The 72,089-nt window shown below is 37.3% G+C and overlaps 2 protein-coding genes across 2 annotated transcripts in view; both read left to right on the forward strand.

The window, feature by feature from the left end:
- Positions 1-33,910: 33,910 nt before the first annotated feature.
- LOC107787859 (bifunctional aspartokinase/homoserine dehydrogenase, chloroplastic-like) lies at positions 33,911-50,541 on the forward strand. Its single transcript, XM_016609472.2, has 19 exons — positions 33,911-34,236; positions 34,770-35,866; positions 38,313-38,386; positions 38,474-38,848; positions 39,101-39,189; positions 39,297-39,600; positions 39,703-39,755; positions 39,844-40,058; positions 40,135-40,222; positions 40,299-40,412; positions 41,380-41,478; positions 41,669-41,863; positions 42,811-42,893; positions 47,693-47,918; positions 48,162-48,307; positions 48,482-48,617; positions 48,909-48,992; positions 49,104-49,196; positions 49,963-50,541. Exons 2-19 carry the CDS (start codon positions 35,727-35,729, stop codon positions 50,206-50,208), a joined length of 2,760 nt encoding a protein of 919 aa, XP_016464958.1. The 5' UTR covers positions 33,911-34,236; positions 34,770-35,726; the 3' UTR covers positions 50,209-50,541.
- Positions 50,542-70,528: 19,987 nt separating this feature from the next.
- The window catches only part of LOC107787858 (uncharacterized), a 5,028-nt gene continuing 3,467 nt past the window's right edge, over positions 70,529-72,089 (forward strand). Inside the window, exons 1-3 of the mRNA XM_016609471.2 lie at positions 70,529-70,657; positions 70,765-70,818; positions 70,896-70,947. Coding sequence (XP_016464957.1) covers positions 70,584-70,657; positions 70,765-70,818; positions 70,896-70,947 — 180 coding nt within the window. The 5' untranslated portion in view covers positions 70,529-70,583. The remainder of the gene's footprint in view (positions 70,658-70,764; positions 70,819-70,895; positions 70,948-72,089) is intronic.

Below are 72,089 nucleotides of genomic sequence, written 5' to 3' on the forward strand. Positions count from 1 at the left end.
GAATAGCTAACCCCTTGGTTTGATTATAATTCCATTTTAGCTCGCATTTCATCTTTTATCTTCACATATCTAGCATCAACTGCTTAACAACTAGCTTAAAAATAGATCACGTATTTTTAGAGTCACATCAACAAATTTAATTGTTATTATCATTTTCATGGTAAACAAACTTCCTAATAAATTTATACTTTCATTCAATATTACTGCAAGTTTGTATTGTACATAAATTTCAAACTAACGGGTATATAAAAAGGAAACTAGTTTTCTTCTTTGTGCATATTTACAAGACAAAGTGTAAATTCAGCATATTACAAGACTTGAGTTAGTAACACACCTTAAAACAGCAAAATAAGTTACCAAATTTAAGTTACAAGATTTTGGTCTTAAAATCCAACAAGCCTCCAAATAACATACATAAATGTGGCATATATATATATATATATATATATATACACACACACACATGTCCCAAAACTATGCAAAACCAAGGTGCATATGCAAATGTAATCTCCATAAGTGCTCCCAAAAGACTACTTCATAATGGTTGTCTTCAGATTTCATCATGTACATTACCTACGATAGAAAACAACTATCGCTAAGCATAAAGCTTAGTGGCATATAAACTTTGGACTTGGAGTCATTAAATTTTCCAATTTCCTTTTCTGTCATAGTTAGCTCAATTTAACATAATTTAAAATAAGTGAACAAATATATCAAACATATCAAATATCAAACTTTGAAGTGTTTTCAAATATCAACAACAATGTTCAAGAGTCGAGAAAGTGTGAACTATCAATCCAAGAGAGTTTACCATATATCCATATTTCGCCAATTTGTACGTCATGTCATCACTGTCACACCTCTTTTTTACCACCCGAAAGGGTATATAAGGGAGTTTTCCAATTAAAGTGACATTAATCGAAATGAGATTATTTAATTTATCAGAGTCGGAATAGTTTATTTGGTGTCCCAAGTCACCGATTTATTTTAAAATCCCAAATCGAGGAAATTTCGACTTTATTTTAAAAGTCTGCAAACCAAAAATTCTAAGTAAAAGAATTCTATTAACCCGGGAGAAGGTGTTAGGCATTTTCGGGTTCCGTGGTTCTAGCACGGTCGCTTAAACTATTAATAATTGGCCTATTATCTGATTTACTACACGTTTTGAACCTATTGTGCATTTTAAAATTATAACCGCTTTTATTAATTTAAATCCGCTTTTAGGATTCATGGGATTATTTGCTTGAACAAATTGTTTTTGGAACACAACGCGAATCACGCTACATGAAATGCACCCGCGATTCACGACATATTTATTTTATTAAAATTCGAAGTTGTTATGATCGGGTTACATGAAATGCACCCCCGAATTTTAGAAATTAGGTATCACAAACTACGTCACGGCAACCGTACTCGTAGCTATGATGATTTTATTATAAACGCACCTAAAGCAAACTACGAGTGTTTAAAAAAGACATTTTACTATACTAAGCTAATACTTAATGTGAGGGCCATAAGTTATGGGTTTTGCTTGTGTATGACACACCTCAATTTATTTTAACAAGGTTTGCATTTCACTTAAGCAAGACTAAGGACACTAATATTTAAATCCTAATTTGAAGTTCAAACTAAGAATCTTTTAATCAAAGACAAACTTAAAGCGTGAAAGGGCTAGGCTTTTAAATTATTTTTTGAAAAGGAGTTTGGGCTTGGGCGCTCATCACTTGATTAACTCAGGAAAAATTCAGCTTTGAAAAGTTGTATTTGGGCTCAATGTTTGGCCCAGCAGAAAAAGAACTCAAGGGCTCTTGCTTCTAAAGGAATTTTAATCAAACTTGCCCATATTGGGCTAATATCAGGCGGGCCCAGTTATAATTATCTAATGTCTGGGCCTATCCACCTCTACCTTTAACCATTAATCACATATTTATAGCAGCTAAATTTTCAAATCGTTGTTTTAAACAGAAATACAATTTAAAGATTAAACATGATTCTAAACTGAAAATTAATCAACTGATTTGTTTTGAAACATAAAAAACACATACATGATTTATGATAAAAAGAGGCTCCTCAGACTGACCCAAAGTTTGAGCCTATAGACTAGGCCCAAATAATTTGAGGTTAGTCTTTCACTTGGGCTGCAAATTCAACCCTCTTTAATCGAATGAACAGACTTTCAGTTCTACTGAGTGGGCTCAAAACCCAGTTCCTTCACACCACTACTATTTTGTAAAATATAACAAACACATAATTAAACTCCTAATGTGTCTGTTCTGAATCCTTAGTACATGACATTAAAACCTGATTCATTACAGTCTTCAAATAAATTAAACAGGTTTTCAAAATCAATACTTTACATTAGGACTTATTACATAAACTAATTACATTAAAAGCTAAACTATTACATATTTGCATGACTGACGTCATGAAGAATTCCTGTCTCTTTTGGACATGATTTGTCCATTAGAGCTTGGTCTCCACTGGTCAAAAACAGCATGATTCCCAATTTTCAGCTTTTGAACCTGCTGATTTGGCCAACTAGTGGCCAAATCTGCAGGTAGCAGCTCATAGCCAAACAGACAAAGAAAGAAAACAAATGGCTTTAAGTAAAGAGAAGGCCATCAGATGATAGAAAAAAGAAACATAACTAAAACTTCATAATCAGCATTAATAACCAGAATGTTTGGCTATAAGACAAAGCTATTTTTTATGGCAAGATAAAACCACAAAGGCACTCATGTGTTAACTAAGTTATTCATGCTAAATCATTTCATACTTTAAACACACATAATCAAAACCAATCAAATGCATATCAAGGGTAACTACTGTTATCATGAAAGACATTCATTTCCACACATGCCATTTACAAATCTGATTTTTATATCATTTCAGCAAGTCATTAAGGCATCACATATAGAAAGAGCTAAGGTTAAATACCTAGAAACAACAACAAAAATCAGCACTAATAGATGACTAAAGTGGCTGAAAAACTTAGAATAAGATAGCAGCAACAGGACTCAAAATCAACAACCAAAATCAGGAACCAGACTTCCAACAAACAGCTACAGCAGCTAAAACCAGTATACCCCAATAAAAACCAAGAAAACATCCACTTTAAACCATGCTTCTCAGCTTATGAAGACCAGAATAAGAAGTTCTGAATGTTTTTGGTTGAAATCAGAAGCCAAAGAAATCGATTCTCTTTTAAAAGCAGTAGCTGAACTTGAGAGAATATTTTTTCCTAGGGTTTCTGAAATCTGATGTATTTTTCAGAACCTTTTGTGCAGAGAATGATGATGAATGTATGTGTGTGAATGAGGGAATATTTTTCTTTTATAGAGTGTTTTAAAATGGCATCAAAAAACCATATTCTAACCTAAATCTCTAAAAATTAGAATAGTACAGAATCTTGACAGGGATAAAATGTCCAGCTATCCATTTTCAGCATCGTTTTTAAACCAATTTAGATAGTTGGTACACTTCTAGAACTTTCTTCCTTTAGATATTTTATTTTTAATAAAGTTCCGCAATCCCCTAAGTTTCCTTTTAGTCTAATTAAGTCCCTATATATTCTAATGATGTAAAAAGTCAGGACAAAAGCCATAAATCAAATTAAAAGGGCAAACAGAATGATAATGATGCAATGTTGACCATGAGACTGACCTAAAAAGCATTAATCTAATTAAACCTAAATAACACTGAATTCAAATGAATAATGCATCTATATTTAAACAAAACAGAATTGCAAAGATAGACTAAAAAGACCCTAAAAATTCTGAACCTAACATGAAAGAACAACGAAACCTAATTAATCTAACTCATGCAATTGAATAATGAAATTCAGGCATGCTTCAATTAACTTACCAAACAAAAACAAATGATCAACTAAGCAATTGTGAATAAAGAAAAGAAAACCTAAAATTATAGCCCTAAAACATGCGGCTAAAGGAAGCAATTAACATGAAGAAGACAATTAACAAGAAAGTAATATAAACAGAAAAGGAAATTACCTAGTTTTGTTCCAAACTGGACCCTACTATGAACTCGGCCAAACTTCACAAGGCAGAAATGAACTCGAACTACCATTAATCGAATGTTATTAACAAGAACAGTAGACTAATGGATGCTTTGGGTTCACTTGACCAACCACTGACCAAGAAAAGACGAAAAGGAAAATTCAGGTTTTTCCGAAATCTTAGATTTAAAATTCGACAAGATTGGGGCTGATTTGAGAGGAACCATGGGGATATTTGGGGAGAGGAGAAGGGAGGGATTGCATGGTGTGAATTTGGTGGCGTTTGGGTGACTTAGGGTTTAGAAACTGATCTTCGGATCTAAGATTCGAGGATTTGGGTAGGGATTTTGGAGACAAAGCTCGTGGATTTGGAAAGAGGAAGGGACAGGGGTTATGGGGTGTTAATTTGAAGGTGTTTGGAGCACCGGAATCGCCGTGAGGCGATTTCCGGTGGCGGTTGGCGGTGGAGACGGTGAAGTATCTTAGGGCGACTAGGGTTTGGGGGTTAGATATAGAGACTGTGAGAGATACAGAGTGATGAGAGGTCTTTGGAGGGGTCTCATTTCAGGATAGTTATATAGCAATTAAGAGGCTAGTTCGGAGTCGTTGGATCATAAATATCCAACGGTCGTGATTGAGAGGGAAACAAAATTAGGTCATTTCATATAAGTGGGGGCTAGACCGGGTAAGTCGATTTTGGGCTTGGATCTGGATGAATTGGGACCAGGTTTAAGCATAAAAATCAGCCCAAATTTAATTTTAAAAACTTTCTTCAATTAACCCTTTTATTTCCTTTTTCTTTTTTTTTTAAAACCTAAATTAAAATATCCTAAATTAAATTCCTAAATTAATCTAAATTGTGAAGCTAACTAATTATCTAATTATAAAAATTACTTGATCCTAAATTAAAAGAGAAAAATCAATAACCTAAGAATTAAAAAGTAAATAAAATATAAAATGAGTCATTTTTGTGATTTTCATTTTCAATAAAATAAATAATTAACTAATTAATCCTAAAAGTGTAAAAACAAAAGCTAAATGCAATGCATGGTATTTTGACATTTTACATGGTTTTAATGAAAATTAAACGTGCACAAAAATGCAAACAATTAATAAAATCTTACAAAAAAATCCAATAAAATGGCAAATAATCGAAAAAAATCTATTTTCTTGGATTTTATAGGAGTAATTCATATAGGGCAAAAATCACATGCTCACAGCTGCCCCTTTTTGCTTAGAAACACGAAGGATTTTCGGGCAAAGATAAAATGAGCAATTACGAGCGATTTTTGCCCGTTTGAAACTCCATGAGAAGTATCTTTTGAAAAAGTCTGACTGAACCCTACTTCGGAGGTTGCCTACATATCCTTGGATATAAAGGAATCAGGTTAGTGTAGTTCTAGAAGTTTTAGTAGTTGGGACTACCGGGAAACTATAATTTCACTGTTGTTTCTGCTTGTTGAGCTCCTTATTACACCGAAATAAAAGATGAAAAGCTGAATTAGTTAATCCTATCAACTATGAGTTACAAAATTCCTATCTATAAATCTTCTAAAACTAGATCTTGAGTCTTGGATAGTTCTTCCTGCAGACTCTGATCTGAATCTTGATGCTTGTTAGTCGCAACCGCTGGTTCATTCTTCTTCAGCTTTTCGGATCAAGGTGGGACATGCAAAGCTTGTGACTTCAATCATATATTGGGAAGTCCGCATCTTTTCTCCGCTTCTATACTTAGTGTTCAACTTCTTTTCTTGTTCTTCCTTTCTTTTATTTGGGTTGAGACTTCTTCTTTTGGTCATCTCAAACCTTGTGCCTCACAGTGAAAACCTGTTCAAGCACCAAAGCAAACAAACGAATGAAATTTTCTGCCCAGTTTTCACTGGGAAAATTTCGTGAGTTATTGTAACAAAAATCTAAACTATTTCTTTATTGAAAGCAATTAAAATCGGGATTGTGTATCCTTGAGATAAAGAGATTAGGGAGTAGAGACCCTATATCTAAAATGCAATCAAATGGGGATCGGAGGCCCCAAGTTGGGAAGATTACCAGGTTATGCTAGAAAAATGACCGGGTTATGCCGGAAAGGTCCTCGGGTTATGCCGGAAAGTCATCAGGTTATGCCAGAAAAGAAAAAAGGTCCTCGGGTTATGCCAGGGAAGGTCATCGGGTTATGTCGGAAAAGAAAAAGGTCCTCGGGTTATGCCGGAGAGGTCCACGGGTTATGACAGGAAAGTTATCGGGTTATGCCGAAAAAGAAAAAGGTCCTCATGTTATACCGGGGAGGTCCACGGGTTATGCTGGGAAAGTCATCGGGTTATGCCGGAAAAGAAAAAGATCCTCAGGTTATGCCGTGGAGGTCCACGGGTTATGCCGGGAAAGTCGTCGGGTTATGCCGGAAAAGAAAAAGGTCCTCGGATTATGCCGGAAAAGTCATCGAGTTATGCTGGAAAAGAAAAAGGTCCTCGGGTTATGCTGGGGAGGTCCACGGTTATGCCGAGAAAGTCATAGGGTTATGTCGGAAAAGAAAAAGGTCATCGGGTTATGCCGGGGAGGTCCACAGGTTATGATGGGAAAGTCATCGGGTTATGCCGGAAAAGAAAAAGGTCATCGGGTTATGCCGGGGAGGTCCACGAGTTATGCCGGGAAAGTCATCGGGTTATGCCGGAAAAGAAAAAGGCCCTCGGGTTATACCGAGAAAGTAATCGGGTTATGCCGGAAAAGAAAAAGGTCCTCGGGTTATGCCGGGGAGGTCCACGGGTTATGATGGGGATCAACTAGGGAGCGGAACCCTATAATGGAAAAGTCTACCAGGTTATGCTGGGAGTGACTAGGGATTGAGGCCCTATATTGGGAAAACGCAACTAGAGATTGGGGACCCTAGGCTACCATGACTTTGAATTTTTCTTCTTCTTTACTTTTTTCTTTTTTTTTACTTCACTTTTCATTTTATTTAGGGGGAATGAATAAAGCGTTTAAAAAGACTTCCCTTTTCGGGTCAACTTTTGCTGTAGAACCGTTTTGCTTTCTTCGTGCCTTGCTTTCATTGCTCCTACTTCTTGCAAGGTTGTTTTAGACTGCACCTATTTTTAAATCAAAGAATAATTTGTCAGTTTGAAATGGTGGTTGGTTTTGTGGCCTTGATTGTTTTGGTCACTTGATCTCGGCCCAACTCTTTCGATGAAAATCTCTATTGCTCGTTGGCTTTCTAGCGATCGATCTCTCTTCTAAAACCAGGGATCTTGACTTTTCCAAAATTTCATATGATGGTTAACCCATGTGGGGCTTTGGCCTTTTCATATTATTTTGCCTTTATGGGCACTTGACTTTGGATTTCTTTCCTTTTCAATAATTTTGAATCTGGAGCATTGGCCATCATGGTCAGTCAAGATCGACTTGATGCACCTGCTGAGGCTGGGTGTTTTTCCTTGAATTTTGGCTTTTGTTAAGCAGAACTCTGTAAAACCAATCTTGCCATATTTTCTTTGTATTAGTTTCGGAGAAAGATTAAATCGAAAGGGATTCAATTAAAAGTAAACAAAGGACAGGATAATGAATTTAACGAGAAGTGTCCCTTTCGGGGGGAAGGAAAGAAAGACTTATCTGGAGTGCATGCAGACTTCAATAGACATGACATACTTCTTAGACTGGATACCCGATCTGCGCAACCATCCAATCTCTCATAAACCCATCATAACTCATATCTTAAAACCGAGAAACCTTGCTAGGACTCTATCAGTGCCGATGGTTGTAAGGAATTCCTTTTTTCGATCAATGGCGCCCTTTGCGGGTTTTAACCAACTGACCTCTCTCATTTCTCTTCTCATTGTCTCCTTATAATGCTCTTTGCGAGTTTTCACTAACAAGACTCTCTTGTTTTCAATTTCTCTGCTCACCATCGCCTTACAGTGCCCATGTGAGTTTTCACCAATAAGACTCTCATTTTATTTCTCTCATTTGATTGTATCAGATTCCAACATCCTTCCATTTTGAACATCTTTACCAATTGATCAGAAGGACTTTGAACAGGGTTTAGGGTAAAAGATTGGATTGAATTACAACTTTGAAACCTTTCAAGCAAATTGTCACCGAACCATTATAAATTCTGCCCCAGTTTTAACTTTGGGGAAATATGGATTTTTGTTTTGGTGTGACTGAACCCCAGAGAGAGGCTACCTATGTATCCTTTCGAAATCAAGTCGAACGTAGTTCAGGGAAGCTTTATTTTATTTTTTTACATTTTCGGGTTCCAAAGAGGGTATTCAAAGAAAGGTAACCGGCTCAAAGGGTTAGCAAAATGTTTGAAGTATTTTGGTAGCGAGAATAAAAGCCTTCGTCATCCCAATCGAATAATATCGGTACCGCGGAAGGGTTAAACGTAATACCTTTTGACTACGTCTGCATTGACAGATGTTTCAGGGTCATTTCCTTCAATGTCTTCCAAATACAATGCCCCTTTCGGCAATAATTTTCTTATAATGTACGGACCCTTCCAGTTTGGAGCGAACTTTCCTTTTGCTTCCTTGTGATGCAGAAGAATACGTCTCAAAACGAGTTACCCCACTTCAAAGTTCCTATGCCTCACTTTCTTGTTGCAGGCACAGGCCATTCTTTGTTAATACAACTGCCCGTGGAAAACTGCGGCCATCCGTTTTTCATCAATCAGGGTTAACTGTTCTAGACAGGTCTTGACCCATTCATTATCCTCAATCTCAGATTCAACAATGATTCGGGGAGATGGAATTTCAACTTCTGCGGGTATCACGGCTTCAGTGCCATAAACCAATAAATAGGGTGTTGCTCCAACTGATGTGCGCACAGTTGTGCAATATCCCAACAATGCAAATGGAAACTTTTCATGCCATTGTCTAGAACTTTGAATCATTTTTCTAAGAATCTTCTTGATGTTCTTGTTTGCTGCTTCAGCAGCATCATTAGCTTTGGGCCGATAAGGGGTTGAATTCCGATGCGTGATCTTAAATTGTTCACCTCATCAAATGACTATTCAAATTTCCAGCATTGTCCGTAATGATAGTTTTAGGGATACCAAAACAATAGATGATTTTGGCGTGCACGAAGTCTACCGCTGCTTTCTTAGTGACAGCTTTGAGAGTGACTTCTTCAACCCATTTTGTGTAGTCGATGGCAACCAATATGAATCTGTGCCCATTTGAAGCTTTTGGCTCGATTGGCCCAATGACATCCATACCACAAGCAACGAATGGCCACGGTGCTGACATAGGATGCAATTTTGAAGGCAGTGCATGAATCAGGTCACCGTGTACCTGACACTGATGACACTTTCGGACAAAACTAAAGCAATCATTTTCCATAGTCATCCAGTAATGGCCTACTCAAAGGATTTTCTTTGCAAGGACGTATCCATTCATATGGGGTCCACACACTCTTGCGTGCACTTCATTCATGATTCTTCCAGCCTCTTGGGCATCTACACATCTTAAAAGGTTCAGATCTGGAGTCCTTTTGTACAAAACCTCTCCACTCAAGAAGAAGCCACTGGAAGCCTTCTAATGGTTCTCTTTTGATCTCCACTAGATTGCTCGGGGTATTCTTTTGTTTTCAAGAATCTTTTGATATCATGATACCATGGTTGAACATCATGCTGTATTTCAACTACGTTGCAATAACCATGTCTTTCTCGAATTTGGATTTCTAGCGGATCAATGTGGACATTTCCTGGATATGGCAACATCGAGACCAAAGTAGCTAGTGCATCGGCTAACTCATTATGAAACCGAGGAATGTACCTGAACTTGACGAACTTGAACCGCTTGCTAAGATCTTCCACATGTTGCATATATAGAATAAGCTTGACATCCCGAGTTTCCCATTCTCCCTGAGCTTGTTGGATAATAAAGTATGAATCTCCTATGATTAACAATTCTTCCACCTCTTGGTCGGTTGTCATGTTCATGCCCAATATGCAGGATTCATGCTCGGCAGTGTTTTTGTGTAGAAAAATCGAAGTCGGGTTGTGGCCAGATAGTGCCGACCGGTAGGTGAGATCAAAATTGCCCCAATCCCGACACCTTTTGCATTCACAGCTCCATCGAAGAACATTTTCCAAGCATTGGTGTCTTCTGAGATTACCTCAACTAAATTTACTTCCTCGTCTGGAAAGTAAGGACTCAAAGGCTAATATTCATCATCAACAAGATTTTAAGCTAGGTGATCCGCTAAAGCTTGAGCTTTCATTGTCGTGCGGGAGACATAGACTATGTCAAATTCGGTGAGCATGATTTGCCATTTTGCTAACCTCCATGTGGGCATCGTCTTTTGGAATATGTACTTCAAAGGATCCAACCTGGTGATGAGATAGGTGTTGTAGGCCAACAAGTAACGCCTAAGCTTCTGAGCGACCCAAGTTAGGGCGCAGCAAGTCCTTTCCAACAAAGTGTATTTAGCTTCATAACTAGTGAACTTCTTGCTCAAATAGTATATTGCATGTTCTCTCTTCCCGGTCACATCATGTTGCCCGAGAACGCATCCAAAAGAATTCTCCAACACTGTCAAATACAAAAACAAAGGCCTTCCAGGTTCGGGTGGGGCCAAGACTGGCGGATTTGACAGATATTCTTTAATTTTGTCGAAAGCTTCCCGACACTCATCTATCCATCTAATCGCCGCATCTTTCTTTAACAACTTAAATATGGGCTCACATGTGGAAGTCAACTGAGCAATGAACTGGCTGATGTAATTCAACCTTCCCAACAGACTCAAAACCTCTTTCTTGGTTCTTGGAGAAGGCAAATCCCGAATAGACTTTATCTTTGTTGGATCTAACTCGATGCCCCTCCGACAGACTATAAACCCCAAAAGTTTCCCAGATGGAACTCCAAATGCACATTTAGCTGGATTTAACTTCAAGTCATACCTACGCAGACGCTCAAAGAACTTTCTCAGATCCCGGACATGGTCATCCTGCGTTCTTGATTTAATGATCACATCGTCCACATATACCTCAATTTCTTGGTGCATCATGTCATGAAAGATGGCAGTCATAAATCTTATGTAAGTTGCCCCGGCTTTCTTCAAAACAAAAGGAATGACACTGCAGCAGTAAGTACCCCAATGGGTGGTGAAAGTCGTCTTTTCTGCACCTCCTCATCCATCAAGACCTGATGATACCCAGTATAACAATCCACAAAGGACTGTATCTCATGTTTGGCACAGTTGTCAACAAAGATGTGGATGTTTTGTAATGGGAAGTTGTCCTTGGGGCTTGCTTTGTTCATATCCTGATAGTCAACACACACCCGGGTTTTCCCATCTTTCTTTGGCACTAGGACCACATTAGCCAACCATTTGGTGTATCGGACCACTCGGATCACACCCGCTTTCAATTGTTTGGTGACTTCTTCTTTGATCTTGTCATTGATGTCCCTTTTAAATTTCCTCTACTTTTGTTGGACAGACGGATAATCGGGGTAAGTTGGCAATTTATGTACCACTAAATCAACACTCAGTCCTGGCATATCATCATAGGACCAGGCAAACACGTCTTTGAATTCGAACAAAAGTTGGATCAATGCATCCTTAGTTCTTCATCAGTGTGAATGCTTATCATGGTTTCTTGGACCTCTTTGGAACTACTCAAATTAACTGGCTCAGTTTCGTTTAAGTTTGGCTTAGGCTTATTCTCAAATTGTTCCAATTCTCGGTTTATTTCCCTAAAAGCCTCATCTTCATCATATTCTGGCTCTTGATTCATTATTTTACAATAAGACAGCGTGTTAGGATCTGGGCATGAAGTCCGCAAGCATGTCATGTTATTTAACCCCGCATTATTAGAACTGAAAGAAGAAATAACAAAAGTAACAAAAATCAGAAAGAGTAAAGAAAGAGATTCATAAACAATGAAATATTGATTTCATTTCATTGAATTTGAAGATAGAAGGGTTGACATTGGAATTTTAAAGACAATAAACTAAAAACATTCGAGTTACACCCTGAAATATCTCAAACTGCAGAAAAGATGGCAAGACTGAACTACCGGGATTCCCACCTGACTAAGAACGGAGTAGCCTTCCAATTTTGAAGCTTGGCATTAGGCCCTATATACTGCAACTCAGCAGTGCTCGACCCCTCACCTGGCTGGACCATATGAGCCTCATATAACATTTGCCTCATTGCCCTACAGATGTCCTCAATTTCTTCGATCGTGAAGGCCTCATGTTATTCCTCTATATACCCTGGTTTAACAAAAGTTCTGGCAAGATGCGGGACTGGTTGAGGTAGAACCCACCCGTCATTCTTACGTTCTTTATCCCATTTCACATCGGCTTTTGTAGCTTAGAAACCGACACCAAAGAAGATCTTACTGGCAGTCAAGGTGATGGACTTCATAATGCCTTGCAAAGATGCCCCGAGCACTTTCCCGGGCTTGTAGCCATGCCTGATCATCTCACTGGCAACCATGATTGATGCGTTGGACAAGAAGGGTTGAGGACACGAGGTTCCTTCCTCACATTGGTCCGCGACCACAATCTCAAAAGCTTGGTAGACTATGTGCTTGCTACCTTCTTTAGCCTCCTGACATGGGACTGACGGGTCCCTGTAAATTGATTGCTCATCTTCTCCCTGAACCATAATTTCCTGATCTTCATGTTCAAACTTAACTATTTAGTGTACAATAGAAGGTACGGCCCCTGCCTCATGGATCCAAGGCCTTCCTAGGAGAAAATTGTAGGAGGTGTCCATGTTCAAGACCTGAAATATCACTTCAAAATCCATAGGACCGATAGTTAATATCAAATCAATCTCCCCTATTATGTCTCTCTTGATGCCGTCAAATGCACGCACGCAAACATTGTTGGGTCAGATTCTCTCAGTCCTAATTTCCATTCATTGCAAAGTTGAGAGAGCGCAGATGTCACCCCCAGATCCGCCATCCAACATGACTCTTTTCACGTAGTATCCATCACATTGAACAGTCAAATGAAGAGATTTGTTGTGGGCAGCCCCTTCCGGAGGCAAGTCATTTTGGCTGAATGAGATCCGGTTGACTTCAAAAAATCGTTCCGCCATTCTTTCCAGTTGCTCAACTGTGGTGTCAATCGGAACATATGCTTCATTGAGGGTCTTTGTCAACACTTTCTGATGCTCATTCGAACTTATCAGTAGAGATATTAGTGAGACTTGGGAGGGAGACTTCCGGAGTTGGTCAATTACATCATAGTCTGAGGTTTTCATTTTTCGGAAGAATTCCTCGGCCTCTTCAGCACTGACTGGCTTTTTAAGCGGAAAACGCTTCTGTTTGGCATTGTTCACTTCTTCGAGATTGAGGTACTTCTCAGATGGGTTTGTTTCATTCACTTCCCCCATGATTTCTTTTCCCTTGTACGTCACTACTGCTTTGTTGTAATTCCAGGGGACGACAGTGGGATTCTTCATGGGCTTCTGGTGCGCGGCTAATAACCATAGGCTCAGTCAGCCTAGGTGAAATTACCCGCCCCCGCACCACATAAATCCCCTTTAGTACGTACATCTTTGGTACCATCAGTGTGACCTTGTTCTGCTCAAACCTTTTGGGGGGCTCAACACAAACTATTCTTTCCTGGGTGCCCTGGGAACATATAGAATGACATCTTTAGGAGGTACTGCCCGGGTCTTGGTTTCCACAACCTTTTCTACGTTTTGGGAATGGGATTGTTTTTCTTCTCATCCTTAGCTTGCTTTATTGCCATCTTGGGCTTCTTTTCAACATTGGCAATAGCAATGATAGCTTTCAAAGCCGGTTCAAACTCTTTGTCTTCACAGATCATCCCAATAACCGGCCCGCTGTTGTGAGCTGGTAATGGATTGTTGGTTACATTAGGGACCTCTTCATCCCTTAGCACTGCCCATTTTTGTTCTATCAGATTTTCAACCGCCCTTTTTAGGGTTCAACAATCCTCAGTGTCGTGACCTTCTTCCCCTGAATGATAAGCACATGGGGTACCATGTCGGTAGGAGGGCGACTCTAGATTTTGCCTGTTTGGAGGTACGGGCTGCAACAGACTCATTTGGACCAACTTTGGGAAGAGGCTGGAATACGACTCACCAATGGGTGTGAAATTTGTTCTTCTAGGTGGCTCACGATCACGAGCATTATATGGAAAATCATTTTGTGGGGGGCGGGGATTATATGGAGCTTGGTGAGAAGGATTATTTCTAGGAGGTGGAGCTCGGTTTTGGTTAAACTGTTGTTGTGGCCGAGCATATGACTGGGCATTCATCACCGTATAAGGCTGAGGAGTCATAGCATAAGCCGCATCCTGGTGAGGATAATAATGTTGCAGGGTGTTTGGAGGGAAGTAACCTCAGGGATGACCGGGGTTTCTTAGACTTGAAGCCGTTATTGCCACTTCTTCTTTCTTTTTTTGGTTTGTCGTGCCCCCTGACCCGCTCTGGATTGCTTGAGAAGTAGATCTTATAGCCGACTGGCTCAGGATGCAACCCATTTTCAAACTATTCTCTACCATTTCCCAAATCTTTATGGCTTCCGCAAACGGCTTGCCCATAGCGGACATCATGTTTTGGAAGTAATCAGCCTTTTGGGCTTGCAGGAAGACACTGACAATCTCGGTCTCATCCATTGGGGGTTTCACCCTGGCAGCTTGTTCACGCCACTTTACGGCGTACTCTTGGAAGCTCTCCGAAGACTTCTTTTTGAGATTAGATAGAGAATTTCTGTCTCGAGCTATGTCTATGTTGTACAGGAATTGCCTGAAAAAATCTCGAGCCAAATCATTCCATATGTGCTAGCGAGATATGTCTTAATCCATATACCACTCAGATGCACTGCCGACTACACTCTCTCCAAAATAAGCCATTAGGAGCTCTTCTCTTCCGCCTGCCCCTCTTAATTGATTGCAATACCTCTTGAGGTGGGCTATAGGGTCCCCGTGTCCATCATACTTTTCGAACTTGGGAATCTTAAAACCAATGGGCAGATGAACATGCGGGAACATATATAAATCAGCGTAGGATACGCTCTTCTGGCCACTTAAACCTTGTATATTCTGGAGGCTTTTGTTCCATGCTTCTCATTTTCTGCGTGATTTCCTCTTGCTCGGTATTCTTTGTAGCTCTCTCTTGTCCTACGGTAAACTCATATCAAGGTTGTTGAGGGTAGGAGTTTAAGGTGACATGAGCCGTGTCCGATGGAAAGAGCGGTGTTTGGAAAGTAAAAGATGATGGCTCAAAACTTAGCCTGGGCAAGGTTGGCTGTATTGTAGCTGAAGTTGGTGGTGTGATGAATTTGTTGGAAGACACTCTCGAAACCAAAGCCTGGGGGCGAACCTCAGAAGGCATTCCGGTGAAATGGGCTGACATAGTGGGGTATCCGAATGGGGTGATCGGGTAATTTATGAGGATATTGGAGGTCCCACTTGTTATGGGAATCAGTTCAGGAAAACCAGGTATTGAACTAGGCAGCTCTCTACCGTTAGACCAAGCCTCCCACATTTCCAACATGCAGAGGCGCAGTGCCATGTTCTCTTCAGCAGCTGCTGACTCTGATGTTGGGATCACTGACAACGGGCTATCATCTGAGGGGGTAATTGTTGGTAGCTGAATTTCTGACATCATTTTGACACTTCCTTTGGAACTTGTAAAGTACGGGTGCGAAGCCAGGTTACCACAAAACCAACCACCTTAATGAACAGAACCTAATCTCAACAACCGACACAACAAACCGGTTAGTATCAGGCAATTAACACATAGGGTATCACACATTGGGATGCAATGCACCTAATAGTTAAATGTTTTTATACATATTTTGCAACGGTTGCGTGTCTCATCCCGGCTTTAGTCTATCTCCCAAACCTTTGCATCTTTCTTTTCTTTTTGGTGCTTTTATTATTTGCTCTCTTTTCTTTGCACTCTCTCATTGTTTTCTCTCCTATTCTTGTTTTCTCTCTTTTTCTTGTTTTCTCTCTTTTCTTGTTTCCTTTTTTTTCTTGTTTCCTCTTTTATTTGAATTATTTAAAATCATCACCAGATCTGATGGGAATTGTCTACGTATCACAACGCCGCGTGAATCAGATCATCACGTAGTTCAAGGAATAAATGCGCAGAAATAAAAGAAAGAAACAATTTTTGGGTTTTTCTAAATTTTCATTAAAAATAAAAACTTCTAATTTTCTATTACAAAGACTCCATCATACTTTTCTAAGAATTGAAAAACTAACAAAAACATAGTCGAAACAGACTCTAGAACTGGAAACTGAAATACAGACTCGAAACGAAAATCAAGAATACATAACTGCTTCCAAAACTACTCTAGGGTCCCATGGGACATCAGTTGGTCTCACCATGGGCCTATGTGCAAGATCTCCTTGGAGGCGATCTAGGTCATTCATTATTTGGCGAACAAAGGTCATCACAGCGGCGAAGAAGGTGGTTCTAGTCATGTCCTCACATTTATGGCATTTCATGATTATATAGTCGGCAATTGCTCTAACCCTTTCCCAAATGATACCTTTCTCTTGGAGCAAACATCCAATTTGTTGAGACCTAGCTTCTAGCACTTGGGTGTCATGATGGCTTTGACCCTACAACTGTTGCATATCCTCTTCTAGCTGAGACATTAGTGCATAACGATATTCCCTCTCTACTTTAAAGTTCTTTGTTTGTTTGTCCATCTCATTCTCGAGGGTAGTTAGCTTTTTCTACAGGTTTGCGACTTCTCCGTCATATTTCCTTTTCAATTGTCAGACAAACTCTGCACATCCCTCTACACTCTTCGCCAACTGTGCCCGGGATCTTGCCAGACTACCTTCGAATTTTTCCAAATCATCCTCGCACTCAGATATTTTCCTCCTAATACCGTTTATGAGTCTTTCATCTGCTTTGCTTCTTTCCTAGTTCTCAGCAGCTATCTTCATTTTTTGGATCTGGGCTCGAAGGGCTTTGTTTTCTTGGGCCAACTTTTTCTTCTCCCCTTCATCAGCAACAGCCTGTACACTACTATCAAATTTGAGATCTCTGATTTACCCCCTCCAATTTGCTTTTCTTGGCCCTATAGCTTGTCTCTTTTGCCAACCAATCTCATTGCTCTCGCGCTCCATCAGTGAATTGTTGGACATGGAACCTTTTGACGGGTCGTTCAGGCTCTTGATGGACTTGAAACCTTTTACCATACCAGACCATGTAACTATGCTCTAATTCACCTTGGGAGAAATCCCGCACCCGAGTCTGTGGCTCTAGGAACTGACATTGATACCAAATCTGGCGAACCTTTTCTTCCGGGAATGCAGCATTTGGACCTAATTCAATGACTTGTCAACTCAAATCTTCATCATGAGGGACAGTTTGGTACCAGCCTAGCTGGCGCAAAACCCTATGTGGAGCATACGGCGGAATACTCTGAAGACCCATCAATAGAAGAAAATACACTTTGGCCGACATATAGATGACTTCAATGACCGGGAGCCAACCGAATGTCCACTCAATTTTGCTTGCAGTCAAAGAACTCAAATGCGCGAACCATGCCTCTATACCCTCTGGAAACTCATGACCCTCTATCCGGTTTTCATGTTCTTCAATGCAATTAAGACCAGTCATACCATAGTTCATGTACCCCGGACGATGACAAAGGTGTTCTTCCATCCAAAGTTGTAAAAGCATGTTACAACCCTCAAAGAATTTTCCTCCTGCTCGGCAAACAGTTAGAGCTCGATAAATCTCTGCTAGGATCATCGGTACAATAGTGCCATTAGCCTTTTTAATCATGATATCGACCATTCCTACGCGCCCCAACTCTATATATCCATCCTTCCTCGGGCAAATTAAGGTGCCTAAGAATGCTACTACGAAGGTCAATCCCCGACGTGCTTCCCATTTGCCTTTTGTTCCCTGAATGAGTTAGACCTGTGTCCAGAGCCTCAAAATCGTAGGGATCCCCATAACGACGGTACAGGAAGTAGAATGTGCAAAATCCCTCAGCCAAATTTCCATCTTTGACTTCCCGACTGATACTCAGAAGGTCCAGAAACTTGTGAGAAGTCACCGCTCTTGGTGCTACTGGGTACCGGCTCCTGAGATTCCCACTAAGGCCCGTATAGCCTGCTATTTCCTCAAGTGTAGGAGTCAGCTCAAAATCACAGAAATGGAATACATTATGCATCGGGTCCCAAAAAGGTATTAAAGATTCAATTATATCCAATCTCAGTTTAATCTTCAAAAGACCAATGAGACCGCCCAAAGCTTTTATCGCAGCACCTCTGCTGACCTTCCGTAGGTCATTCCACCACATATGGAGTTCTAGCGGGATTTCCTTTACAACTTTAAAAAGTTCATTTTCCATAGTACTCATCCTGCACATTTATTTAAAGTGATCAGTTAAAAATCATGATTTATTTTGACTCAAAAGAAGATTATCGATTTTTCAAAATCGCAATTCAGAATAAAAGCACTTTTGCAAATACGGCCCTTCAGCACCTCAGGAAAGAAGATTTTAGGGTTGTGTTTGCTAATTGGCCAAAATTTGAAAAAAAAAAGACCATAGGTGGCTATTTTTGCAAAAACAGCCTTTCGGTTTCCTTTTGGGGACATTTCGGCTATTTAGACAAAAACGACATCATCTAACCTTATTTGCGACAAAACGACAACATTTCAAATTTTTGGGTTGTTTTTACAAAAATGAGGTCGGACCCGGTGAGGGTTGCCTACGTATCCCATATCTGGTGGAAATCAAACTTGCGTAGTTCGGGCAGATTTGACGCAACGGAAAACAACACCAAATATTTTTTGAAAATTTTTCTTATTTCTCTTTTTTTCTTTCTTTTTTTTCAAAAATTTTGACAGGGTTTCGGTACATTTTGGATACCAGATTTTCCAAAGATGGGTAATTATCTCTCTCATACCTCAATTTTATTTTTCCAACTTTTCTCCCTTATTCTAGAAGCCGGTCAACATACAATTCGAAGCAAATAAATGTACAAGTAGCAAGTAAAATGCATCAGGATGGTCTTTTGATTTCGGGTACACCTGTCCTAGACGGACCCAAACCTTGTGTTGAGTCCCCAAAGTCAAATGCACGTGATGCAAACAAACGTACCTATTAGGGATCCGGCATGAGGCTATGTTATTCTAGGTTTAAAACCTGGGTTTATTGTTCTAGATCTGGCTTACCCGAGTGGATAGCTCGAGCCGGGGGGGCATCGTACCGGGAATACAGAAGCTTCACCGGCTTTGCAACTTATCCAAACCTCGTTCTAAAATTGGGATATGACTCTAATAGAAAAGAAGTCACATGAAATGCACACTTCCCAGATGATTTAGAAGACTCAGGGAGAAGAGGATTTCGTAACAATTTATATATAGTCCAAACAATATCAAAGTGGTAAAAAGCGACATTTAGCACATTAGGCTCAAATAGTAAAAACCAGATAATAAATAAAAGTCAACTATAATAGTTATTCTAAGCTCGAATTCTGAACCCTGAACCAGAAGTTCTGGGTTCTTTTCCCCAGCGGAGTCGTCAGAGCTGTCACACCTCTTTTTTATCACCCGAAAGGGTATATAAGGGATTTTTTCCAATTAACGTGACATTAATCGAAATGGAATTATTTAATTTATCAGAGTCTCCACTTGGAATAGTTTATTTGGTGTCCCAAGTCACTAGTTTATTTTAAAATCTCAAATCGAAGAAATTTCGACTTTATTTTGAAAGTCTGCGAACCAGAAATTCTAAGTAAGTAATTCTGTTAACCCGGGAGAAGGCGTTAAGCATTTCCGGGTTCCGTGGTTCTAGCACGGTCGCTTAAACTATTAATAATTGGCGTATTATCTGATTTACTAAATGTTTTGAACCTATTGTGTATTTTAAAATTATAACCGCTTCTAGGATTCATGGGATTATTTACTTGAACAAATTGTTTTTGGAACACAACGCGAATCACGCTACATGAAATGCACCCGCGATTCACGACATGTTTATTTTATTAAAATTCAAAGTTGTTATGATCGGGTTACATGAAATGCACCCCCCAAATTTGGGAATTAAGTACCACAACTACGTCACGGGAACCGTACCCGTAGCTATGATGATTTTATTATAAACGCACCTAAAGCAAACTACGAGTGTTTAAAAAGACATTTTACTATACTAAGTTAATACTTAATGTGAGGGCTATAAGTTATGGGTTTTGCTTGTGTATGGCACACCTCAATTTTATTTTAACAAGGTTTGCATTTCACTTAAGCAAGACTAAGGATACTCATATTTAAATCCTAATTTGAAGTTCAAACTAAGAATCTTTTAATTAAAGACAAACTTAAAGTGTGAAAGGGCTAGGTTTTTAAATTATTTTTTAAAAGGAGTTTGGGCTTGGGCGCTCATCACTTGATTAATTCAGGAAAAACTTAGCGTTGAAAAGCTGTATTTGGGATCAAGGTTTGGCCCAGCAGAAAAAGAACTCAAGGGCTCTTGCTTCTAAAGGAATTTTAATCAAACTTGCCCATATTGGGCTTATATCAGGCGGGCCCAGTTGTAATTATCCAACGTCTGGGCCTATCCACCTCTACCTTTAACCATTACTCACATATTTATAACAGCTAAATTTTCAAATCACTATTCTAAACAGAAATAGAATTTAAAGATTAAACATGATTCTAAACTGAAAATTAATCAACTAATTAGTTTTGCAACATAAAAAAGCTCATACATGATTTATGATAAAAAGAAGCTCCTCAAACTGACCCAAAGTTTGAGCCTATAGACTAGGCCCAAATCATTTGAGGTTAGTCTTTCACTTGGGCTGCATATTCAGCCCTCTTTAATTGAATGAACAGCCTTTCAGTTCTACTGAGTGGGCTCAAAGCCCAGCTCCTTTACACCACTACTGTTTTGTAAAATATAACAAATACATAATTAAACTCCTAATGTGTCTGTTTTAAATCCTTAGTACATGACATTAAAACCTGATTCATTACAGTCTTCAAATAAACTAAACAGCTTTTCAAAATCAATACCTTACATTAGGACTTATTACATAAACTAACTACATTAAAAGCTAAACTATTACAAATTTGCATGACTGACATCATGAAGAATTCATGTCTCTTTTGGACATGATTTGTCCATTAGAGCTTGGTCTCCTCTGGTAAAAAACAGCATGATTCCCAATTTTTAGCTTTTGATCTTGCTGATTTGGCAAACTAGTGGCCAAATCTGCAGGTAGCAGCTCATAGCCAAACAGACAAAGAAAGAAAACAAATGGCTTTAAGTAAAGAGAAGGTCATCAGATGATAGAAAAAAGAAAAAACATAACTAAAACTTCATAATCAGCATTAATAACCAAAATGTTTGGCTATAAGACAAAGCTATTTTTTTTTTTTGCAAGATAAAACCACAAAGGCACTTATGTGTTGACTAAGTTATTCATGCTAAATCATTTCAGACTTTAAACACACATAATCAAAACCAATCAAATGCATATCAAGGGTAAACTACTCCTATCATGAAAGACATTCATGTCTACACATGCATTTACAAATCTCTTTTTTAAATCATTTCAACAAGTCATTAAGGCATTACATACAGAAAGAGCTAAGTTTAAATACCTAGAAACGGCAACAAAAATCAGCACCAATAGATGACTAAAGTGGCTGAAAAACTTAGAACAAAAGAGCAGCAACAGGACTCAAAATCAACAACCAACATCAGGAACAAGACTTCCAACAAAACGCTACAGCAACTAAAACCAGTATACCCCAAGAAAAACCAAGAAAACCTCCACTTTAAACCATGCTTCTCAGCTTATGAAGACCAGAAATAAGAAGTTTTGAATGTTTTTGGTTGAAATCAGAAGCCAAAGAAATCAATTCTCTTTTAAAAACAGTAGCTGAACTTGAGAGAATATTTTTTCCTAGGGTTTCTGATATCTAATGTGTTTTTTAGAACCTTTTCTGCAGAGAATGATGATGAATGCCTGTGTGTGAATGAGGGAATATTTTTCTTTTATAGAGTGTTTTAAAATGGCATCAAAAAAGCATATTCTAACCCAAAATTCTGAAAATCAGAATAGTACAACATCTTGGCAGGGGATAAAATGTCTAGCTGTCCATTTTCGGCATCTTTTTAAACCAATTTGGACAGCTGGTACACTTCTAGAACTTTCTTCCTTTAGATATTTTATTTTTAATAAAGTTATGCAATCCCCTAAGTTTTCTTTTAGTCTAATTAAGTCCCTATATATCCTAATGATGTACAAATTCAGGACAAAAGCCATAAATCAAATTAAAAGGGCAAACAAAATGATAATGATGCAATGTTAACCTTGAGACTGACCTAAAAAGCATTAATCTAATTAAACCTAAACAACACTAAATTCAAACGACTAGTGCATCTATATTTAAACAAAACAGAATCACAAAGATAGACTAAAAAGACCCTAAACAAATTCTAAACCTAACATGAAAGAACAGTGAAACCTAATTAATCTAACTCATGCAACTGAATAATGAAATTCAGGCATGCTTCAATTAACTTACCAAACAGAAACAAATGATCAACTAAGCAGATGTGAATAAAGAAAAGAAAACCTAAAATTGTAGCCCTAAAACATGCTGCTAAAGGAAGCAATTAACATGAAGAAAACAATTAACAAGAAAGTAAAATAAACATAAAAGAAAATTACCTAGGTTTGTTCCAAACTGGACCCTACTATGAACTAGGCCAAACATCACAAGGCAGAAATGAACTCGAACTACCATTAATTGACTGTTCTTAACAAGAACAGTCGACTAATGGATGCTTTGGGTTCACTTAACCAACCACTGACCAAGAAAAGAAGAAAAGAAAAATTCAGGTTTTTCCGAAATCTTAGATTTAAAATTCGACAAGATTGGAGCTGATTTGAGAGGAACCATGGGGATATTTGGGAAGAGAAGAAGGGAGGGATTGCATGGTGTGAATTGGTGGCGTTTGGGCGACTTAGGGTATAGAAACTGATTTTTGGATCTAAAATTCGAGGGTTTGGGTCGGGATTTTGGATAAAAAGCCCATGGATTTGAAGGTGTTTGGAGCACCGGAATCGCTGTGAGGCGATTTCTGGTGGCGGTTGTCGGCGGAGACGGTGAAGTATCTTAGGGCGACTAGAGTTTGGGGTTAGATACAGATACGGTGAGAGATACAGAGTGATGAGAGGTCTTTAGGGGGGTCTCGTTTTAGAACAGTTATATAGCAATTAAGAGGCTGAGTTCGGAGACGTTGGATCATAAAGATCCAACGGCCGTGATTGAGAGGGAAACAAAATGAGGTTATTTCATATAAGTGGGGGCTGGACCGGGTAAGTCGATTTTGGGCTTGGATCTGGGTGAATTGGGATCGGATCTAAGCATAAAAATCAACCCAAATTTAATTTTAAAAACTTTCTTCAATTAACCTTTTTATTTCCTTTTTCTTTTCTTTTTCTCTTTTTTTTTTAAAAAAATTCTAAATTAAATTCCTGAATCAATCTAATTTGTGAAGCTAACTAATTATCTAATTATAAAAATTACTTGATCCTAAATTAAAAGAGAAAAATCAATAACCTAAGAATTAAAAGGTAAAAAAAATGTAAAATGAGCCATTTTTGTGATTTTTATTTTCAAAAAATAAATAAATAATTAACTAATTAATCATAAAAGTGTAAAAACAAAACCTAAATGCAATGCATGGTATTTTTGACATTTTTTATGATTTTAATGAAAATTAAACATGCACAAAAATGCAAACAATTAATAAAATCCTACAAAACATCTTATAAAATGGCAAATAATCGGGTATACAATCAATCCAAGAGAGTTTACCAGATATCCATATTTCGCCCAATATGTATGTCATGCCATCACACTAAGCATAATCAGATATCAAGATGGACTGAAGCCCCAAATCAAGTAGGGTCAAAACCCAATAGTCAAGAGAATCAAGAACCATATTAAAAATGGCTTCCTAGTTCGCACTTAACGCGGACAAGTTCCATAATTTAAGACGAACTTCAAATCCAAAGTCAAGATGGCAAAAGATCCAAATCAAGAGGCAAGCCAAGAGGAGTGACAAAGTCACTTCCACAAGAAGGACATAGTTTATATACAAACCTTGATGTTTTACCACAAAACAATTCAATCACAATTTGGGGACGTTCGAATTGTCTACGCCGTAAACAAACCAAATCCGTCCACTTCCTCAAACACTTTCCCTTTGATTTTTCAAGGGTTTATATACCTTAAATACATAATCAAATATCTAAATATGTTCAGTGATTTAACATGTCAACTAAACATGATATTGGTGAACATTACCCAAAAATGTTTGAAACAGAAATTCAGGACAGTTCACTGTTTCGTATTGTGGCTCAATTTTGACAATCTAAACGGCCAAACTAGACTTTATAGTCTTCATAAAAGTTATAGATCTGTGTCTTAGAGTTTCAAAAAATCTTGAAGCACCACCATATCTATTTTGTACAGAAATGTATGCAAAAATTACTAACAGTAGTACATGGAGTATTTCTAAAACTGAAAATCTGGGCAGCACCTGCCCTGTACTTTCTGATCTCTTTTTGGGTAAATACCAGCACAACTAAATTTTGGTTCCTTCATAAGAGTTATATATCTATGAAATATGTTTCCAGAAAGTCTTGGATCACTTAAATCGGAGTTCTGTACAAAAAGATATGTAGAAAACACTAATATCTGTCTAGTGCAAAAACGAGTTTAGAAACTTATCACAAAAGAGAGGAGCAACTTGATCTTCACCAAAAAAATGAATTTTACTGGTTGATTTAGTAGAAATTTATGGTGGTTTCATGAAGTTTTCAGAGGCTAAGAAGGAAAGAGGGTAGGTAGTTTTGTTTCTTTGTCTTACAAGAATGAAACAAGAGAGAAGGATATGGAAAGGCAAGTCTTCCAAAGTTATATCTAACCTTTGGATAAGTATGAGAAATGTGGTTGCCCAAATTACTAATATCTTTAGATAAATACAAAAGGTTGGCAGCCCAAAAACTTAATTATATAATGTATTTAATAATAATTCATCAAAATAATATTAAGTGTTACACATAGCAACACCATGGAGCTTCTTTGTCAATATTAATACAACCGAAAGTAAAAAAATTTCATATATTGTCAATTTCATGTTTAGGAAGTGCAAAGTAAAATATCTCCTCGTTATAAAAATCCTCAATCAAGAATGCAAATATTATTAAAATTTTGAGGTGTTACAGATTTAGCCTCATACTTTGGAAAATTTTGAAATATTTGATGAACAATAAATCCGTGTCTTGTCGACTCACAGTACTTCTGCGAGCGAGGTAATTTCTCTACTCTTATGGGATCAGATCGTTCGCCTCGGTAGTATGGTAATACTATTCTTATGGGATCGGTCTGTTCGACTCGGCGATACTGTGTATCATTATTCTTATGGTATCGGGTCGTTCTCCTCGGCATTACTAAGTATCACTTTTCCTATGGGATCGGGTCGTTCGCCTCGGAAGACTCATGCTTAATACTTGAGATTGGATTTGATTTTGGTAATAGTTGAGTTAGCGCCTTCGAGGCCGGTTATGACATTTTTGTGATTTGATATAGATCTATGTTGGAAATTTACTATTAATGTTTTATTTGATTACTTACTACTTGTTGTACATCCTTCATGTCTACTTTATTCATTTATTACTGTTTAACCACTAGTAAGTGTCAAGTCGACCCCTCCTCACTACTTTTTCGAGGTTAGACTTGATATTTACTGGGTACGTATTATTTTACATACTCACGCTACACTTCGGCACAAAATGTTTAGGTACTGAGACAGGTATTACTAGTGGTCACACATGCACGTAACCGCACTTCCACAGAGGTCCCGGTGAACTGCTTGCCTTGCTTCGATCTGCAGCACTATAGTCTTCATCTACCTTGTTTACTGTTTCTGTCTATTTTACTTCCAACAGTAGTCGGAGTAGTTTTGTATATTCTCTAAATTGCCCATGCACTTGTGGCACCAGGTTTTGGGGGCTTTTAGCATTTATGCACTGTTGTTCTTATTATTACTATCACTTTGGTTTATATATTATTCACCTTTTTGAGAAAGAAGTATGTACAGTTGCATAAGATTTTACTTTTATTTGGTGTATTTAAGGAATGTTCTATTTGTAAAAGTTAAAAAGGAATAATTAAATTTGAGGTTCGCGTTTAAAAAGGAATAATCAAATTTAATTGTTATTACCATTTTTACGGTAGACAATTTGGCGCCCACCGTGGGGCTAAAAATAATAGCGATTATTTTCTTGTTGGTTTAACTACATAACGTAAGTTATCTTTCACACTTTTTCTTGCCCAAGATCTTTGATTTCAGGTCAAAATGTCTGACTCAGTGAACAACAATCTTGAGAACCACGGAGAAAATGGTGTGGATATTCCAGGTGTTGTTGTACCACCATGAAACCCTGAAGAACGCACCAGAACCGATTCCCGTGGACGCGGTCTCACGCAATGCTCAACACGTCGATGTAAGCTCCCACACTAACAGGAGCGTGCACCAAGGAGACCAACAAGAAGCTCAGGAAACCCCGTCTAGGGAAGAACGGGAAGTTAGCCTTCACGTTATTTTTGAAATGTTGTAGGCACAACATCTAGCGATTGCTCAGTTGCAAAGTTACCAGAAAACTCCTAGCACGGTAGCGCCGGGGACAGCTCCCCCAACCGAGCAGGTACCGGAGAGATCAAGCAACAACAGGCCAGTAGCCGACCCCGCCATCATAAAGATGCCCGAGGACCTCACAAAGAGGATCGAATCGGGCAAGAAAAAGACAGAAGCCAACGACAAAAAGGTCGAGACCTACAACTCCAGGATCGACCAAATTCCGGGCGCACCCCTGATCCTGAAAGGAGTGGATTCAAAAAAGTCCATACAAAGGCCATTCCCAGAGCAAGCGGCTCCAAAACCCATTCTAAAGAAGTTCAGAATGACAGACCTTCCGAAATACAATGGAACTTCAGACCCTAATGAGCACGTTACTGCTTACACTTGTGCAGTGAAGGGCAACGACTTAAAGGACGACGAGATCGAGTCAGTTTTACTAAAGAAGTTCGGGGAAACACTCTCGAAAGGGGCCATGATGTGGTATCACAACCTAGCTTCTAACTCTATAAACTCATTTGCCATGCTGGCAGACTCTTTCATAAAGGCACATGCCGGTGCCATCAAAGTACCAATGAGGAAATCTGACGTTTTCAAGAATAAACAAAGGGAGAATGAGATGTTGCGAGAGTTCGTATCTCGCTTTCAGATGGAATGAATGGAACTACCACCAGTCTCCGATGACTAGCTAGTACAGGTATTCACTCAAGGTCTGAATGAACGAAACTCAATGGATTCGAAGCAGCTGAAATAGAACCTGGTCGAATATCCCGTCGTGACCTGGTTGGACGTTCACAACCGATATCAATCGAAAATCAGGGTCGAGGACGACCAACTAGGAGCCCCCTCGTGCTCGGTATACCCAAGTAGGCTTCTAGTGAAGGAGCCAACGCCAAACAAGGAAAGTTACCAGCCATACACCGACGACATGAGAAACGCCCCGAGGTGTAACATACCCCGCAATGACCGAAGGATGGACCGAGGCCAGAACCCTCGGGGATTCATCAACACGGACGGATTTGAAAGGAACACAGGGCCAACGGAGGCGCCTCGCTTGTCAGAATACAACTTCAATGTCGATGTATCAGGCATCGTGTTCGCCATTAGTAAAATCAGAGACGCCAGGTGGCCCAGGCCAATGCAATCAGATCCTTCACAAAGAAGTCATAACTTAGTGTGTGAATTTCACAACACGCACGGCTACAGGACCGAGGATTGCCACCAGCTCCGAGAGGAAGTAGCCAGACTACTCAGTAAAGGTCACCTCCGAGAGTTCCTCAGCGATCGGGCCAAAAATCAGTTCCGAGAAATAGAGGCAACCAAGAAGAACGAAATGAATGAGCCACAACATGTCATCCACATAATATTGGGAGGCATCGATGCCCCACAGGAGCCCATAATGAGAAGAACAAAAATATCCATCACCAGAGAAAAGCGAACTCGGGATTACATACTATGTGCGGTGAAATCTGGGAGGCCGATTTCTCCTTGACAAAATGCTTCGGAGGGTGACCCCAAAGGCCTGGGATCTCGAGCCGGTCACTTCCTTCAAGATATATCAATGCCCTGCCAAAGATAATGCCGACCGAAGTCCCGACAAACGCAATAATCTCTTGAGGAATGCATCCGGGGTCGATCAGGTCTATCTAAGCAGCTCGACATCAGCCCACGCATACGTCATAAAGCTAGCCGGTTGTCCCATACCATTTCCTTTATCACACAACGTATCTTGTACTAAGTTTGGGCTCCCCCCTCCTATAAAAGGGGAGCCGCTAACACCCTGTAAACAGAGCTCCAACCATTCTACTCAAGTGCAATAATATCTCTCTCTCTCTTCTCTCTAACTCGCTTGTTCTTATTGGCTCGAGACCACTTTAGTATTTTATCATTTTCTTATTTATTCTTCATTTATTGCCTGATATTGATCATAGAGAGCCTTGTATGATCATATCTTAACTATTATCCCATCCCCGACTAACCCCGATAACTCGAGCCAGATATCGACCCCGATAACTCAAGATCGGGCCGGAGTTCGACCCCGAGGCCCTTCATTGACTAATCCTACACTCGGGTAGCAAGTTTTTGGGTTCGTTCAACTCCCCATTTTAGCCTGTATCCCCTTGGTAACACAAGCCCAAACAGTAAGCCTTTAGGTTTGGTTATCGCTCCGTTTCTAGCTCGTATTTTGCCATAAACTTCATATTCTTAGCATCAACTGCTCTAAACAACTAGCTTGAGAATAGATCACGTATTTTTAGAATCTCTTTTACAAATTTAATTATTGTTACCATTTTCACGGTAAACAGTTTGGCGCCCACCGTGGGGCTAAAAATAATAGTGATTATTTTCTTGTTGGTTTCATTACACAAACGCAAGTTATCTTTCACACTTTTTCTTGTCCAAGATCTCTTGATCTCAAGTCAAAATGTCTAGTTCAGTAAACAGAGTCGAGAACGACAACCTCAAAAACCACGGAGAAAATGGCATGGTTGTCCCGGCCGCTGGAGCGCCACCACAAAATCTCGATAATGCGCCCCGACCGATTCTAAGGGACGCGGATTCATAGGATGCACAACAGGTCGACGAAACTTCTCACACCGACAGGAGTTGCAAAGCAAAGAGATTTTTTTAAGAGAAGCAACAATGAGGGAAATTCTGAGCGTAAAGTTTAAGTGGAAGAAGGTGGCGGTACCTATAACTTGGTGGTGGCAGTTCAGATTCGATGGTTGCCGACCAACAACTGACGGGCATTTAATGCCTCGGTAACCGAACCGACAGGATGTTTCAATATCCACTTGTCGCTGACATCATAATCGGGCTCGTTGCTTACATCACGTCATATCGAGACGGGATTGGAAAAATTCATGTCGTTTCTCGTCATCTTCTCTCCGAGAAACGAGAGGACTATCTGTATACGGTCAAACTCGGGCTTGCCCTTTTTGTATGACGATCGAGATTGGAACGCGATAAGCCAAAGTTCAGCCTCGTATTATATCTAACCATGATGCAAAGTTAGGTTCGTGGCCCTGAGACCGATTATGATCGAGATCGACCAAGATCGATACCGAACAACATAGAGATCGTGGAAAGCTTACTGAGTCGAATAACAGAAAGTCGAAATATCCGCAATCGGATAAGGATCATGGCGCAAATCCCGGCACGTATCAAGATGAGGCCGATTAATTAGCCAATCACGAGATCTCTTACCTGATATAGAATTGTACTTAGAGTAGGACTCCCTACTATGTAAAGGGGAGTCTGATCATTTGTAAACACATTATTATAAGGCAATATGCTGCCATTTTCTAGCTTTCACTATCTTGTTATTATGTTCATAAGCAAGTTGAGACATATTTGGTTCAATGGTGACTGAACTCGAGGGTCAAGGCTGATCAATTCGCGTGGTTTGTATTATTTCTTTCATCGTTAATATCAATACTAATTTATTCTTCTTAATTTGTACCAAGTTATATCACGTGTCCCTAAAACCGCATATAAATTCAATTGTTATTGAATTTTAGGGTAAACACTCTATCATAAAATGGTCTAAATGTCCGCAATACATGTGACCATTTGATGAAAGCAAAGGGCAATGACATCGTGTTTTTTAAATTTTTTTAGTAGGAAGCAAGACAAAATCGTGGAAGTTCAAATCATGGGATCCGTCGGTGGATATTGAGACAACTAAATTGGGGATATTATTATTTTTAGCTTGTGCTATACATCAGGAGCTAGTGGCGAGAGATAAGTTAAAACAAAGGATATATCCCAAGAGGGATTATGCAGAATATATATATATATATATATATATATATATATATATATATATATATATATATATATAACGTCACTAGGTCATGAGTCGATGTGCATGTATAAATGCATGAAATGCATATGAAATATGTTAATAAAATCTCTCGGTACGTGATAAGACCATTATCTCTGATTAATATCATGAAATAAATTTTTGATTGTCACAATAGATGCTGCCTTTATGGGGATTAACGATAAAATATGTCTAACCATCATAGAATAGTGCCATAAGTTGTGAATTCTAAGAAGTAATATTTCTGTAAAAATAGCACGGTACAACCAGTTTTTGGACTGGTCATTCAAAAATAGTCAGCGTTTACGAAGTCAATGAAAAGTAGTCATTATTTTGTTGCAACAAAAATCGGTCCAGCATAATATACTAGAGTATGGTGCACCTGTGTATGAACTCCAACATATTATGCTGGACCGGTATACTTTGCTGACTCCAGTATAATATACTGGAGACTGGAGCACCGGTGCTCCAAACTCCAGTATATTATACTGGACAATTATACTTGCTGGAACTCCAGTATATTATGCTGGAGTTCTAGTGTACTTATGCTGGAACTCCATCATATTATGTTGGAGTTCAAGCATACTTATGTTGGAACTCCAATATAATATACTGGCGTATTTTCCGGATTTTGAACAGTGTTTTCTCTCAGATTTATCTTTACACGAAAAATGACTAAATTTCGATTACTTTTAAAATTAGGCTATTTTTAAATGATCAGTTATAAATCTGGCTATTTTTGAATTTCTCCAAATATTTCTTACCGCCCAATGGACTATCTTTCTCCTCGCAGAAATAACGTGGGTTGGCCACCTTTTGGCCTGGTATTTAGTATAGTAAATAGAAAGTGTTAGTTTGATGAGAGCATTACACCATCATTGTATTTCTTTCTCCTTTTTGGATCATTCTCATAATATGTGAGTCGTTACCAAGAAGCAGAAGCAAAAGCAATTTTTATCTTCTTAGAGCCTCCATAGAATACTCTTGATTTTCTTCTTTTCCGCACTGATGAAAGTTCTTACTATCATATTTATATTTAAATTTCGGGATACAAATTTAAAATTTTAAATCGTGGAGTTCGAACTTCAAGACATACTCTCAGGAGCATATGCATAATTTGGTCACCAAATCGTAAGAAAATTACATCAAACTGATCACCACTATCGTTTTTTTTTTTGGAGGTTCTTTTTCTTCTTTCTTATCCTCCAATGGCACGAAGTTAAACCACAAAAATTGAAATTCAAGGCAGAATGTCCTAAAGTTTAAACTGAAAAAGTTGAAGTTCAAGACATTGTATTCTATTTTTGAACTAAAAATACTAAATTTTAGGACACAGAGCCCGGCTGGATGGACTTGTTATAAGTGACTTTTAAGGCAAAACTCATAAGTTATGAATTCTAGCTTTTGACTTATTTTTGTTATTTTAGCTTAAAAATAAGTGCTTAAAAGCACTTTTTATCCCTTATCCAAACACTACTAAAACCTATTTTGGCTTTAAAACACTTAAAATAAGCCAATCCAAACGGATTCATAATGTCCTAAATTTTAAACTTAAAAGTCTAGGACATTGTGTCCTGAAGTTTAAACTAAAAATACTATTGAAAAAGTTAAACTTCAAGACACATTGCCCAAGAGTTTGAACTGAAAAAATTAAATTTTAGGATACAATATCCTAAAAATTTAAGTGTAAAAGAAGGATTTGAAATATGAATTCCGTCTCAATACCTCTAAAATGGGTGTTTGGCATATTGATTAACCGCAATCTTGGAGTTATGCATATGTAAGATATGTGGTTATTTAGTGTGTGTTTGGTATGACGGAAAATATTTTCTTATTTTTCGCTATTTGGTTGCACAGGATAGTTTGGAAAATATTTTTCTAAATATTACATTTTTATGCAATTGGAGAAAAATGACCTTCATAGAAAAAATTAGGAAAATATTTTTCAAAAACTCCACTTATCCTCATATCTAACCCCATCCCCCTCCAACTTTAATTTTTTGTTTTTTTTTTCATTTTTCTGTGCCACCTACCCACCCACCCCAACCCCATCACACCCTCCCCCCCACCCACAATTTTTTTTAAATATTTTCAATTCTGTTTTTTTTATTTTTCAGTTTACAAGTTCGAAATTTTACGAGTTCCAAAGTTATGAATTTAGAGGTTTATGTTTGAACGTTTGCAGGTTTAAAAATTATAGAGTTTACGGGTGCGAAAGTTTAGTGGTTCAGAAATTTATGAAATTTGTGGGTACAGAAGATTGTTGATTTGAAACACCAGAAAATTAGTGAGACTACTACTTATTTTCCAAGAAAAGTTTCCACGAAAAATATTTTTCGTTATACCAAAGCCCTTTAAGTTTTCTATTTCTGAGTGAGAATTTATATGTTATATGCAAAGAATAGCTCATCCTATTTATATTCAAGACATAAAAATAAAAAGCAAAAGCAAATATGGATATAAAAAGTTAAAATTTTTTGAAAAAAGAAAGTATTTGGAGTTAAGTAGAAAAATGATATTTAAAATTTGAAATTATGTTTGAACATGTATTTCACTTGAAAAATGTTACAGTTTTGTGACTTCAGTTTTTTTTTTTTGAAAAATATAAGAAAGCAGTCAAAACTACTTTTTTATTTTCAAAATTTTATATGAACTTACAAAATTTTATACAAACACATTGTTGAAAAATAATAATCTATGGACAAACAGGTACTAAATAACAACGAAGTATGAAAATAAGAGATGAAGCTAGGATGAGAGGAAAGAGATTAATAACCCGTTTAGCCAAGCTTCTAAAATTACTACTACTATTTATTTTTAAAAAATGCATTTTTTAAAAGTGCTTTTCAAAAAAGTACTTTTGGTGTTAAATAATTTATGTTGCGCTAATTAATTTGAAAAGTACTTTTGAATAATAATTAGTGTTTGCCAAACATTTTAAAAGTACTTCTAAGTGTATTTTTCAAAAAAGTACTATAGGGAAGAAACTACTTTTTTCTGATTCTCAAAAATTACTTCTACTTTTAGTCAAAAACACTTTTTTTCTTCTAAAACTTGGCGAAAGACCTTAATTTTGAAAATAATACTTTTTGATAGAAAAGAAACTTAATAGGTGATGCACAATAGAAGACAATATTGTGCGGGAATATAATTGTCCCACTATTATTTATTTATGAAACTAGTGGCTTAATTTTAAATACTTTTTAAAGAGTGGTCTGATTCTAAACAGCGGTGTTACAAATGGATATTTGTACCTCCGCCCGTTGTAAAAATTATACGGGAGAGCCACTTTGTGCAGTGGTCTTTAAGCCATACCCAGCTTCAAATTATTTTGCATCTACACCCGTTTGTGTCTTAAAATAAGTTCAAAAGTACTACTTTGCCCTCCATCAAGATCTGGTCCATCTATACCCAAAATAGATCACCAAAATTTGGTGTCTCATGCGCAGCCGCACGCTCCTCTATCACCGTCGTCGAACTTCCACGTTCTTTGTTTTCTCTCCCTTTTTCCTTTCTCTTTCTATATAGAGTAATTTCTTGTCCACTAAATCCTAGGGTTTCCCTAATAATCCTTGGCAAACAGATCCATATTCACTGTTTGGTAGTTTGGTTTGTCAATCCATGATTTGAATTCACCAATTTAATCGGTGATACTTTCTTTATTTAATGCTAGTTCCATATTTCATGAATTTGACTATTGGAACTAGGCTTTCATGTACATATCTGCTGTCTAGCTTACTCAATTTTTGGCAGTAATACACGATTCCATTGGTAGTGCTTCCTTTCTCTTCTGCTCGCACACTCTATGGGTTCGTGAAGTTGTTGTTTTCAACCATTGAAAAACTTCAGGCTTCGGGACCTGAAGTTCGGCAATAACAGCATCTAACTTCAGTCTCGAATTTCTGAAGTTTATACTCAATTATCTGAAGTATATACCCATATGTCTGAAGTTTATAGTCAAATGTCTGAAGTTCATACCCAAATATCTGATGTATATACTGATATATGATATTCATAACCAAATAACTGAAATTTATATCAAAATGTCTGAAGTTTATATTAAAAAGTCTGAAATTTATAACCAAAAAACTGAAGTTAATACCCAAATGACTGAAGTTCGTAGCAAAATGTCTGAAGTTCATATCCCAGTGTCTGAAGTTTATATCATAAGTGTCTAACACGCATACCTAAATGAAGTTTATAGCAAAATGTCCGAAGTTTTATCTCCTCGTTGTATGTCAGTTTTTACGTTGTATGGCAGTGTTTATCGACATCTTTACTGATGACTCAATTTGTGAATACAGGTGACTATGGAGATAAGGAGCTCTTTTGCTTGTTAAATATGGGGTATCTTTGTCTAAATATTACTAATCTTACTATCAAGTGGGTACTAGTTAAATAATTTGTAAAAATAGGATATAGGTTAAATGACGGCACAAAAATAGGGTATGTCTGCACTTCACCCTCGCCGGTTCTCCTCTTCTCCAGCCGTGACCTTCTTCCACCTTCCTAGATCTTTTTGTAGTTGCATTTACATTTTAAGAAAGAAAAAATTCTTACATTATATTTCCTACGTAATTAAAGTTCAGCATAAGTATGATTTTACACATGCTTTCACCCCAAGTCAATTTCATTTATTTTTTGTCAATAGTTTTCATTGGATGAGAATAATATTGGAAACAATCTTTCTGTCCTCACAAAGTAAGGGTAAGTTTTGCGTACACACTATCCTCTTCAGACCCCAATCGTAAGATTTTACTAAATTTATTGTTGTTGTAGATGGAAATAATAATAATAATCAAAGTTTAATCTTATGTACTCGATTCACAATTAGTAGAATGAACCACTTGAAAAACACGACAGTAGTTCTTTATAGCAAATTATATTGCATTATTAGCAATACCAAAATGAGTAACAGAAAAGAACAACGACTATAATCTATAGACACAAATAAAATAGAAAAGATTAGAGTCGAGAAAAGACTGTATTCTTTAAAAAATATAAAAAAATATAAAAAAATAAAAAATAAAAAGAGAGAGACTATATTCAACAGATTGTTAGGCCCCCCGTGGGATAGGCATGTGATTGTGGAATCGATGGGATAACCATATCTGCCCCAAATAAGAATATAAATAGCATAATACATATAATTCGATGTAACACAGTGGTTAAACCTACTTCCTCTACCTTAAACCCCTTCCTTTGTCTCTCTCTTTTGCTGCTACTGATACTGGGGAATACTCTTTTCAATCAACTCAACAATGGCATTCTCATCTCCTGTTTCTCCGTCTTATTCTTCATGCCATCATCTCTCCTCAAATTTCAACGCCAAGGGGAAGAAGCTTCCCACCATTCACAAGATCTACCCTTTTTTTCTCCTCCAACGCTCTCCTTTTCTCAAGTAAGCAATCTTCGTTCCTTATAACCCATTTGGCTGTTCATTTCTCTCTTTGTTTTTTCTATGCATGTTATCTTTATGGTAATTGAAACTTTCAAGAATCTTGGATTTTTGTAATTCTTGGTTTGAGATGAGTTACTCATGTTAGCTTTTACCCAGAGAAAAAAAGAGTTGTCTTTTTTAAAGGGTTTATGCACAGTTGCATGGGATTGAAATACAACATGCCTTAAACTATTGGAATTATCTTATCATTTCATGGAAGTCATTCTGCTAGCTTTTGAGCACTGTTTCCAATTAAGCTTTAAAATGAATGTCCTTTTGCGAATTATCAAAGATATTTATTTGCTATAATATTGGAAGGGGGGGGGGGGGAGTTGTAAAATCACTGGAAGTTGAACATTTTCTGTTGTTGGTCCACATCTTAGATGAGTATTTTGCATTCATCTATATTGAGACTTGTTATCAATTTTTAGAGAAATTTTTTTAGCGTGTATGTGTTGGTACTTATAGGCAAACAGGGAGAATAGGAAGAGAGAAATTTTTTTAGCAGAAAACTATGGAGGAATGAAGATGTAAGCGTTTTGACCTAGCCACTTGAATTATTTCTACTAGTTGATCCCTGCAATTAACCACTGAATCAACAAATAGTTGTTGAAATGAATTCAACTGGTATAGGTCCCATATCTATGTCCATTAAAGTTATTATCCATTCAGATATAGCAGTTTGATTGTAGATAATTTGCCACAGTGTGGGGTTTCTTGGACAATGTCATCACCTTAAAAGACATAACATAAACAGAAAGGAGCTAACTGATGTCTGCACGATACTGTTTGGCATACAGATGAATAAATGTGGCAACGGTCAAGAGAGTAGTATTAGTCCATTCGAGGAAGCGTGTCCTAGCATATGTAAGCATGTTGTTTGATCCCATAAGAGATGGACACTTCTTAAATAAACCTGATGTTTGATCCCCAAAGAGATGTTTCTCTGACATCTGATGACTTCTTTGTGGAATTTAACGCTACAAACTTTTGAAAGAGACCAAAAAGAAAGAGAAATCCAATCGATGGGGATAAGGTGGAATAAACATCTGCTAATGAGCATGTACTTTATACACTTGAAGATGATGTATAGAGCAAATTAACAAAGACCAATTTATAATGCACATTTTGTCCATTCATCAACACTTATACTCATAAATAATGCAGTTTCACTATTAAGATCTTTTCTTTTGGTCTCACAAAAAGACAAGGTACCATTGGGATGTGAACCTCGTAGAACATTATAACAAAGAGCTACTGCCATGCGTTAGTAAAGCTATACTTCTCAGACATACACAAACCTGCATCTCCTACCTTTATAAATGCTTTTTAATTAGATTGATTAAGTCATTTATATATCATAAGATATGGAAAAGAAAAGACAGAAACGTGTGTCTAGTACTCTAGTTGCATGCATCTTTGTCATGTCCAATTTTATCTTTTATTGATTTTCCTTTTCCCTTTTTTCTTCTGTAAAATGTGCCATATCTGCATGTATTACTAGCCACCTTGATATTACAGAAAATGCAGTACGCAACAGTCTGTAGTTGGTTGACGCAGTCCAATTCCTTTTATCTTCCTTTGCTAATTTAAGAAGGGGTCTCTGATCCATTAGAATTGAATTTGCATCATTCAACTTCTTCCCTTCTGCCGACAGTTGTTGGACTCTTCTAAATTTAATGTCTTGCTAATGCATGACATAACGTTGAAGTGGTCCTCACATGTAAGTAAACTTGGGCTAATGACTGTACTGGCATAAGAAAGAAATTTGTTTTTGCCATGTCTAAACTTCCAGTTCAAATTTAAAATACCAAACAACAACAACAACATACCCAGTAAAATCCCACTAATGGGGTCTGGGGAGAGTGGAGCGTACGCAGACCTTACCCCTATCCAAAAAAGGGTAGAGAGGCTGTTTCCGGGAGACTCTCCGCTCAATAGGGGAGACAATAATATCAGAAAAGAAACAAGAGAAAATGCATAACAACAAAAGATGCCAGAAAGAAAAACAACAACAGAAGGAATATAAGGACCACAGTTGTAAGGACCCTCAACCTCGAAACATAAGGTGGGCATTTCAAGTCATCAAAGGAGCAAATTTGGCGACGCTATTGTTGGGCTATTGGCTACGGGGTTTGGAGGCGTAGGGTTTTCTAATATCCCCCTTCCCCCTCCCTCCCCCCATCAAAAAGGGAAAAGAAAAGAAACAAAAAAGATAATTTTGTCGACATCGGTGACTTATAGTTTAAGCTAAAAGATCCTTATGACTTTGTTATTATGGGAACAGAACTTCTAATGGGCTACCTGGGCACTTACTATGTTTATCCCTTTCCTTTGAGAGTTTTCTTTTCACCTCATTGTTTCCATTCTGGTAAAGTCTCACCTTGCTTTTCTTTTTTCATTTCAGAGTGGATTTTAGTTCACAATGGGGAAGAAGAGAATCATCAAAGTTCAGCATAAGTGCTGCTGTGACGAGCAAAGGTCTATTTTACACTTAAATTTCTCATCATCCATGTGTTATTTTCACTAGTTTCTGATTTCCTCTTCCTTCGTCCAATATTGTGACAGAATACTCGTTGGATGGGGCACTAGAAAATACTCAGCTCCCGAAGGGCGATTGCTGGTCTGTTCATAAATTTGGTGGTACCTGTGTGGGAACATCTGAAAGAATTGGTAATGTAGCTGACATAATAATTGCAGATCAATCAGAGAGAAAGTTGGTAGTGGTATCTGCAATGTCAAAAGTCACAGATATGATGTATGATCTGATTTACAAAGCGCAGTCTCGAGATGACTCGTACCTGACCGCACTTGATGCTGTTCTAGAGAAACATAAATTAGCAGCTGTTGATCTACTTGATGGAGATGAACTAGCTAGTTTTTCATCAAAACTGCACCATGACATCAACAACCTTAAAGCCATGCTCCGTGCAATATATATTGGTATGCTTGCGTTTCCCGTTTTATTTTGCTAATGCCGGGAGGAAAAAGCTTCCTGATGCTTTTTTCTCAAACTAAAAGAAAGATATTTTCGGAATACTTCAAATTCCCCTTCCGTTACTTCAGTCTGTGGTTAGCATACTGGTTGTCGCTTCAGTGTATTGATTTGTTAGAACTAAAGTGGTTTCTTATTGGAGTTCCTTTGATTGTGACTCCCTTCTTTGGCATTAACTAAACTGCTTACTTGTTTTGCAGCTGGTCATGCAACAGAATCTTTTTCCGATTTTGTTGTAGGGCATGGGGAGTTGTGGTCTGCTCAGTTATTGGCATCTGCTGTCAGAAAGGTTGTTCTCTCATCGATTTCACCCAATCCTTCAAAGCCATTATGCCTTGTAGTTATGAAATTGAAATTTTCCACATTTGCTATACTTTTTGAAATTTATATGTGCAGAATGGTGTAGAGTGTAGCTGGATGGACACAAGGGAAGTGCTTGTTGTGAACCCAACAGGTTCTAACCAAGTTGATCCAGATTATTTGAAATCAGAGGAGAGACTTGCGAAATGGTATTCTAACAATCCATCTAAAACAATCATTGCAACTGGCTTTATAGCTAGCACGCCTCAGAATATTCCTACGACTTTGAAGAGAGATGGTAGTGACTTCTCCGCTGCTATTATGGGGGCTCTTCTAAAAGCACGTCAAGTTACAATTTGGACAGATGTTGATGGCGTGTATAGTGCAGATCCTAGAAAAGGTTTGTCCTTGCTCATTGCATGCCTTTCATGAGCCAAAATTTTGTCAGGTATTTATCATTGAGCTAGGATGTATTCCAACTAAAAAGATACTTCATTTGCAGTTAGTGAAGCAGTAATACTGAAGACACTGTCTTATCAAGAGGCATGGGAAATGGTAAAGTCATGACATTCTGTACAGTTGCTAATTTAGTATGGCCTCTTTCTGGCACTTTCTAACAGCAAAATTTCTCATCCTTCTGCAGTCCTATTTTGGTGCCAATGTCTTACATCCTCGAACAATTGTTCCAGTGATGCAATATGACATTCCAATTGTTATAAAAAATATCTTCAACCTTTCTGCACCTGGAACAATGATCTGCCGATCCTCTGGCGATGAACATGAAGATGGACAAAAAGTGGAGTCCCTTGTGAAAGGATTTGCAACAATTGACAATGTAGCCATTGTGAATGTTGAGGGGTAAGGCTGCACTTGATTCAAGAGTAGTGACATTTACAAATTATTTATTTTACATGATGTTTATTATTCCTTTCAGAACTGGAATGGCTGGTGTTCCTGGTACGGCTAGTGCCATTTTTAGTGCAGTAAAAGATGTCGGTGCTAATGTAATCATGATATCCCAGGTACATATATCTTCTGATTCCTGTTATACTGTTATTGGTATGACTATATGAAATTTAATTGGCTAATATAGTACAGGCTAGTAGTGAGCATTCAGTGTGCTTTGCTGTACCTGAGAAAGAAGTAAAAGCCGTTGCAGATGTTTTGGAGTCTAGGTTTGGTCAGGCTTTGAGTGCAGGGCGACTTTCTCAGGTATTCTGCTCTTCCTGATTGCATTTAAGATATTAAACAGTGTCGTAGCAGTAACAGAAAGCGAAAAATGGGAGGAATGTTGTGTTCAGTTCTTGGCAGTATTTTAGCAAATGCCTTTTGCATCTATTGCGCTTTGCACCTTCCATTTCCTGGTTAAGGTTTTAATTTGAGCCCTGTTATGTGATAAAGGTCCACTAGTCTTTTTCTCTTTTAACTTGTTCATTTAGATGTTGTGCGAGACCAGTTAAATGGAAAAACAGAAAGCTCGCAGTGAAGATGTGGTGTGACAAAGCTTCAACAGGTCTTCTCTTGGAGTATAATGCAATCCCTTTCTCATGGGGGTGTTTTTTAGATATGCATTATGTAACACTGAGAGCTCCAAGGATCAAGAGTTCTTGCTTAGGAAAAAGGCCAAGAGAAGTTCTGATGTTGCTGTTTGCTGATTTGGTCAGAAAAAGGAAGAGTACAGTCGTCGTTGGATTGAGCATTGTCCTGCAATATTGGGCAAGTTATGATGATAGGCAGATCAGAAAATTGTGGCATTTGATTCTGGTTTCTTTTAACTTGAAAATTTAAATATTAGCTCAATAAAGTCTAAGAATTGGGAAGGCTGTCAAATTCTAGTGGTAGCAGATGCAAATAGGAAAGAGGACAGACTGAAACAACATTTTTTGTGTGCCTAATCAGCAGTGATATAAGCGCTAACCTAGTCCTGCTTTATCGTTTCAATGTGTAGGGTTTCTTTGACCGTTGGATTCAGCTTTGATTTGAAACGGTGTGATTGGCTTGTTTCTTTCTACTGTAGCAAAATGGATTGGGGTTCTTGGGGGTTGTTTTTTCTGTCTTCAGTTTTATGAAGTTATCTTTTCCCCTTCTTGTCGTTTCACTGTTTGCAATTGTATAATCAAGCTACCTGATTAAAAGCACTTCTTTTGAACAACCTGATAATACCTTTAGTTCTTCTCAGATTGCAGTAATTCCCAATTGTAGCATTTTGGCAGCTGTTGGTCAGAGAATGGCAAGCACTCCCGGAGTTAGTGCTACACTTTTCACTGCACTTGCAAAGGTTTGGCAATTTTCTACCTTTACATTTTTTAAATATCTCGTGTATTCCATAATCCATCAACAGTAGCGCAAAATAAATGTCAAGCAATAGTTGTATAATGATGACCTCTATAATATGTATGGTATCTTTCTTTTTTATAATGGTAATTTTCTGAATGTCATAGTCTTCAACATTTAGCATTTGAATGCAGGCTAATATCAACATCCGTGCTATAGCTCAGGGCTGCACGGAGTACAACATCACAGTAGTTGTTAAGCGAGAAGATTGTGTAAGGGCTTTACGTGCTGTGCACTCAAAATTCTATTTGTCAAGAACAATAATTGCTGTGGGCATTGTTGGACCTGGATTAATTGGAGCTACATTGCTTGACCAATTAAAAGATCAGGTTTACCAATTCAACTTCTCCTATTGGAGTAGTTACTTTTTACTCCTTGGTTATCGATTCTTTTATAATATTATAATCCATGACTGTTTCTAGAACATATTTTGATTTTCCCTTTCTTTTTTTTCACTACACAACATCAGCTAACAAGCCAGGACTATAATGTTTTACTTTATGTCTATATTAGCTTCTGTCTGGTAAGATCTTTTGTATTATAAGGATGTTTCAAATGTTATAGTTCTGTTTCAGAAACAATATTTTATGGCACGTTGGCCTTCATTTTTTAAATTGATATAATCTATTTCAGAAACCATCTTGCCAGACATGAGCCGTGGTCAACAAATTGACATTGATTGTTTTTGCTTTTATCCTCTTTTCCATTCACTTCTGGAAAAGAAAAAAAGTAGGAAACAAGAGAAGAAACACTTCTCAGGAGATGAAGGCCCATGGTTCCCTTTTTATTTTTAAAGGAAATGAAGGCCTATGGTTTCCATGCCTATTAAACGTGTTTACTGCTTATTGTTTACTTTCTTTCATTTGTGAAAGGCCTCTATGCAATGCCACAGGCACACTACGGAGTATTCTGGTCCATTAGTTGTGGTTGTTAGTTCATTTGGAAGTGTATCTGAACCAAAGTAATTATGTTGTTGATGTCGCTTGCACCTTTTGTTTCCAAAGCACAGTCCGTCAGCTTTCATTGGCATAATGATTATGACAATGTTGTTTTTCGACATTTATGGAGGATACTTCCAAAATTTATGACTTCTCTGCTTCTTGTTTTTAAGGAAACATTTTGAATTCCAAAATATATTATTATGATGCACTACAGCTGTGAATGCAGTGATTCAGATACTTGAGGAATAATTCATTGCTTAACTTTCCGTAATTTGTGGCAATTCTTCAAGGAAATTTTGGCAAATGACACTTCAACAATTCCCCTTCTTTGACAGACAGCTGTCTTAAAGGAGAAATTCAACATTGACTTACGTGTGATGGGAATAACTGGATCGAGGACAATGCTACTGAGCGAGTCGTAAGTCTTGAAAGTTGTATCTTCTTTTAGATGTTAACTGTTTTTTGTTATACCTCTAAATATGGCCTTTGGCCCCTTAGAATCCCTTGTTAAAATCAGTTTTTCTCAGCTTCGATGATTGGAAACAACATTATGAATAAAAGATAAAAGCACAACACATTCAAGTTTGCTGCAAATAGCAACCTGATTGCTGAACTAATGGAACTAAGTCTATTCTTTTTTAATCAGTAAACAAGAGATATTATTAATCGGAAAAACCAAGACACCTAGATGGTGACTGGTACGTGCAAAGTGGGCAGTCCCCTTCGCCCCAAAAAAATAAAAAAAGAAAGAAAGAAAAGGAAAAAAAGAGGAACGGGATAGCCTCTACACAAAGATCCTGTTCCTGTTGCGAGCTAATGAATATACATCTTGTGATGTACACCAGAAGGCTAGCATACAAATGTATCTGAATTTCATCTCTTGTTCAGTAGCTGCTTTGCCCTCAGAAGGACTTGTTTCTTCATTTGAGACCACAACCAAGCAGCAATTCTTCATAGAATTTGGCATAACCCATTTTAGTTCAGAAATACCGAGGAATAGATCTTTGTTGTCCCTTTTTTTCAAGTCGAGGGTCAAAAGTGCAGATGTCTCACCTCCTTCAGATTCTGCTAGCAAAAATTTGCTCAAAAAAGGTTTTCGTGGGATTAAAGAGCTCTCTTCCACCTTCCAGAGCTCTAAACCTTCTTGTTTGAGAGCTATATCAGTTTCTGGCCAAAGCTTGGGAGTAACCACTTCGGCAAATGTCTTCCTGTTGGTAGTAGGACTAGTCCTAGCCACTTGTTTGTGCTCTTTCTCCACAAAAAATGGTCTGGCGAGCTTTGTTTGCTCATCCATATTTTTCATTAACTCTTGGATGATAATTTGCCTTGTTCAGTAACGATTCATAAGATATCTCCCTATATGTTGAATTTCTGGTAGATGGAATACTCATATGTCTGCTCCTTCCTCCACCATTTTCTGCAAATTCCACCTTCTCAATCTGATGCTAATCTCATAGCCTGACGACTCCATAGGAGAATACTCGCTGATGTGAATGCTTGTCATTAAGTTCCTTTTCTCTTGATCCACCTGTACCATGTTGGGAATGGTCTTCCTTGATGTTAAAGGACTTAGTACCAGTGATAAACAAGAAACTTCTGCCCTTGAGAAATAAAGAACTTAGATCTGCAGCTTAATAATTAAAGGAGCACTTTTGAGTTGTCAGAGAAAAGAGAACTAAGGTTGTCGGGATTTTAGGGTGAAGGGAGACATTCTATGTCTAACCTACTCTGGAGTTGCATATGGAACTAAGTCTATTCTGTTGTTTGAATTTGATGATGTAATGGTCAATTTGAAATATGTATCCATTTTATTAGAAAAGTTGGAATGGCTTTTTGGTTAGCAATATGTTTAAAATAATTAATGATCTGGTGCTAAAAAGAAAATATAAACTTAGTTTCTATCAGATGGCTGACACTTCAAATGCTTTTTTTGGTTATAATACTATAACAGCAACAATATACCCAGTATAATCCCACAAGTGGGGTCTAGGGAGGGTGTACCCCTACCTGGCGAGATAGAGAGGCTGTTTCCGATAGACCCTCGGCTAAGAAAAGGTGAAAAGAGAGAAAAGGGCAGAAGACGAAGAAGAAAGATGAAGAAAAAAGAAAGAAGAGGGAGACAAAGGGCGATGAGGAAAAAGGGAGAAAAAGACAACAACAACAAGTAAAAGAAAAAGTAGCATCAAATAGTAACAATCAGGAAAGTACGATACACGAAGCGAACGAAACAACAGACAAATACTAAAGATAAAAAAAGGACAGCCAGGTGCACTAGGCTCCTGCTATGCGTGGGGTCCGGAGAAGGGTTGGACCACAAGGGTCTATTGTACGCAGCCTTACCCTGCATTTCTTCAAGAGGCTGTTTCCACGACTTGAACCCGTGACCTTCAGTCACATGGCGGTCACTGGAGGCCAAAGAATACGAAAAAACAAGAGCGCTACTAATCTATATTATATTAAAAGCACGAAGAACCTTAATGAAATGTCGTTCGCCTTTTTAACCCTTTTAAAATATTGTTTATATTGGACAAATTAGTCATTTTATTATTTTCCAAATATTTATGACTTTAAAGTCAACTAAAATATTACATATTAAATTATTTCTTTATCTGAACTAATGTAGGAAGTCCTAATATTTAGGATTTAAAATCAATTAGTATTTCAATTAATCTATAGAACTATAAGGAAAAACATAAAATCTAACGTGTGAAATGTTTGGTAACATATTTCTTTTAAGGTGTGGATTCCAAACGGCAAAGTATTCTTATATGTGGCAAAAGTCTTGAAATAATTAAACTCAAACTATATTATCAAATTGGCTATAACATTTGAAAATATATTTTATATAGATCTCACACATAAATTATATAAAAATAATAAACGAAATAAATAAAGGAAAGAATTAAAAATATCAATGAAAGCGGAAGTATGGGGTTCTTGGATAATAATAGAGGTGCTTCACTTTTTAATAATGTTTTACGTTTTCATATATACAATTACTCATTTTATGTTACGAAATTTAAAATGGACCAGAATATTTCATTAATGATATTATTCTATATCATATCGTTAGCTTTTAAAATTTTAAAATATTTATCATATTTATTCAAATGTCGAGAAGAAATCCACTATAACTCAAAAATTATCAGTGATTCCAATAAGATAATTTATGAAAATCTTTAATTTTTTAAATAATATAAATTAAGCTAAATATAAGTGGATTTCTTGATTAAAAGAATAATTGTTGTTCCTGAGAAATTATTCAAATTTTAGATTTTTTGGTATATAATGATTGTTAATTCTTTGAGATTTATAAATGTTTTCCTTTTTTTTTTTAATTGTTTGGAACATGTCTTGCATGGATGTTTTTCATCCATTCAATTTTTTAACTATTTGAAAAAGACAATTCCTATTTAAAAAATCTAATTAGAATTAAACATTAAAAATTTAGTATAAGGTAACATTGAGGAATATGAATAAACCTAAAATATTTTTTTTTCAAATTCAACATATAAGTGAAATCATTTTCCAGTTGACACAATTCTTAAGGTATATAAATTATTTTCATAAAGACCATTGGTGATGAATGAAATCCAAAAATCAAGTAAAATGTTTCAATTGACACAATCTTAAGGTACATAAATTATTTTCATAAAGACTACCATTGATGAAAGAAATCAGAAAATCAAGCGAAATCTCTTACACTAAAATGTTAAGAGTTAAATTATTTAAATTCCAAACATGAAAAAACAAAGACGATTCTATAGATACGAAATGTATTCAAAATAAGTAGACATTAATTTCTTTTTTATTTTTCATCAATTCCTACAATTGACTCTAATTTTTTTTATATTATGCTATTTATTATAAAATATTCATTCGATATTAGTCATTCCAGATTTTACATTACCACTTAATTCATTTTCTTATGAACTATATGGCCAACCTCTTCATTTCAAATCTCTAAAAAAAAGATTCAAATTTTAAAAAAATTATATTAATTTGAAGACTCTTTAAAGAATCATAAAAAAAGTATAATAAATATCCAGTCATTTTAGATGATGTTATGACACAGAAATGATTATAATTGTCATGTAATATTCAAAAGTATGTTCCATTTAAATTTAAGAGGAAATACATGTGTTCGAACAAAAAATAGTGACCGATTTTTTAGATTTCACATTAAAAAAAAGTTAATTATTTTTCAAATATTTAGAATAGCAAGAGAACTTGTGAAATTGAAGTTATAATATTATAAAGTTGATTTTTTCAGTTAAACTGTTGATTGACAATTGAGAAATTATATGAAGCAGTTTCTTTCTTTATCGAGTTAATTATACACGATCAACATGTATAGTCATCTTCAATAACTTAAAATTTTATTTATAATTAGATATAATTTTTAACTAAATCATATTTATTGAGATAGGATACACGCGCATCATGCGTACTTTGAGACTAGTACTATTGGAAAAGAACGAGGAGTTCTCGACTACCTACTAGGATTCTACCTTAATCTTCGACCTCCACACCTTTCTATCTTGGGTCATATCCTCAGTGAGCTGAAGTAGCGCCATGTCCTATCTAATCACCTATCCCCAATACTTATTTGGCCTACCTCTACCTCTTCTCAGACCAGCCATGGCCAACCTCTCACACCTCTTAACAGGATCATCTATACTCCTCCCCTTAACGTGCCCGACCCATCTCAGTCTCAACTACCGCATCTTGTTCTCCAGGGGGACACTCCCACTTTGTCCCGAATAACTTTATTCCTAATCTTATCTCTCATGGTATGCCCACACATCCATCTCAGCATCCTCATTTCTGCTACTTTATCCTCTGAACATGGGAGTTGCCCCATACAACATAGTAGGTCTAACCACCACTCGTAGAACTTACCCTTAAGTCTTGATGACACCTTCTTATCACATAAAACATCGGATGCGAACCTCCATTTCATCCACCCCGCACCAATACCGTGGGAGACCTCATCGTCATTCTCTCCGTTACCTTGGATTATAGACCCGAGATACTTGAAACTACCCCTCCTCGGGATGACTTGGGTATCAAGCTTCACATCCACTTCCGCTTCACGAGTCTCGTCACTGAACTTACACTCCAAGTATTCCGTTTTGGTTATAACGCTATACATATCGATATTTTTAAATGCTCTTCAGTAGCATGATCCTAAGGCGTTCTTGTCAATGTTGATAGGGGTATTGACTTGTCTAAATGGAGGGAGCTGCTAAGTCTAAGAGGAGAAATGGCCGACTTGAGTAAGTTTGTTCACCATGTACGTGGAAATCATTTCATCCCAAACACTGTGTTGGTGGACTGCACTGCAGACTCTCATATAGCAAGCCATTACTATGACTGGTTGCATAAAGGAATACATGTTGTCACACCAAATAAAAAGGCTAATTCAGGACCACTAGACCAGGTAATACTTTCATATTTGATTTTCTGAACTTGCCCACTTTCTGGAAATACCTAAATAGTAGTTACATCAACATGTTCTGATCATTTTTTGCTTCCGTCTTCTTTCCACTCCATTATAGTGAGGAAAAGATGACGATGTTTTGAAAGTGTTGTTTTTTCTCTCTTTCACTAAAAAATTTGAAATTGCTGAGAGGGAGCTTCTAATACCTGTTATTGCATTTTTCTTTTCGTAAATTGCCTCCAGTACTTGAAGCTGAGAGCTCTACAGCGACAATCATATACACATTACTTCTATGAAGCTACTGTTGGAGCTGGTCTACCAATTATAAGCACCTTACGTGGACTTCTTGAAACTGGGGACAAGATATTGCGGATTGAGGGCATTTTTAGGTTGGTAATGTTAATATATGCGATTGTGATTTGCACTTGTTACAAACTCATTCCTAAATATTGAATTGTTACTGATGAGGTGACTCATGCCTTCACTACCTCTTGCACTATGGGAAATAAAATTTTTTAGTTTGGTTTCTTCATATTCAGTTTCATCTTCTTTCGCTTTTGCAGTGGAACTTTGAGTTACATATTTAATAACTTTGCGGGCTCAACAGCGTTCAGCCAAGTGTTGAAGGAGGCAAAAGAGGCGGGTTATACTGAACCAGATCCAAGGGATGACCTATCTGGAACAGATGTTGCCAGAAAGGTATTGGGTGATGGTTTCACGTATCTGATTTCTTTTCATTCAAGTGTTAGCTAAAATAAGCTGATTCCTCTATTTCCATTTTCCCACAAAGTTAGTGATGTTAAGCGGAATTTAACATCTTGGGATCACTGCTTGGCCAGAGTAAACTACTCTGATTTTATTTTTAAGAAAAATGGCCAGTGTAAAATACTCTGATTTTGCTTTTGAAAAAAAGGCCACAGTATAAACTTGGGTGCTACTCTCTTGCATGACGGGTTAGAATTTTATTATACAATGGCTTCCATGTTCCAGGTGATAATTCTTGCTAGGGAAAGTGGGCTACATCTAGAGCTTTCAGATATCCCTGTTCAGAGCCTTGTGCCTGAACCATTACGGGTGAGTGCTTAGTTTAATTATGTGCAGCATTAGTTCTTTTGATAAGTTATGTTCGGCATTAGTTAGATAGCTGTTTTTCTCCATGAAGTAATTTTTAGTGGTCTTTTTCAGGATTGTGCATCTGCTGAGGAGTTTATGCAGCAGTTGCCACAATTTGATCAACAATTGGCTAAGCAGAGGCAAAATGCTGAAGATGCCCGGGAAGTGAGTACTCTGGACTTAAATCTATAGAAATGAGCTGGACTGTTACGGATACTTACTGCTGTGATGTTCATCTTGTCCGAAAGAACCTACTCTCGTACTCCTTCCATCAGAAACTGATGATCGCCTTTTCAATTGCAAAATTGTTTTCATATTCCTAAAGCGGGAAGCTTTCCCACACATGACACATTACATAACATCAAAAAGCATTACATGGGACTCGTTTAACACCTTGCATCCAAACTTTTTTTTCAATACCTTGAAAATGCTGAAAGGTGACGATCATGTTCTGACTTTAACATATGCACTTTTTTCCGAGGACATTTTAATATCTGTACTATGTTAAACATGGATGGTCAATTTAGGATAGAGGAGGAAACAACTTCGTATGAGATATGCGACACTAGGAAAGAGAAGCATGAAATCTCATTAAAAAGAATAGAGAAATTGATGAGTCATTTAGCATTTCAATCACAGAAGTAACGGATTATTCATAGCATATAGAACTGTTCTTCATCATTGAGAACTTATTTGATTCAATCTTTGGGGCAGAAACCTAGTGAAAGAAGTTTGTATTTTAGAAATTGTTTATTTATATGTAACATTTGATTAGGCCACACGCATCATCTTTGTGTGATTCAATCTAGTTCAGCAGCATAACAAATATTTTCTTGTCAGAAGACTGTTGGAGTAGGTCACAAGCATGCATTATATGTTTTTTTTCCTTTGTATTTGTGCTATTTTTATATGACAAAATTGATGTATGAAGGTTTTGAGATATGTTGGAGTTGTGGATGTTGTAAACGGAAAAGGGACTGTTGAGCTGCGAAGATACAGTAAGGAGCACCCATTTGCGCAACTCTCTGGATCAGATAACATAATTGCATTCACAACTGAAAGATATGCGACGCAACCTCTAATAGTGCGTGGTCCGGGTGCCGGGGCTGAAGTGACAGCCGGTGGAGTATTCTGTGACATCCTACGACTTGCATCATATCTTGGTGCCCCATCATAATTTATTTACTCCAAGCCTTTTCTCTGAGTACCAAGTTTCAGATTTTCGATACAGTCAGCAGCCTCTACCGATATATGCGACACTGCAGCATCCCTCTATGCTTTGCATGAATGGTGTTGCAGTTTGAGCAATAGCATGGCTCACTCTGTGACTGGGTTCTTCTCTTCTATAGGAATCATTGTAACTTGCTCATTCATGAATGCAACTCTGAGATTTGGTTAAGCTGTATTTTGGTTGAGATGCATGTATCTTGTAGGGTACTCCCTTGTTAGTGAAGTGGATTGGTTAGTGTATGTCGATGCAATTAAGCGTTCAAGCCATTGTTTCTCTTGACCGTTTAGTGTTAATTACTCCATATCCGTGCTGCATTTGCTCAAATTTGTTGTGTGAACACGCTTGATCGACACTAAATGGTACTTTTAGGGTAAAAAGGTAATTTTGTTTCTTTTAATTAGCCTATATATGGCCTTCCACGTGAATGGAGGAACGGAGCTGCTCCAAATGATGTTGGGGTATTAACTCCTCTCCCAATTTGTGAATCACGAAATACCCTTTTTCGCCCTATATTCTAGTCATTATCAAATGAAAAATAAGAAAAATCACATTTATAATTTACTAGATATAAGGAATTTTAGTTGAGTAATGGAAGAAATTTCACTAGGATAAGGCAGCAACATATGGCAAATGATCATTGTTCAAATGCAAATGAACAGATTACTGAACAGCAACAATAGCAAATTTAGTGTATTCCCACAAATGGAGTCCGAGAAGGATAATGTGTACGTAAACCTTACGGATCTTATGAAGATAGAGGTTATTTTCGATAGATCTTCGGCTCAAAAACAATAAAAAGGAAGCAATAAACAATAGTAACAACAAGGTAATAGGACAATGGAATAAAATAGCACAACGTGTAATAAAAAAAATCTAGGAATAAGAAAATACAAGAATAATACCAATACTACTAGTAAGAATAATATACCATGTAATAGCAAGGATTTAGGAATACGAAAATCCAAGACTAGTACTAATACTACTGATAAGACTAGGAAAAACTCTCGACTACTTGTCAACCCACAACCCTAATTCTCAACCTCCACACTTTCCTATCAAGAGTCATGTCCTCAGTAAGCTGAATCAATGCCATGTCCTGCCTAAGGCTGGCATGTGGGCCGGGCCCATGCCTAAGTGGGCTTCGCGGGCCGGTCCTAAGTGGACCCGATCCCAACTTAAACGGGCTTCGCGGGCCCACAAACTAATGGTCCCGGGCCTAAGTGGGCCCAACAGATACTTTCTATTTTTTTAATTTTTTTTACAGAAGTTAGAGAAAAAAAATGGTAATAAAAATATCTAAGGCAATTCCTTGTAAATTATATTATAGAACTGTGACCTAAATTTTTTATTTTAAAGACAAAAATATTGTAAAGAGATATTCAAAGTAATGCATTATAATTTTGTTATAGCATTAAAAAAATATGGCAATATCTTTCTTAGTCTTCCTTCCCCCTATGGAATGAGCACAACAAGGTGCTAATACCACCATTGAGAAGAAAAAGAAACTAATCAAGATGAGCCAAAATACAAGTTACATAATACATACTAATTTTTCTAAAAAATCTACATGGTATCTCTTACAAACTTCATAAATCTATTAAGGTCCGGAGGAATTTCCGTTGGTGGTGGCGGAAAAGAAGCTTGGTCATCACTGCTTCCGGGCAAAGTAGAATCCTCTGCAAGTTCAGCTAGCATTTCTTCGTAAGTTTCGTCTACCTCTGGTTGTGATTCAGTAAATCTAAATTTTTTTCTTTCCGAACGGATCCAATCTTTGAAAATACTGATTTTTCCAAGCTCTCCCTCATAGACGCTCTATACTTACCGAGTTGAAGTCTTGTTTGACTGAAAGCGCTCTCCGATGTCATTGTTGAAGCTTGAATAGTTAAAATGTCTCGGGCCATCCTTGAAAGAATCGGAAATTATTTTTCTTTGTCCTTCCACCATTCCAAAATATTAAAGGAGCCGTCGGGATTCACTTCCTCAATTCCCTGTGACAAATAAACTTCAAGCTCATTTAGTTGTGAAAAATATCTACAAATATCCGTAATTGTGCCAGCAATAAACTGCCTTGTGTGACATGAATTAATTATTCTATAAGCAATAATGCGCTTTTGCATTATCCAATCCTCATCAATCCAATGACTAGTAACAGTAAGGTAATCACAGTCATTATCACTTCTACCAATATCAGTTGTAATAGCAACACGACAATTTATATGAGTAAATAAATAGCGCAAATATTGTTCATATTCATGTTAATATTTATATTGCTCTTTACGGTTGTGCGAGAAAAATCTTTATAAGTAGGATTCTAAACTTTTCTAATATAATGCACAAAGTGAGGGTTAAAAGGAAAACTATAGGTAAGCACATAACAATAACCATTTTTGCCAATTCTTCCTGATCTTTTTTGGATTATAATATAAAATACCACCAGTAACAGTGTTAATTCCCGGTTGAAATTGATTTGACCCGATACTAAGGTCAGCCTGACTAGGTACACTTGTCCCCTCGGTCAAAACTTTCATACGAAGATATCTAACTTTATCTTGATGGTGTAGCAATATGTGTCTAGTCAAACTTCTCGTCCCCCCATCCCCCTCCCCCAACCTCCAACAAATTTAAAAGCTAACTATTTGCCACAAGTTTTACACTTATACTTATTTTTTTCTCTTAGTTGAATAAAAAATTATAACGTCCCGACTGGTCGTTTTACTTTTTAGAATCTCGTTCCCCTAAATAATACTTTTCGTACTTGCTTTTACTAATTTATGACTTGCGGGGATGGTTGGTTCGGGATTTGGAAGGGTTTGAGTTGAAATCGGAACACTTGGCTCCTTAAGGATGGCTTAAAAGGTCAAGTTTGACTTCGGTCAATATTTTAAGTAAACGACCTCGGAATCGGGATTTGAAGGTTCCAACAGGTCTGTATGATGATTTCGGGCTTGGGCGTATGTCTGTATCGGGTTTGGATGACCCGGGAGTGTTTTGGCGCCTAATAGTGAAAGTTGATTCCTTAAGGATTTTTGAAGTTCTTTAAATTTGGTTTGGAGTGGGTTTTTGTGATATCGAGATCCGAATAGAATTCCGAGATCGAGAATAGTTCCATAATGTCATTTAAGACTTGCACTCAAAATTTGGTATCATTCTGAGTAATACAAGTACGTTTCGGCACATTGGAAGTAGATTGAAGAACTTGAAGTTCATAAGTTTGATTCAATTGGTTTTAGGGTGTGATTCTTAGTTTTAATGTTGTTTCGGGCATTCTTAGGGTTCGAGCGAGTCCGTATTATGATTCCAAACTTGTCCGTATTTTCGGGCGGGGCTCCGGAGGCCCCGAGCGTCAATCGGACGAGGCTCGAGCTAAGTTGAAAAATTTGAGAAGGAGCTGAACCTCCAAGTTTCTGTCATAACCACACCTGCGGTTGGCTAGCCGCAGGTGTGAGGCCGCATAAGTGGCTACGTCATCGCAGATGCGGCCTAAGGGGAGGAGCCCATGTTCCGCAGATGCGGCTCCTCTTCCGTAGAAGCAGTCCGTGACCGCAGATGTGGCCCCAACTGGCCCAGCCCTTTTTCGCAGAAGCGGACGATCTCCTGCAGAAGCGAGACCGCCGATGCGGTTCCCTCACCGCATGTGCGGAAATCGCTAAAGGCAGTGGCCTTCATTTAATATGGGAATTGTGTCATTTTTGACAAATTTCACTCCATACTTGGGCGATTTGGGAGCTTCAAAAGTAGAGATTTCAACCTAGCTTTGGGAGGTAAGTTATTTCTACTTAATGTGAGTTTAATACATAGTTTATGGGTAGATTATAACATGGAAGTTAGTGAAAATTATGGGTTTAGAGTAAAACCTAAGGCTTTGACAAAAATGAGATTTAACCACGAAATTTGTTATGGAATGTAGTAGAAATCATATATCCTTGATCCTTAGGTTATGAGTAACAACTTTCTTCAAAAATTTCGGGAATCGGGGCACGTGGATCCGGGGATGGATTTTAGGAACCTCGCATTTAGGATTGGAAAATTAGTTTAATAGTTAGAATATGAACTCTTGAGCATATATTGACTAGTTCTTGCCCTATTTGATATTTTTGGATCGTTCGGCTCCGATTTGAGGGTTTGAGCACATTCTTAAAATTTGAAGTAAGTTTTGGGACGAGGTAAGTCTCCTTTCTAACCTTGTAAGAGGGAATTATCCTCATAGGAGAAATAACTGAATATTTTTCACTAATTGCGGGGCTACATACGCACAAGATGATGAGAGTCCATGCGTAGCTACTATTATGCTTAAGTCCGGGTAGTCTAGGACCTAAATGCATGCTTTACTTGCCGTATTTGTAACTTAAATGTGAATTTAAATTGCGTAAATCATATTGAACTTCTTCGAGGTTAGACTAGATACTTACTGGGTACATATTGTTTATGTACTCATACTACGCTTTTTTACTTAAATGTATATGATCTAAGGCAGGTGCATCTAGCTACCCGTCCGGCGGGCGTTCCTGATACTTGACCGAGATTCCACGATGAGCTGCCCCTTCTGAGCCGTTCAACAGCATACCTCTCCTTTTGTTATTACTGTCTATTTTGTTTCAGGCAGTAGGATAGTTATATTATTTTGTACATTCTACTAGTTGCCCTCATACTTGTGACACTAGTTCCTGGCACACACATTAGTAGACTATTATTTTTGGGTTGTATCCATATTGTTATGATCCCCTTTAGTCTTTCCCGATTCAGTCGCCTTTTTTTATTTGTTAATTGTCGATGTTTTGAATTTAAGTTAAGTAAATGTCGAGAATGATTATTTAAAAGAATGAACTCACTAGTTAATTAGGGTTGGCTTGCCTAACAATGGTGTTGGGCGCCATCATGACCTATAATGAAAATTGGGTCGTGACAAAAATGGCCAAACAATAGATGTTTCTATCCGTTTAGAAGGTTGTCTAGAAAAAGTAGGGGTAGTAACAAGTGGGTCAAACAGGGCATCATTTGGATTATTATCAGTTGGGTTAACTTTAGGAGCAGGACTAGTGGGTGTATCGCTATCCGGTTGCGTTTCATCAAAATCTATTTCTTCATCATCATTTTCATCAATAGGTGGATTACCATAAAGGGCATTCATATATTCATGGTTTAATTGTTCACCGGGTGCAATATTATGACAAAATTGCCTCTCGGTAAATTGTAATAAACTATTATCGCTATCAAGAATAGCAGGTGTATGACGGGTAACATGTTTGGGTCGGGGAGCTAGGGGAAGTGGAGGAGGAATAGATTGGCTACTAGATTCACCACTCTTGGATTTTTCCTTATTTTTACTAAATATTTTTTTAAGGAATAAGCCATCTTAATTAATCAAGCAATACAAAGTAAATAAAATAAACAAAACTATAATATCAAAACTTAAGAGTTAGAATGAGTTTACCGAATTGGCGAACAACTTATTGAAAATTAATTATCGTTGAAGACTTCAATTCACCAACTTCACAATTTTTTACAAATTGTAACAATAAAGTAAGCAATTATAGAAGAAAATTAGAGAGAGAGTGAGGGAGATTGATTATTTTTTGAGAAAAATGAAATAATGAAGGGGTATTTATAGTTGAAAATAGGGGAAAAGTATAACTATAAAAAGTTTGGGGTTAAAACAAAGTTGGAAAAGGTTAAATGGCTATTTTGTAAATAGCCAACGACTATTTTGGCAGAGAAAACGGCTAGATTTTAAATGCCCAAACGGGTAGTTTTTTTTAAATTTATGGTTGTTGGGCCTGCTAGGACCGGTCCGGTCCGGGTATCAAACGGTCCGATCTCGCGGGCCTCAAGATTTGGACCGGCCCACTTGCTAGTCCCACCTCCCCGGTCCCGGTCTTAAATGGTTCAGCCCGTTTAGGCCCACTAACCACATGGGCCGCGGTCCTGGGCCGGTCCTAGGCAATTAGACATTTAGTCTCATTGGAAAGTGACGTGGCTTTACCAGACTCATACGTGCCTACTTCTACTAGTAACGAAAAACGTGACATGCTATTAGATATAAACGACAATATCATTAACCCTAATAAGAATACTAACTCTACACGACAAACTAATAAACTAACAAATCAACCTACTACTAATCCTTCTATTACTGATTCTACAAGTAATAATCTTTCCCAAAAATTTGAGAATATCAATCCCCCAAAGCATGTTGTCCACATGGCGATTAAAGAACCAAAAGATAAACAAATGGCCATTGCCAGTGAACACGGAAAGGATACCAAATCTAACACCAATCCCATCTCCTCATTTGATAGCCCAGATCCCACGCCTATTTTAAACCCATTAAATACTAATCAATCCACTCAAAATGCCAAGAATCCCATCTTCTCTGAGAAGGAGACACAGACTAATCCAAATACTAACACAACACTAAGGGTGTAATGTGGGTCGGGCCCAGGCCTAAATGGCCTCGTGGGCCGATCCTAAGTGGGCTCGGGCTTTGTAGGCCGGGCTTAAATGGTCCCGGGCTTCGTGGGTTTTGGTAGGAACCGGACCGGGACCGGGATCACGAACTAATGGTCCGGGGCTAAGTGGGCCAGTTCCGGGCCTAAGTGGGCCCGACAGTTCAAATTTTGTTTTTTTAAAAAAATTATTATCTAAGGCAATTCCTTGTAAAAACTATATTACATAATTGTGAATTCAAATTTAAACACAAAAATATTGTAAAGAGATATTGTCACGACCCAATTTTCCCTCCGTTGGGTTTCGTGATGGCACCTAGTCTTAGGGACTAGGTAAGCCTAACATTTACTGAATATTAACCATAATAAAGAAAGTCTAACAGCTTCAACATAGAAATCTTTATAGAATATACTTTTTTCCAAAACCGGCGGTACAAGTCATAAGCTCTACAGAGTTTTGCTACAACTTCTAAACACAACTATATGGAAATAAGTACAACAATGTGAATACAAAATAGAAAGGTGACTTCGAAGCCTGCGAACGCAGCAACAGGGTTACCTTGAGTCTCCTCGGCAAGAATTCGCACAGCTACTATCGAATAATACCTGGATCGGCAAAAAACAATGTGCAGAAGTGTAGTATGATCACACCACAGCGGTGCCCAGTAAGTATCAAGACTAACCTCGATGGAGTAGTGATGAGGAACAGTCAAGACACCTACTAGTCTAATAAGCAGAACAAGTATAAGTATAGAAACAATAGAACATAATATCTATATAGAGACTACGCGATATGGCTAACAACACAAAAATTGCAATAAGGAAAGAAAACAACAAGTTACACCGGAACACTATGATGATAACACAGAAAAGTGAACGAAAGTACAACCCAAATATGAAATCACAAATACAGCAAAGACAAGTCATACTCAGCAACTACGACAAATTTTGACATTGGTCTCAGCTAGCAAACTTCAATCGATTAGTCAAATCCTTCAAGTGATAAAAATGTTTCCAAATATACTTCGTTCAAATAAATATTTTCCAAAAATAGTTCTTTTGAAGTAATTACCTTTCGAGTATAATCTTCTCAAATAAGTAACCTTCGAATATAAGTCACCCTGTGACACCTCATCTCGTAATCATACAATACCGATCTCAATACCTGAACCCTAACACTTGGCATCCTGTGCCCTCATCACACCACATAATCATACTGATAACTAACGTACCAAATAGAGACATTCTCACATGGAAGATAATAAACAAGGGTATGCGTCTATACTCGACAATACCAAAAAGCCTCCTATCCGATTAGGGTGCTTAGCCCCGTGTATGCTTGTGCAAGTTTTCTAACATATTTCATACCATCTAGTAAGTATAAGGAATAGAACGGACAACACATATAATGTTTACACAGGGATAGGATCAATGAAAACCACATTTCAAAACACAGTGATTTTAATAGGGGATCTCCCAGGATACCGTCCCGTAGTCCCAAACGTAAATGTGTAAAGGATCTCCCGTGATATTGTCCCATAGTCCAAATCGTAAATATGTAGGAGCATCTCCCGAAATATCGATCCGTAGTCCCAAAATAAATATCCAGTACAGGGGGATCTCCCGGGATATCGTCCCGTAGTCCCAATTATAAATGTGCAGTAGTCCTAAAGTAAACATGCAAGGGGATCTCCCAGAATACCGTTCCATAGTCCCAAAGTAAATATGCAGTGCAACCAACAGAAACAACAGTTACAACACAATAGAAAACTCGTGCATCACCATAATACATATAACAACAACATGACAGTAATACAAGGTAAGACGAGTAAATCAACTCAAGGACTGTAAATCACGAGGAAACGGTAAAACCAGCTCACGAGGAATAACCATAGAAAAAAGAATTCTGGCATAAAGGGAACAGTTCAACAACGGGAAAACTAACATGTAGCAAGGATCCCACAATATACAAGTCAATAACAAGGAAATCAACAGGAGTCAAATAGTCCCAAATAAAGGAAAGTCAACAAAGATATAGGTTATCTAAACTCGTTTTAAGGTTGGACAATTTCGAGGATATTCAACAATTCAATTAAGGGAAGATGATCTTAGCTTCACTTAAGACTAAACAATTTCAGGAGGGATAATAAAAATTCTCAAATAAGACAAGCAGCTATGAAAAGATAGCATGACGATAGGAGAGGCGAAATTCTTCAATTAAATCAAACAGGAGTCAATTAGGCAATAATAGTGAATGATGAAGCAATTATATTAAGCATGAAGAGGTGAAACTAGGAAATATGAAACTCAATCATGTCAAGAACATATTCATATACAGTGAATATAAAGACCTAAAAACCTTAAAAGGCCAATTTTTCACAAATAAGTCCGAGCACACACTTGTCACCTTGCGTACACAAACTACAATCAACATAGAAGAATCAAATCCCACACAAGGTTAGGCAAGATACTTACCTCAAAGACGACATATCGATACTCTAAAATGCACTTCTCGGGTGAAAAGACCTCTGGACGGCTCAAATCCAACCAAAATAACTTCAAAGAACAATTAAAACACATAAGAAACTATTCCGGATCATAAAGTCTCAATCTTTAACAAAACCCAAAAATCAGTCCAAAAGTCGATCCCTGGGCCTGCACCTCGGAACCCGACAAATTTTACAAAATCCGAATACCCATTTCGATATGAGTTCAACCATACAAAAATTATCAAATTCCGATACCATTTGGGTCCCTCAAATCACGATTTTTCATTTTAAAAAATTTCTTCAAAAACCAACTCTTTTCCCAACCCAAAACACAATTTAAATGATAAAAATGAAGATAAAATCATGGAATATGTCAGATTCTAGGTGAAGAACACTTACCTAATCGATTTGTGTAAAAACCCTCAAAGAATCGCTCAAAACCGAGCTCCATAAGTCAAGATATGAATAAAATGGTTTAACCCTCGATTTTGGACTATATTCTGTCTGCCCAGGCATTAGTGCATCGCAAAACAGAGGAAGGATCGCGTTCGGGAAGAGGAAAAAATGAAGTCTGCCCAGGTTGCTCATCGCGAATGCGGAGAAGAAGAGCCAGGAAACTATGTGAACGTGTAGGGAAGGACGCGAACATGAAGAAGGAAAATGCAGGGCTTCACGAATGCGAAAGGCTATTCGCGATCGCGAAGGAGAATACCAGAAGCAGAAAATAATAGTTCCAACAATGGGAAATATGACCTGTAGCCCACCCGGAACACATCCGAGGCCCCCGGGACTCCGTCTAAACACACAAACAAGTCATATAACCTAAAACGGACTCGCTCGAGGTCTCAAATCACATCAAACAAGGCTGAAATGACGAATCACATCATGAATCGATCTTAGGAACTTTCAAATCTTCCAACTTCCAAAACTTGCGCCAAAACCTATCAAATCAACCCGGAATGATGCCAAATTTTGCAGGCAAGTCCAAAATGACATAACGGAGCTGCTTCATCTCTTGAAATTACATTCCGACCCCGATATCACAAAAGTCAACTATGGGTCAAACTTTTCCATTTTCCAACTTTCGCTAATATGCCTCAAATTACCCTACGGACCTCCAAATCTGAATTCGGACGCATGCCTAAGTCCAACATCACCATATGAAGATGTTGAGATCACCCAAAACCCATTCCGGAGCTATTTACTCAAAAGTCCAATTCTGGTCAAATTCTCACCGCTTAAGCTTCCAAAACTAGAATCATTCTTCCAATTTGACTCTGAATCCCCTGGTAACTGAATTTAACCATGCATGCAAGTCGATACACATAATATGAAGTTGTTCAAGACCTTACACCGCTGAACGGAGCTTAAATTCTCAAAACAACCGACCGAGTCGTTATATCCTCCACTTCTTAAAACATATGTTTGTCCTCGAACGTGCCAAGATTCGCCTCGAAGTCCTCAAATCATTGAAGGCACACTTCCAACACACACCTGCGGGTGATCCCATGTTACCCCAATCTATATAAACTTGAAGACACCATCTCAACTGAAATTTAGCCTTTCTAGCAATACCAATAAGCTTTAGAGCCTGAATTCTCACCTTCCATTCATTTCTAAAAGATCCGATTCTAAATCCATACCTGATATCAGTCTCAACCAGCAACATCAACCCGTGCCACTTTGTCAGATTTGTTCTTGTACGGATACTACTTTAGGAGAGGAAAATACTTGATAAAATATCCTGTCTTGCCACATTTATGAAAAAGGTCATAATTCTTTGGCTTAATAGAACTTCCTCTTTTTGGAATACCTCCATTCCTGTGAGCCATCTTCTAGAATCTTCTTGTCAGGTATGCCATATCACTATCCTCACCACTTGAATCATTTCTTTCTGTCTTGAGGACCAGGTTCTTTTCCTTCTTGGAATCTCTTCTTTCATTGTCCTTCTTATTATTCATTTAATATATGTTAAGATTGCCAACAAGCTCATCAATAGTTAGCTCCTGCAAGTCCTTCGCCTCTATAATAGCGTTCACTTTTCTTTCCTAAGATATGGGCAGCACATTGAGGATCTTTCTAACTAGCTTGTTTCTTGGAATAGTTTCACCGAGGGAGTGAAGCTCATTAATGATGGAGGTGAACTACGTATGCATATCTTGAACAGATTCATCGTCTTTCATCCTGAACAGCTCGTATTCAGTTGTGAGCATGTCGATTTTGGATTGCTTGGCCTGTGTTGTTCCTTCGTGAGCTGTTTGAAGGGCTTCCTAGATTTCTTTGGCTGACTGACATGCCGATATCCTATTGTATTCATCAGGACCAATGCCACACACCAGAATTTTCTTTGCATGAAAGTTCTTCTCTATAGCCTTTCTATCAGCATCATTGAATTATTTCCTTGTCTTGGGAATGGCTACAGCTGGGTCGCCAAGGTTTTTGTAGGAACAAAGGGTTCATCACATATGACATCTCATAGCTCAGAATCTTCAGCCATGATGAATTCATGCATCCTAGTTTTCCACCATCCATAATATTATCCATTGAACCTAGATGGTCTGTAAGTAGACCGGCCTTCTTCGAAGTTTGGAGGAGCAGGCCTGAGGATCTTTTTAGGTGTTAACCTGATAGAAAGAACCTGCTCTGATGCCAATTGATAGAATATAAGGGTCCACCAAAATCTATAGAGAACCAGGTTCAACAGTACACACGCACACTGCAGTAAATATAATGACAAGAGAAATTTTACGTGGAAAATTCTCAACTCAACGGGATTAAAAACCATGACCTACCCTTATAGGATTTCAACTTCACTACTAAGAAACTTTCAGATTATAACCTATGCAACCTAAGAATTAAACTCTTAATCCCCCACTAACTTGTAACACACCTATTATAAACCACTTTGTAATAACTCTATTACAAAGACTTTACAACATGACTAACTCTAGCCAAGACTCAAACACACATGTTTAAGGTTTACAAAGGGGTTCCTACAGAATGCTTATAAACAAGGTAAGTAGGAAATACAACTAAAGAACTATTACAAAGTTATAACTCAACTAAGGAAATATAATGACTTGTTGTGGAAACTAGTCCGCAGTTGTTTTGTTCTTTGTTTTGAAGCACTTGAAACTTTCTTGTTGGATAGTCACGTGAGTGAGCTTGAGTGAAATCTCTAAGTGTTTAAGTGAATGAGTTTTACCTCCCTTGATGTTTATAATACATGTATGACCTCACATACAATGATGTAAGAAAGGTAGGTAAAAAGCCTTTCACAGAAAGTTGACTACTGCACTGTTCCTATACTGTAACATATGCAGGCAGCAACTTTCTAGCTGGAGAGTTGACTTCGTACAGTCTCCTCGGGAACTGGTAGGGACTTGTTTCCTCAGTTGTTCCTTCTATTCTGAAGAGTTGAATCATATCACACGCTGGATCCCAACTTGGAACCTTGTGATCTTAAGGTCTTTTAAATGAGTAACATGTTCCTTATCTGGTTATGGATAGTAAGTTTGTTAGATCATCAAAACATAAAGTAAAGTACTTATGACAAAAGTACTTGTAACTTATCAATTTGGTTCTTGGTTCTTAAAGGCTTAGAGAGAGAGAGAGAGAGAGAGAGAGAGAGAGAGAGAGAGAGAGAGAGAGAGAGAGAGAGAGTGGAGCTCTCTACAATTAATACTTCTTCAAGATAAGAATTTATTGTCGTTCTTGGCAGATTTGGTCCATTAAATATATCTCTTAACACTTCAATTACATGTAATTATAGATTTGTGAAGAATATCTCAAGAACTCAAATCTTCAAAGTTCTAGGGTTCGACAAAGAGGTAATCTCTTTACTCCAATCTTATGTATTATACCCCTGGACATAGTAGAGTATATTTATGAAGATAGTTTTGTATTTAAACATCTATTCATGAAACCCTAGGAGCTAGTCTTGAAATTGAAGAGTTAGTTAATAGGGATGATGGATAATGTTGGGTCTTGTTTGGACGATGTTATTTGAGTTTCTAGTGGAACCACTAGACCCATAACAAGTCTAATGAATGAGTTAGAGTTAAAATTCAAGTATTGACCTTCAAATGATGAAATGAGGATTTTTTCTAAACTCGTAAAATTGGACTTAAGTGTTAGACACTTAGTTAGCTTAGTTGGTATTGTTGTGACACATTATTGAATGAGTTCGTATATGTAGATTGTGACTTGTTGGTATTATTGGATCATTTGGGGTAAGGGAAGAAATTTGAGCTACTTTGAAACTTACTACCCTCAGAGCTTTTCTCCAAACTCACATCAAAACACGATTAAATAGAAATTCTAAATGTGAGTCCTAGCTTGTGGGGATGAGCAATTTGGGATTGTACCACTTCTTGCATCATAAAAGATTTAAGTGCTATGAATATTATTTTCTTGAAATATTTTATTTTAGTTTTAAAAATAAATGAAGGAGGAATAGTACTTATAGTATTTTTTTGAAATGAAATACATGACTTGTGAAATATCTTAGATTTAGCTATTCTCAAATCGTTGATTTTGCTATGAACATCATCATTGGTAAATGTAAAGGTTTTGGGAGTTATTTAAGTTCACCGAGATTGACCTTGGATACTTTTCCTCATTAGGTCATGAAACTATACATGCCGGTGTAGGTGTAGAACCTACCTAACGGTTGGGAACTACGTTAAAGTACTTCCCATGAGGGGATACTATTGTGCTACTTTATTAGCATGGCTGAGTCAATTCGTGTGGCACAACGATGAGACCACCTGATCAGGTAGGATATATGAAACTTACCGCTAGGTACATAACCTAGTTGTCTTTGTTTCGTGTCGGTGAAGGTATGGTGCTCCCGGAAAATAAAAAATCTAACATTATTTTGTAAAGAATAATGCTAAAGGAAGAAGACTTTGAAATATATTTTATCTTATTATTCTATTTTATTTTTTAAATTGTTAATTAATATAAATGCTTCTTTCTTATATCAATTGTTATTGCATACTTATACCTTCTTAAGTCCTGTCCTATTTCTTTTTTGGAAAGCGGTTCATGAGTCGAACTAGGCATGTGGACTTAGGCCTTTTCGCCAGATTTCTATTTTTGTTTTCAGGGAGTGAACCTAAGCTGCTTGGGCCGCGTAAATAGGACAACTCTACATTTTCTATTGACACTTTTGGGTGAGACTCCACAATTGTACTCGTGGAGGATTTTGTCGTATTAATATTTGTTTGAGCCACCGGTTATGCCTTGGTTGACTATTTCATTCTGTGTCATAGAGATTCTATAGAAAATAGTAGTATTCATATTTGGGTTGTAACTCTATAGTTACTCATATAGTATGCATGAATGAAACTTCTTTTTTTACCTTTATAAACTACACACTGTTTTCTACATTCTGTTGTAATCGAGATTGTTGTTGATAATCCTAACTAGGATAAACCTGAGAGTGCATAGTTTAATCCTTCACCACTTAACTAAAGCATGAGAAGTTTAAGTATTTAAGTACTCTCCTCCTCTGTATCAATGTCTGTTCACTCTAAAACCAGCTCTCTGAGTTATTATTATGATAGTGTTATATTCATATCTATCTGTTAATTACACAAATATGAAACAGTCTTATTAATCTGAACTCGTATGAACATCAATAACTCTTCTATATACATTATGTTAAGATTAAGTTATCCCCTTTCATAAAAGTAGGTCATAGTTATGTTTGTTATAGTTGAATGATAACTGTTGTCAAGCTGAACGTAATTGCCTCATGTTTCGATGTAACTCTCAGTTGCATAATTGAGTTAAACCTGTTTGGTACATAACTTTTCTTGCCTTTAATCCCTTTATGAAATTGATGACTTTGTGAAGTTTACCCTTGTCTTTGTAAGATCGTTTAAAACATCTATGTACAATTGATTTTATATATTATATCTACCCCTGTTTTGGCTTCATGATTCCATACTTTGTTTTGAAATTGTACCCAGTCCTCTCTTTCATGCTAATCTGAACTGAATCTGATTTTTAAATCCAATGAGAAGTTCTTTATTGCTACTGCATGAACATAATGGTTTGCTTAAGGTTAATACTAGTATAAAAATGTGATCCTGTTGAGCACCTTTAGGAACTCCATGGTTGAATCTGTAAGCCTGTAGTCCTACTAAGAATCCTGATAATGTTTTGGTATGTTTGATAACACCTGTAAAAGCTACTTGATTGCGATTGTTTTGTTTGAATCCTTGTTGATGTTTTGTAAGGGTTTCAAGTAGTGTTTTTACATGTGCTAGTGGCAAGCCCTGAGCTAACTAACTAACATAGGGGCATTTGTATGGATGTATATCTGGGTTGTATGTTTTTTCTTAGATAAGATCTCTTAAGTGTTCAGTTCTTTTGGCTGTAACATCAATAGTATTCCTACCTCTATGTGTGTTTGACTTGTTTGACATATGTTTTATTCCTTTAATACTGGAAATGATGTTAAAAATGAAACTAATCGTCTGTCCTTATGTTATTCTGCTAAGGGAAAAGTATATTTCTATGATAGGTTGTATTATGGTAGTTGTTTTATATTGAAAGAGCCTCATTGACACTTAAACCCATAAGGAAAAATGAGTCGTTAGTGGTTAGGAGTATTTGGGAGTAAAGTTTAACTCTAAGTTGGGCTAGTCTCCTTGGCAGACGTATTGCCCTGGGCCTCGGGACCCTTGGGAACTTTGAAGTGTCGGGGATCCAAAAGGGGCATCAATCTTGAGTAAAATTCTCTCCTTAGCCCTTAATTCATTGACACTTATTATTTTTTTAGGCGTTTAGTGTTTAATGACAACGAAAGATTTTCAATATAAATTATTTACCATATATAATCACCACATAAGTATAAGTTCTCATGATATTTGAGCTTTGATAGTTTTATATATTTTCCTTCAATAATTTATTTATGTGTTTGATGCATGATTAAACATATGGAACATATATCTAATGACCTTCTCTTTCTTTTTTTGGACATGTATATTTGTTTGGGCCTGCTGAGTTCCTGAGTAACTCAGGCCCAAGCCCAACCTTGCCATATTTTCAGGGAATCTGAAGTCAGCCGTAGCCACACCTTTTACTGCTGGGCTTGCCTCTTTTAGGCCCAAATACCAGAGTCCAATCCTCTCCTTCTAAACTCCTTTTATTATTTACTGCCTCGTCGCTTTAGTTTACTGCCTTGTCGCACATTGCTGCATCCTTGTTGAAATTTTATCTCACATGTATACAATAATATTGTATTGGATTGAATGCTTTAATTATATCCTATGACATATAAACTTAGGCAAGCCTTAACAACATAGGATTAAAAGAAGAATTATTTAGTAGCTAATCTCCCGCTCGCTAATTATAATTGTTTATATCAATATTATGTTTTTCGTTCACCTTTTTTCTTAAAAGATTTTGAAGCACAAAGCTTAGCAAAGGACGACAACCACACTTTCAAAAGGAAAAATTAGATTAGAAACACAAGCTTTATCTTCAAAAAGGGAATCAAATTATTTCGAAAAAATGAAGTGCTGTCCCCTCAAAGGATTTTCAAAAATAATTTTTTCTTCAAGTCTTCGAATCAAGGTATATTTTAGGCTTACTCCCATCTCATTAGAATAACATACACCTCCATGCTTTAGGAAAGAGCGTTTAAATTTAGTTCTCTTTTTCACATACTTTTTTAAATTCAAACATCCTATACTCCTTTAAAGTTCTTTTCAAGTATATACGTACTAACATTATTTTCCTCTATAAATTCATACCCTTTTAAACTACACCCTCCCTTTGTATGAATTATGTCCTAATATACGATAAGTCATATCTGTAGAACACTAGTTAAGGCATAGTATAAATAATTAATTCTAAATCTAGTCTAAATCCTATGGAGCTACCTCAAGTAGATTTTAAAGAGTGTCTAACACCTTCCCCTTAGAAGAACAAGAACCCTTACCCATAATCTCACCGGTTAGGAGACTAATAGAGAATATGAGTTAATAATTAAATAGGTACCCTAGTATACCTTTAAATATTAGGTGGCGACTCTCTTTCATTAATAACAGAGAAACCACAAGTTGAATTTTGTTTTGATTAGTGCAAAATAGGGTGCAACAACAGTTTCCTTTTTGAATCAATAACTTCTCCGAGAAAGTTAACACCATCGCTATCTTTAATGGATCGAGTCAGTCCTCGTGGAGCGACCTAATATTCAGACCTAATTTTTAACATTTCACACTTGCTCATGATACGCTAAACTCAATTATTACATGAATTTTCAAAATCATATCCAGTTAAATCGTGAAACATGTTTTAAATCAGCATGTAGTGTTCACTTAGTCCCTCTCGATTGTTTACTAAATATTAAGAAAAAAATTTACTAACCAAAAATAAAAAAGAAAAAGAAAGACAATAAAAAAAGATAGAATGCTAATACTCTTTTTTAAAATCATACTTTAATAATTCTTTATATTTTGGATCTCACGGCATGGCCACAGGGCTACGAAGTCACTGCCAAGTAAGGCTATAATAGTTTGTTCGGCAAAACTTCTAAAATCATCTTATTTGAGAAGTGTTTTTTTTAAAAGTATTTTTGTAAAAAATAATTTGTGTTTGACTAATTCTTTTGAAAAGTACTCCTTAGTAGCAATTAGTATTTGACTAAGCTTTTAAAAAATGTTTATAAATGTATTTTTCTCAAAAATGCTTGAGAAGCAATACTCTTTTTCTTCTCCAAAACTGCTTGTGTTTCTACTAAAAAAAAAGTACTTTTGACTTTGTAGAAGCTTGGCCAAAACAGGCTAACTTAGGAAGTCAAGGTCAATGGGCTTAACTGAAATAACAGAAACATTTATGGGCCGTATGTTAAAATATTAAGTTAAGAGGGTCATTGAAGACTTTATTCGTAGATATAATCATCTTAAAAGAACTCATCAAATAGTAACAGCCTTTAGCTGTTAGCGAACCATATAACAGCTATGGAAACTCCAAACACAAATAACGACTACTACTAATCCTCCTATTATTGATTATACAAGTAACAATCTTTCCCAAAAATTTGAGAATATCAATCCCCTATAGCATGTTGTCCGCATGGCGATTAAAGAACCAAAAGATAAACAAATGGCCCTTTCCGGTGAACACGGAAAGGATACCAAATCTACCACCAATCTCATCCCCTCTTTTGATAGCCTAGATCCCACGCCTGTTTTAAACCCACTAAATACTAATCAATTCACTCAAAATGCCAAGAATCCCATCTTCTCTGAGAAGGAGGCACATACTAATCCAAATACTAAGGCAACACTAAGGGTGTAATGTGGGCCGGACCCGGGCCTAAATGGGCCTCGTGGGCCGATCCTAAATGGGATCGGGCTTCGTGGTCCGGGCTTAAACGGTCCCGGGCTTCGTGGGCTTTTGGTAGGAACCGAACTGGGACCGGGATCACGAACTAATGGTCCGGGGCTAAGTGGGCCGGTCCCGGGCCTAAGCGGGCCCAACAGTTCAATTTTTTTTTTTTTTTCAAAAAAAATTGTTATCTAAGGCAATTCCTTGTAAAAACTATATTATATAATTGTGAATTCAAATTTAAACACAAAAATATTGTAAAGAGATATTGTCACGACCCAATTTTCCCTCCGTTGGGTTTCGTGACACCTAGTCTTAGGGACTAGGTAAGTCTAACATTTACTGAATATTAACCATAATAAAGAAAGTCTAGCAGCTTCGACATAGAAATCTTTATAGAATATACTTTTATCCAAAACCGGCGGTACAAGTCATAAGCTCTACAGAGTTTTGCTACAACTTCTAAACACAATTGTATGGAAATAAGTACAACAGTATGAATACAAAATAGGAAGGTGACTCCAAAGCCGACGAACGCAGCAACAGGGTTACCTTGAGTCTCCTCGGCAAGAATTCGCATAGCTACTATCGAACAATACCTTGATCTACAAAAAAAAATGTGCAGAAGTGTAGTATGAGCACACCACAGCGGTGCCCAGTAAGTATCAAGACTAACCTCGGTGGAGTAGTGATGAGGAACAGTCAAAACACCCACTGGTCTAATAAGCAGAGCAAGTATAAGTATAGAAACAACAGAACATAATATTTATATAAAGACTATGCGATATGGCTAACAACACAATAATTGCAATAAGAAAAGAAAACAACAAGTAACACCGGAACACCATGATGAGAACACAGAAAAGTGAACGAAAGTACAACCCAAATCCGAAATCACAAATATAGCAAAGACAAGTCATACTCAGCAACTACGATAATTTTTCACATTGGTCTCAGCTAGCAAACTTCAATCGATTAGTCAAATCCTTCAAGTAATAAAAATGTTTCGAAATATACGTCGTTCAAATAAATATTTTCCAAAAATAGTTCTTTCGAAGTAATTACCTTTCGAGTATAATCTTCTCAAATAAGTAACCTTCGAATATAAGTCACCCTGTGACAACTCATCTCGTAATCATACAATATCGGTCTCAATACCTGAACCCTAACACTTGGCATCCTGTGCCCTCATCACACCACATAATCATACTGATAACTCACGTACCAAATAGAGACATTCTCACATGGAAGACAATAAACAAGGGTGTACGTCTATACTCGACAATACCAAGAAGCCTCCTATCCGATTAGGGTGCTTAGCCCCGTATATGCTTGTGCAAGTTTCCTAACATATTTCATACCAGCTAGTAAGTATAAGGAATAGAACGGACAACACATATAATGTTTACACATGGATAGGATCAATGAAAACCACATCTCAAAACACAGTGATTTTAATAGGGGATCTCCCAGGATATTGTCCCGTAGTCCCAAACGTAAATGTGTAGAGGATCTCCTGTGATATCGTCCCGTAGTCCAAATCGTAAATATGTAGGAGCATATCCCGGAATACTGATCCGTAGTCCCAAAGTATATATTCAGTACAAGGAGATTTCCCGGGATATCGTCCCGTAGTCCCAATTATAAATGTGCAGTAGTCCTAAAGTAAACATGCAAGGGGATCTCCCAAAATACCGTTCCGTAGTCCCAAAGTAAATACGCAGCGCAACCAACAGAAACAACAGTTACAGCACAACAGAAAACTCGTGCATCACCACAATACGTATAACAACAACAATGACAGTAACACTTCAGCTTTGAAAAAAAAGTACTTTTGATTTAGTAGAAGCTTGGCCACAACCAGCTAACTTAGGAAGTCAAGGTCAATGGGCTTAACTGAAATAACAGAAACATTTATGGGCCGTATGTTAAAATATTAAGTTAAGGGGGTCATTAAAGACTTTATTCCTAGATATAATCATCTCAAAACAACTCATCAAATAGTAACAGCCTTTAGCTCTTAGCGAACCATATAACGACTATGGAAACTCCAAACACAAACGCCCAAAAACGCCCGTGCAAACGCCTCCTATTTGACCGGCGCTATGGTTGGGTGTAAGTCTATTCTCTTTTTTTTTTTTTTTTTTGGGTTAGTAAGAATTCGGATATTTTATATGCATAAGAATGGAAAATCTTCATTTGGGTTATTGGTTATCGGGCAGGTTTGATGAGTGGAAAGACCCAGCAGAAGAGGCCTTAGCTGGTGGAAGAGGAATGTGAGTTTTATTTTTATTTTTTCTTGAATAAAAGTTTTTTGTATTTTGTGCTGAACATGAAATTGGTCCTTTTCTAGGTTCTGCATTGTGCCACTTGGTAAAGCTTTCCTGAAGATGGCTAGCCAAACGGTATATAAACAAGATTTCTTCTTTTTTACATGTTTCTGTTTTATTCTCAGTAATTTGTAAAAGGAAAAAAAGTATGTGTTCTCAGTAGTCTAAAGGGTCTGTTTGAATTAAATTTTATACCCTGATATAATCAGTGCTCTGATTAACCTCAAGTTTATTATTAGACTCCCTAATTGGTTACTGTTGAAAAAATCATTCTTTTTAATTATATGGAGGAAACTGATCCATTACCTGATAATTGCTTTTTGAAAATATCCAAATCAGTTTCATCTTTCTGCATCCCTTTTCCTTATAATTATTTTGCAGATTCCAAATATTCCTCCAGTCCCATTTAGTTGTCATGTTTACTAAAACTAGTTACTCTTTTCGTCTTCTTGAGCCGAGGGTCTTTCAAAAATAGTCTCTCTGCCCCTTAGGGTATGAGTAAGGTCTGCCTACACATTACCCTGCCCAGACCCCACTAGTGGGATTTCACTGGGTCGTTGTTGTTGTTGTTGTTGTTGTTGTTGTTGTGTTTGCTAAAACTAGTTATTCTAAAATACTTGTCATTTTAGAAAATCAAGAAAGAACTAATTAATTGTTTCCACCTTTACCCTCACTCTAATAAATGTGGTGAGAGACTAATATAGTGAAAGCAAGAATAGCAATAAATTGAGATCTAAGATTAAATAAGGGCGATTTAGTCAAATTATCCTTTTAAGTAATGTTTTCCCAAGGGGCGGTGGATTGATCTTGCTAAATTCAATCTTCTGTTGCACTTCACTTTATATCGCAGTTGAATTTTGACCGAATAACAGAAGTATTTGTATCTTTGTCTAGTTTGTCTGAGTATTCTGGTGATTATTCACGCTAACTAATAATTTTGAGTGCTACAAGATCTGTATAGATGATCTAATCAATTCTAAAGTTTATTCGGTAAGTTTGTACTCACATAGATTTAGGACATAGGAGAACAGATATCGAGGGCTCGACTTCACTTTGAGCATTGCATAAAACAATAAGAGAAGACTGTTGTTATTATGTGTTTAGATTGTAAAATGCCAAAGAACTTGAGTACCTATTATGTAACTCTTAGAGCTTTCATAAAAACGGTTATTGTTCTTGATAGTTCCTACTTTTAACGAGTGAAGAGGTGACGAGCT

Source organism: Nicotiana tabacum, chromosome 6 (genome assembly GCF_000715075.1).
Source record: "Nicotiana tabacum cultivar K326 chromosome 6, ASM71507v2, whole genome shotgun sequence".
Taxonomy (NCBI): Eukaryota; Viridiplantae; Streptophyta; class Magnoliopsida; order Solanales; family Solanaceae; genus Nicotiana; species Nicotiana tabacum.

What these genes read in the sequence shown, in the direction of transcription:
- LOC107787859 (XM_016609472.2), top strand. Translation starts at nt 35,727, where the DNA reads ATGGCATTCTCATCTCCTGTTTCTCCGTCTTATTCTTCATGCCATCAT. An exon ending in TGGCATCTGCTGTCAGAAAG is followed by an intron (nt 39,190 to 39,296) that starts GTTGTTCTCTCA and finishes TTATATGTGCAG; the next exon opens with AATGGTGTAGAGTGTAGCTG. An exon ending in CGGATTGAGGGCATTTTTAG is followed by an intron (nt 48,308 to 48,481) that starts GTTGGTAATGTT and finishes TCGCTTTTGCAG; the next exon opens with TGGAACTTTGAGTTACATAT.